The 72,089-nt window shown below is 33.7% G+C and overlaps 2 protein-coding genes across 2 annotated transcripts; one reads left to right on the forward strand and one right to left on the reverse strand.

Moving 5' to 3' along the window:
• Window positions 1-11,098: 11,098 nt before the first annotated feature.
• LOC134684937 (serine-rich adhesin for platelets-like) lies at window positions 11,099-18,620 on the reverse strand. Its single transcript, XM_063544256.1, has 6 exons — window positions 18,593-18,620; window positions 17,268-17,336; window positions 15,468-17,222; window positions 14,756-15,403; window positions 13,969-14,691; window positions 11,099-13,872 (listed from the first exon to the last, which is right to left on the reverse strand). The coding sequence occupies exons 1-6, from the start codon at window positions 18,618-18,620 to the stop codon at window positions 11,099-11,101; spliced, it is 5,997 nt and encodes a 1,998-aa protein (XP_063400326.1).
• A 1,780-nt stretch (window positions 18,621-20,400) lies between these two features.
• Window positions 20,401-46,811, forward strand: LOC134684938 (uncharacterized). The gene is made up of 8 exons (XM_063544257.1): window positions 20,401-20,565; window positions 21,449-21,826; window positions 26,051-26,157; window positions 27,837-29,081; window positions 31,659-31,689; window positions 35,217-35,491; window positions 36,647-36,674; window positions 46,369-46,811. Exons 2-8 carry the CDS (start codon window positions 21,583-21,585, stop codon window positions 46,677-46,679), a joined length of 2,241 nt encoding a protein of 746 aa, XP_063400327.1. The 5' UTR covers window positions 20,401-20,565; window positions 21,449-21,582; the 3' UTR covers window positions 46,680-46,811.
• Window positions 46,812-72,089: the final 25,278 nt, after the last annotated feature.

The raw sequence follows: 72,089 nt of genomic DNA on the forward strand, positions 1-72,089 counted from the left end.
AGCCTAATTTATAACAAAACAATTTACGAAAAACAAATATGACAGACATGGCGGGGTAAAAGCCCACAGTCACACAGAAAAGGTCAAGGCCATTATCTGATACAGAAAATTAACCTAGGGATGACATGTCGGACTTGTCCAACCAGATAACACATAGAATAGAACTTTTCAAGAACCCAGTCACAGAGCAAATGTCAAGGCCATTCTTTGATACAGAAAATAAACCAGTGATCGACGTGTCAAAACTAGGTTGTGAACTAGGTCCAGAGATGCAGATATGAGCTTAGAGTAACTACCAGACTGTCTTTTTGAGAAACATACTGTATGCTATATATTTTCTGTATACTTTTATAATCCTGATAATGAATACACAAATATCTGCTGGTCAGATTTTTAATGTGTTGCCTACCTTGTATATTTCTATATTTATTGTTACCACATAACAACCCTTGACACCATAATTGACAACATAATACATGCAGATATTTATATATTGACATGTAGATCATTGTCAATTCCATTTAAACAGTACTTTGCATGGCAGAAATAATATATTTCTGTTAATATTCTATCAACCCTAGAGAAGTGCTGTAGGCCTCAGTAAATATCGTATATTCTATCAACCCTAGAGAAGTGCTGTAGGCTTCAGTGAATATCGTATATTCTATCAACCCTAGAGAAGTGCTGTAGGCCACAGTGAATATCGTATGTTCTATCAACCCTAGAGAAGTGCTGTAGGCTTCAGTGAATTTCGTATGCTCTATCAACCCTAGATAATTGCTGTAGGCCTACGTTGATATCGTAGGTTCTATCAACCCTAGAGAAGTGCTGTAAGCCACAGTGAATATCGTATATTCTATCAACCCTAGAGAAGTGCGGTAGGCCTTAGTGAATATCGTATATTCTATCAACCCTAGAGAAGTGCTGTATGCCACAGTGAATATCGTATATTCTATCAACCCTAGAGAAGTGTTGTAGGCCTCAGTGAATATTGTATGTTCTATCAACCCTAGAGAAGTGCTGTAGGCCTTAGTGAATATCGTATATTCTATCAACCCTAGATAATTGCTGTAGGCCTCAGTTAATATCGTATGTTCTATCAACCCTAGAGAAGTGCTGTAGGCCTCAGTGAATATCGTATGCTCTATCAACCCTAGAGAATTGCTGTAGGCCTCAGTTGATATCGTTTGTTCTATCAACCCTAGAGAAGTGCTGTAGGCCTCAGTGAATATCGTATATTTTATCAACCCTAGAGAAGTGCTGTAGGCCTCAGTGAATATCGTTTATTCTATCAACCCTATATATGCTCTATCAACCCTAGGGAAGTGCTGTAGGCCTCAGTGAATATCGTTTATTCTATCAACCCTAGATATGTTCTATCAACCCTAGAGAAGTGCTGTAGGCCTCAGTGAATATCGTATGTTCTATCAACCCTAGAGAAGTGCTGTAGGCCTCAGTGAATATCGTATATTCTATCAACCCTAGAGAATTGATGTAGGCCTCAGTGAATATCGTATGTTCTATCAACCCTAGAGAAGTGCTGTAGGCCTCAGTGAATATCGTATATTCTATCAACCCTAGATATGTTCTATCAACCCTAGAGAAGTGCTGTAGGCCTCAGTGAATATCGTATATTCTATCAACCCTAGATATGTTCTATCAACCCTAGAGAAGTGATGTAGGCCTCAGTGAATATCGTATATTCTATCAACCCTAGATAAGATCTATCAACCCTAGAGAAGTGCTGTAGGCTTCAGTGAATATCGTATATTCTATCAACCCTAGAGAAGTGCTGTAGGCCACAGTGAAAATCGTATGTTCTATCAACCCTAGAGAAGTGCTGTAGGCCTCAGTGAATTTCGTATGCTCTATCAACCCTAGAGAATTGCTGTAGGCCTCAGTTGATATCGTAGGTTCTATCAACCCTAGAGAAGTGCTGTAAGCCACAGTGAATATCGTATATTCTATCAACCCTAAAGAATTGATGTAGGCCACAGTGAATATCGTATGTTCTATCAACCCTAGAGAAGTGCTGTAGGCCTCAGTGAATTTCGTATGCTCTATCAACCCTACATAATTGTTATAGGCCTCAGTTGATATCGTAGGTTCTATCAACCCTAGAGAAGTGCTGTAAGCCACAGTGAATATCGTTTATTCTATCAACCCTAGAGAAGTGCTGTAGGCCTCAGTGAATATCGTATATTCTATCAACCCTAGAGAAGTGCTGTACGCCACAGTGAATATCGTATATTCTATCAACCCTAGAGAAGTGTTGTAGGCCTCAGTGAATATTGTATGTTCTATCAACCCTAGAGAATTGCTGTAGGCCTTAGTGAATATCGTATATTCTATCAACCCTAGATAATTGCTGTAGCCCTCAGTGAATATCGTATGTTCTATCAACCAGGGATGGGCACGATTACTGAGGAAATGTAATCGATTAATAATCGATTACATGAAAGATTTTTGTGCAATCGATTAATAATCGATTACTCAAATTATATTACGTAATCGATTACTGTCAATTACATAATTCAACATTTCAACAAAACTAACATGAGTAAAACACAATTATATTGCTTAACATTTGTATAGTGGAAATTAAGATCTCAACAAAATGCATCATTCAAAGCATTGTTTCTAAAATTATAAGTTAATAGCTTTAGATCAAATCTCTTTTTAGATCAAATCTCTTGATGAAGATTAGAAATATTTAATAAAATCTTGAAATTTTGACTTTCAACATAAATGTAAGATGTCATCACATTGCAATAATCACTAATTCATAACTAATTGTTTTTCAACAAAATAGCTTTATTACTGACTTCCGTTAGCTTTTTTGTTTTTACTCTTAAAAAATTTTTTTTTTACCATAGTTAATTATAATTTTTAAGATCAAAATGCATGATTTAAACCTTTTGTTTGGATAACCACCCTAATTACAGATTATTTAACTGCCACTGGAGTACAATTTATAACCTGGGGCTAAATATTGTAAATTTTCTTCTTAATTAGACAGAAGATAATTGAAATAAAAACAAAGTTATGTTTGTTATTGATTAGAACACTTTGATCATCTCATTAGTAAAGGCAAGAATGTTGTTAAGATTTGTTAACTTCTTCAATCAAATAATATACAAAATATATTTTAAGTGTCAAAGGGATTCATGTATCTATTTCTAAAAAAAATAGCTATGCATTGCCATTGTTTCATTGTTTAAAGGATTTTGTGTTCTTTTTTAGTTTAATTCATATACACATGATACATGTATATCATAACATTAAAGAAATCAACTGTTTATCTATACTAAGCTTTAATTTCAACTCTGATTGAAAATGATGTTTTCAGGAAATTTAATACAAATAAGCTTACTACTTTTAAAAAATGTAGTACAGAACTTAAGGAAAGACAGACACATTTCTTATTCAAGATCTATTTTATTATTTCAAATCTATTTTTTCTTATTTAAATATTAAAGCTTTTGACTTATTGTCAAGCACATACATCCATTTGTTTCAAAAGCTAGATATAAAGTAAATTTAGGCAGGGGATTTGGTTACTCATAATGCAGCTTGAGACAATAGATAGAAATAAGGCAGTTGCTTGACTCTCAAGTATTGTTGATGCATACTTTTTTTTTTATCTGTACTACAAAGTGATAACATACATATTTTCCTCTGAAATAGGTTATTTTTCATCAAACTATTTTACTTCAGTAATCGAAATGTAATCGAAAAGTAATCTATGATTACATCAAAATTTTTGCTGTAATCGATTAAATTACGAATACATGTAATCGAAAATGTCTTTGATTACAGATTACTGTCGATTACTTGAAAATATGTAATCAATTACAATTGATTACGATTACAGATTACGATTACCCCATCCCTGCTATCAACCCTAGATAATTGATGTAGGCCTCAGCTAATATCGTATGTTCTATCAACTCTAGAGAAGTGCTGTAGGCCTCAGTGAATATCGTATGCTCTATCAACCCTAGAGAATTGCTGTAGGCCTCAGTTGATATCGTTTGTTCTATCAACCCTAGAGAAGTGCTGTAGGCCTCAGTGAATATCGTATGTTCTATAAACCCTAGAGAAGTGATGTAGGCCACAGTGAATATCGTATATGTTAGCAACCCTAGAGAAGTGCTGCAGGCCTCAGTGAATATCGTTTATTCTATCAACCCTATATATGCTCTATCAACCCTAGGGAAGTGCTGTAGGCCTCAGTGAATATCGTATATTCTATCAACCCTAGATAAGTGCTGTAGGCCTCAGTGAATATCGTATATTCTATCAACCCTAGATAAGTGCTGTAGGCCTCAGTGAATATCGTATATTCTATCAACCCTAGATATGTTCTATCAACCCTAGAGAAGTGCTGTAGGCCTCAGTGAATATCGTATGTTCTACCAACCCTAGAGAAGTGCTGTAGGCCTAAGTGAATATCGTATATTCTATCAACTCTAGAGAATTGATGTATGCCTCAGTGAATATCGTATGTTCTATCAACCCTAGAGAAGTGCTGTAGGCCTCAGTGAATATCGTATATTCTATCAACCCTAGATATGTTATATCAACCCTAGAGAAGTGCTGTAGGCCTCAGTGAATATCGTATATTCTATCAACCCTAGATATGTTCTATCAACCCTAGAGAAGTGATGTAGGCCTCAGTGAATATCGTATATTCTATCAACCCTAGATATGTTCTATCAACCCTAGAGAAGTGATGTAGGCTTCAGTGAATATCGTATATTCTATCAACCCTAGAGAAGTGCTGTAGGCCACAGTGAATATCGTATATTCTATCAACCCTAGAGAAGTGCTGTAGGCTTCAGTGAATTTCGTATGCTCTATCAACCCTAGAGAATTGCTGTAGGCCTCAGTTGATATCGTAGGTTCTATCAACCCTAGAGAAGTGTAATCGAAAAGTAATCGATGATTACATCCAAATTTTTGCTGTAATCGATTAAATTACGATTACATGTAATCGAAAATGTCTTTGATTACAGATTACTGTCGATTACTTGAAAATATGTAATCAATTACAATTGATTACGATTACAGATTACGATTACCCCATCCCTGCTATCAACCCTAGATAATTGATGTAGGCCTCAGTTAATATCGTATGTTCTATCAACCCTAGAGAAGTGCTGTAGGCCTCAGTGAATATCGTATGTTCTATCAACCCTAGAGAAGTGCTGTAGGCCTCAGTGAATATCGTATATTCTATCAACTCTAGAGAATTGATGTATGCCTCAGTGAATATCGTATGTTCTATCAACCCTAGAGAAGTGCTGTAGGCCTCAGTGAATATCGTATATTCTATCAACCCTAGATATGTTCTATCAACCCTAGAGAAGTGCTGTAGGCCTCAGTGAAAATCGTATATTCTATCAACCCTAGATATGTTCTATCAACCCTAGAGAAGTGATGTAGGCCTCAGTGAATATCGTATATTCTATCAACCCTAGATATGTTCTATCAACCCTAGAGAAGTGATGTAGGCTTCAGTGAATATTGTATATTCTATCAACCCTAGAGAAGTGCTGTAGGCCACAGTGAATATCGTATATGCTATCAACCCTAGAGAAGTGCTGTAGGCTTCAGTGAATTTCGTATGCTCTATCAACCCTAGAGAATTGCTGTAGGCCTCAGTTGATATCGTAGGTTCTATCAACCCTAGAGAAGTGTAATCGAAAAGTAATCGATGATTACATCCAAATTTTTTCTGTAATCGATTAAATTACGATTACATGTAATCGAAAATGTCTTTGATTACAGATTACTGTCGATTACTTGAAAATATGTAATCAATTACAATTGATTACGATTACAGATTACGATTACCCCATCCCTGCTATCAACCCTAGATAATTGCTGTAGGCCTCAGTGAATATCGTATATTCTATCAACCCTAGATAAGTGCTGTAGGCCTCAGTGAATATCGTATATTCTATCAACCCTAGATATGTTCTATCAACCCTAGAGAAGTGCTGTAGGCCTCAGTTGATATCGTTTGTTCTATCAACCCTAGAGAAGTGTTGTAGGCCTCAGTGAATATCGTATGTTCTATCATCCCTAGAGAAGTGTTGTAGGCCACAGTGAATATCGTATGTTTTATCAACCCTAGAGAAGTGCTGTAGGCTTCAGTGAATTTCGTATGCTCTATCAACCCTAGAGAATTGCTGTAGGCCTCAGTTGATATCGTAGGTTCTATCAACCCTAGAGAAGTGCTGTAAGCCACAGTGAATATCGTATATTCTATCAACCCTAGAGAAGTGCTGTAGGCCTCAGTGAATATCGTATATTCCACCAACCCTAGAGAAGTGCTGTAGGCCACAGTGAATATCGTATATTCTATCAACCCTAGAGAAGTGTTGTAGGCCTCAGTGAATATTGTATGTTCTATCAACCCTAGAGAATTGCTGTAGGCCTTAGCTAGTGAATATCGTATATTATATCAACCCTAGATAATTGCTGTAGGCCTCAGTGAATATCGTATGTTCTATCAACCCTAGATAATTGCTGTAGGCCTCAGTTAATATCGTATGTTCTATCAACCCTAGAGAAGTGCTGTAGGCCTCAGTGAATATCGTATGCTCTATCAACCCTAGATAATTGCTGTAGGCCTCAGTTGATATCGTTTGTTCTATCAACCCTAGAGAAGTGTTGTAGGCCTCAGTGAATATCGTATGTTCTATCAACCCTAGAGAAGTGCTGTAGGCCACAGTGAATATCGTATATTTTATCAACCCTAGAGAAGTGATGTAGGCCTCAGTGAATATCGTTTATTCTATCAACCCTATATATGCTCTATCAACCCTAGGGAAGTGCTGTAGGCCTCAGTGGATATCGTATATTCTATCAACCCTAGATAAGTGCTGTAGGCCTCAGTGAATATCGTATATTCTATCAACCCTAGATATGTTCTATCAACCCTAGAGAAGTGCTGTAGGCCTCAGTGAATATCGTATGTTCTTTCAACCCTAGAGAAGTGCTGTAGGCCTCAGTGAATATCGTATATTCTATCAACCCTAGAGAAGTGATGTAGGCCTCAGTGAATATCGTATGTTCTATCAACCCTAGAGAAGGGCTGTAGGCCTCAGTGAATATCGTATATTCTATCAACCCTAGATATGTTCTATCAACCCTAGAGAAGTGCTGTAGGCCTCAGTGAATATCGTATATTCTATCAACCCTATATATGTTCTATCAACCCTAGAGAAGTGATGTAGGCCTCAGTGAATATCGTATATTCTATCAACCCTAGAAATGTGCTATCAACCCTAGAGAAGTGATGTAGGCCTCAATGAATATCGTATATTCTATCAACCCTAGAGAAGTGCTGTAGGCCTCAGTGAATATCGTATACTCTATCAACCCTAGAGAAGTGATGTAGACCTCAGTGAATATCCCATGTTCAATCAATCATAAAAAAGTGCTGTAGGCCTCAGTGAATATCGTATAGTCTATCAACCCTAGATTTGTTCTATCAACCCTAGAGAAGTGCTGTAGGCCTCAGTGAATATCGTATATTCTATCATTCCTAGATATGTTCTATCAACCCTAGAGAAGTGCTGTAGGCCTCAGTGAATATCGTATATTCTATCAACCCTAGAGAAGTGCTGTAGGCCTCAGTGAATATCGTATATTCTATCAACCCTAGAGAAGTACTGTAGGCCTCAGTGAATATCGTATATTCTATCAACCCTAGATATATTCTATCAACCCTAGAGAAGTGCTGTAGGCCTCAGTAAATATCGTATGTTCTATCAACCCTAGAGAAGTGATGTAGACCTCAGTGACTATCGCATGTTCTATCAATCCTAAAAAGTGCTGTAGGCCTCAGTGAATATCGTATATTCTATCAACCCTAGATATGTTCTATCAACCCAAGAGAAGTGCTGTAGGCCTCAGTGAATATCGTATATACTATCAACCCTAGATATTTTCTATCAACCCTAGAGAAGTGCTGTAGGCCTCAGTTAATATAGTATGTTCTATCAACCCTAGAGAAGTGCTGTAGGCCTCAGTGAATATCGTATATTCTATCAACCCTAGATATTTTCTATCAACCTTAGAGAAGTGCCGTAGGCCTCAGTGAATATTGAATGTTCTATCAACCCTAGAGAAGTGATGTAGGCCTCAGTGAATATCGTATATTATATCAACCCTAGAGAATTGTAGTAGGCCTCAGTGAATATCGTATGTTCTATCAACCCTAGAGAAGTGCTGTAGGCCTCAGTGAATATCGTATATACTATCAACCCTAGAGAAGTGCTGTAGGCCTCAGTGAATATCGTATATTCTATCAACCCTAGATGTATGCTATCAACCCTAGAGAAGTGATGTAGACCTCAGTGAATATCGCATGTTCTATCAATTCTAAAAAAGTGCTGTGGGCCTCAGTGAATATCGTATATTCTATCAACCCTAGATATGTTCTATAAACCCTAGAGAAGTGCTGTAGGCCTCAGTGAATATCGCATATTCTATCAACCCTAGAGAAGTGATGTAGGCCACAGTGAATATCGTATATTCTATCAACCCTAGAGAAGTGATGTAGGCCTCAGTGAATATCGTATATTATATCAACCCTAGATAAGTGCTGTAGGCCTCAGTGAATGTCGTATATGTGGATTTGATAAATCACTTTCGCCATTTACTCAAAGTCTGCTTTGATCTTTTTTTGGGATAATTTTTCATATCAGGTTACTCGTTTGAAAAACAATCTTAATCTGTAAGTATCAACCTCATCAAAATAGATATAGGAAGATATGGTATGAGTTCCAATGAGACAACTCTCCATTCAAATAACATTTTATAAAAGTAAACCATTATAGGTCAAGGTACGGCCTTCAGCACGGAGCCATGGATCACACCGAACAGCAAGCTATAAAGGGCCCCAAAAATAAGAATGTAAAACCATTCAAACGGGAAAACCAACGGTCTAATCTATATAAAAACGAGAAACGAGAAACATTTCTGTTCTATGTCATAGAATCGTGTATTTAATATGAAGCATCTTGACCAAAATATGTCTGTTTTATGCCAGAGAATCGTATCTTGACAGATACCATTTCTGCTCTATGCCATACAATTGTATCTTAACAGAAGAAATTTCTGTTTTATTTAATAAAAACAAACATTTACTGTCAGAAAAAAAATTATGTTCTATGTCATAGAATCGTGTCTGTAATATGAAACACCTGGATGAAAAATAAGTATATTCTATGCCGTAGAATTGTATCTTGACAGAAACTTTCTGCTCTACGCCATATAATCATATCTTGAAAAAAATACATTTCTATGTCATAGAATCGTGTTTTAATAGAAAACATCTTGACATAAAACATTTCTGTTCTATGCCGTACAAACGTATCTTGACAGAAGACATTTTTGTTCTATGCCGTACAAACGTATCTTGACAGAAGACATTTTTGTTCTATGCCGTACAAACGTGTCTTGACAGAAGACATTTTTGTTCTATGCCGTACAAACGTGTCTTGACAGAAGACATTTTTGTTCTATGCCGTACAAAGGTGTCTTGACAGAAGACATTTTTGTTCTATGCCGTACAAAGGTGTCTTGACAGAAGAAATTTTGTGTTATGGCAGAGAATCATGTCTTGACAGAAAACATTTCTGTTCTATGCCATAGAATCGTGTCTTGTCATAAAACATTTATATGTCATAGAATCATGTCCTTAATATGAATCATCTTGACAGAAAATACTTCTGTTCTTTGCCGTAGAATCGTATCTTGATAGAAAATATTTCTGCTCTACGCCATACAATTGCATCTTGACAGTAAACATTTCTATGTCATATAATCGTATCTTGAATATAAAAAAATATTGACAGAAAATATTTTTTATTCTTTGCCGTAGAATCGTACCTTGACAAAACACATTTCTGCTCTAGGCCATACAATAGTATCTTTACAGAAACAAATCTACGTCAACCAGTGATTTAGAAAATCACTCATTTAAGAAATACCCCTGACTGTGTTAATATGAAGCATCTTGACAGAAAAAAAATATGTTCTTTGCATAAAAATCGTATCTTGAGAGAAAACCTTTTTGTTCTATGCGATAGAATCGTACCTTGTCAGAAAACATTTCTGTTTTATGCCATTTAATCGTGTTTTGTCATAAAACATTTCTGATCTATGCCATAGAATCGTGTCTTTTCAGAAAACATGTTTGATGATGTCCGTAGAGTGGAAAAGATTCAAATTCAATAAGAGATACGTCTTTTATATCAATTTACGATGAATTTTGAAATATGTTAGGTACGAGTTCAACAGCATCTGTTGAAACAAAGTATAAAATAGGGATAGTTGGTATGATAGCCAATGAAACAACTATCTTACAGTGACAAAAATAAGCAAATGCAAGCAAATATAGGTCAATGTATGGCCTTCTACAATAGCAGAATTGGTAACATATAGCCATCTATAAAAGGCCCCAACATAAAAAAAAATCAAACAATAGAACAAAGATTTATGACAAAACAATAAACGAAACACAAATATGACAGACATCAACCGAGGACAACCCCTGAGTTACAGGATTCTGACTTGGGACAGTCCCATTTAGCAAGTGGCTGGATTAAACATGTTTATGATCGTTATAATTGTTAAACCTTCTTTATTTTTGTACAATGGTGTAACAGCATTGGATAAATACTAAAAATAAGTTTATCAATATATTTTTAGATTTTACATTATCAGAAGTAGCTGTCAGTAGATCTTTAACTCAAAGTAGAGATAGTTTGACAAAGCACAAAGGGAAAGGTCAGTCGTCATCTAACGATGTAGTTGTTGCTGATGGACAGTCGTGATCTAAAGATGTTGTTGTTTCTGACGGACAGTCGTCATCTAAAGATGAAGTTGTTCCTGACGGACAGTCGTGATCTAAAGATGTTGTTGTTCCTGATGGACAGTCGTCATCTAAAGATGTAGTTGTTCCTGACGGACAGTCGTGATCTAAAGATGTTGTTGTTCCTGATGGACAGTCGTCATCTAAAGATGTAGTTGTTCCTGACGGACAGTCGTCATCTAAAGATGTAGTTGTTCCTGATGGTCAGTCGTCATCTAAAGATGTAGTTGTTCCTGATGGACAGTCGTGATCTAAAGATGTTGTTGTTCCTGACGGACAGTCGTCATCTAAAGATGAAGTTGTTCCTGACGGACAGTCGTGATCTAAAGATGTTGTTGTTCCTGATGGACAGTCGTCATCTAAAGATGTAGTTGTTCCTGACGGACAGTCGTGATCTAAAGATGTTGTTGTTCCTGATGGACAGTCGTCATCTAAAGATGTAGTTGTTCCTGACGGACAGTCGTCATCTAAAGATGAAGTTGTTCCTGATGGACAGTCGTGATCTAAAGATGTTGTTGTTCCTGACGGACAGTCTTGATCTAAAGATGTAGTTGTTCCTGATGGACAGTCGTGATATAAAGATGTTGTTGTTCCTGACGGACAGTCGTCATCTAAAGATGAAGTTGTTCCTGATGGACAGTCGTGATCTAAAGATGTTGTTGTTCCTGACGGACAGTCGTCATCTAAAGATGAAGTTGTTCCTGATGGACAGTCGTCATCTAAAGATGTTGTTGTTCCTGATGGACAGTCGTCATCTAAAGATGTAGTTGTTCCTGACGGACAGTCGTGATCTAAAGATGTTGTTGTTCCTGACGGACAGTCGTGATCTAAAGATGTTGTTGTTCCTGATGGACAGTCGTCATCTAAAGATGTAGTTGTTCCTGATGGACAGTCGTCATCTAAAGATGAAGTTGTTCCTGACGGACAGTCGTGATCTAAAGATGTTGTTGTTCCTGATGGACAGTCGTCATCTAAAGATGTAGTTGTTCCTGACGGACAGTCGTGATCTAAAGATGTTGTTGTTCCTGATGGACAGTCGTCATCTAAAGATGTAGTTGTTCCTGATGGACAGTCGTGATCTAAAGATGTTGTTGTTCCTGATGGACAGTCGTGATCTAAAGATGTAGTTGTTCCTGACTGACAATCGTGATCTAAAGATGTTGTTGTTCCTGATGGACAGTCGTCATCTAAAGATGTTGTTGTTCCTGATGGACAGTCGTCATCTAAAGATGTTGTTGTTCCTGATGGACAGTCGTCATCTAAAGATGTAGTTGTTCCTGACGGACAGTCGTGATCTAAAGATGTTGTTGTTCCTGATGGACAGTCGTCATCTAAAGATGTAGTTGTTCCTGACGGACAGTCGTCATCTAAAGATGAAGTTGTTCCTGATGGACAGTCGTGATCTAAAGATGTTGTTGTTCCTGACGGACAGTCGTGATCTAAAGATGTACTTGTTCCTGATGGACAGTCGTGATATAAAGATGTTGTTGTTCCTGACGGACAGTCGTCATCTAAAGATGAAGTTGTTCCTGATGGACAGTCGTGATCTAAAGATGTTGTTGTTCTTGACGGACAGTCGTCATCTAAAGATGAAGTTGTTCCTGATGGACAGTCGTCATCTAAAGATGTTGTTGTTCCTGATGGACAGTCGTCATCTAAAGATGTAGTTGTTCCTGACGGACAGTCGTGATCTAAAGATGTTGTTGTTCCTGACGGACAGTCGTGATCTAAAGATGTTGTTGTTCCTGATGGACAGTAGTCATCTGAAGATGTAGTTGTTCCAGACGGACAGTCGTCATCTAAAGATGAAGTTGTTCCTGATGGACAGTCGTGATCTAAAGATGTAGTTGTTCCTGACGGACAGTCGTGATCTAAAGATGTTGTTGTTCCTGATGGACAGTCGTCATCTAAAGATGTAGTTGTTCCTGACGGACAGTCGTGATCTAAAGATGAAGTTGTTCCTGATGGACAGTCGTGATCTAAAGATGTAGTTGTTCCTGACGGACAGTCGTGATATAAAGATGTTGTTGTTCCTGAAGGACAGTCGTCATCTAAAGATGTAGTTGTTCCTGATGGACAGTCGTCATCTAAAGATGTTGTTGTTCCTGATGGACAGTCGTCATCTAAAGATGTAGTTGTTCCTGATGGACAGTCGTCATCTAAAGATGAAGTTGTTCCTGACGGACAGTCGTGATCTAAAGATGTTGTTGTTCCTGATGGACAGTCGTCATCTAAAGATGTAGTTGTTCCTGATGGACAGTCGTGATCTAAAGATGTTGTTGTTCCTGACGGACAGTCGTGATCTAAAGATGTAGTTGTTCCTGACGGACAGTCGTGATCTAAAGATGTTGTTGTTCCTGATGGACAGTCGTCATCTAAAGATGTTGTTGTTCCTGATGGACAGTCGTCATCTAAAGATGTAGTTGTTCCTGACGGACAGTCGTCATCTAAAGATGTAGTTGTTCCTGATGGACAGTCGTGATCTAAAGATGTTGTTGTTCCTGACGGACAGTCGTGATCTAAAGATGTTGTTGTTCCTGACGGACAGTCGTGATCTAAAGATGTTGTTGTTCCTGATGGACAGTCGTCATCTAAAGATGTAGTGGTTCCTGACGGACAGTCGTCATCTAAAGATGAAGTTGTTCCTGATGGACAGTCGTGATCTAATGATGTAGATGGACAGTCGTGATCTAAAGATGTAGTTGTTCCTGACGGACAGTCGTGATCTAAAGATGTTGTTGTTCCTGATGGACAGTCGTCATCTAAAGATGTAGTTGTTCCTGACGGACAGTCGTCATCTAAAGATGTTGTTGTTCCTGATGGACAGTCGTCATCTAAAGATGTAGTTGTTCCTGACGGACAGTCGTGATCTAAAGATGTAGTTGTTCCTGATTGACAGTCGTCATCTAAAGATGTTGTTGTTCCTGATGGACGGTCGTCATCTAAAGATGTTGTTGTTCCTGATGGACAGTCGTCATCTAAAGATGTTGTTGTTCCTGACGGACAGTAGTGATATAAAGATGTAGTTGTTCCTGACGGACAGTAGTGATATAAAGATGTAGTTGTTTATGGACAGTCGTGATCTACAGATGTTGTTGTTCCTGACGGACAGTCGTCATCTAAAGATGAAGTTGTTCCTGATGGACAGTCGTCATCTAAAGATGTTGTTGTTCCTGATGGACAGTCGTCATCTAAAGATGTAGTTGTTCCTGACGGACAGTCGTGATCTAAAGATGTTGTTCCTGATGGACAGTCGTGATCTAAAGATGTTGTTGTTCCTGATGGATAGTCGTCATCTAAAGATGTTGTTGTTCCTGATGGACAGTCGTCATCTAAAGATGAAGTTGTTCCTGACGGACAGTCGTGATCTAAAGATGTTATTGTTCCTGATGGACAGTCGTGATCTAAAGATGTAGTTGTTCCTGACGGACAGTCGTGATCTAAAGATGTTGTTGTTCCTGATGGACAGTCGTCATCTAAAGATGTTGTTCCTGATGGACAGTCGTCATCTAAAGATGTTGTTGTTCCTGATGGACAGTCGTCATCTAAAGATGTAGTTGTTCCTGACGGACAGTCGTCATCTAAAGATGTTGTTGTTCCTGATGGACAGTCGTCATCTAAAGATGTTGTTGTTCCTGATGGACAGTCGTCATCTAAAGATGAAGTTGTTCCTGACGGACAGTCGTCATCTAAAGATGCAGTTGTTCCTGACGGACAGTCGTCATCTAAAGCTGAAGTTGTATCTGATGGACAGTCGTCATCTAAAGATGTTGTTGTTCCTGATGGACAGTCGTCATCTAAAGATGGTAGTTGTTCCTGATGGACAGTCGTCATCTAAAGATGTTGTTGTTCCTGATGGACAGTCGTCATCTAAAGATGAAGTTGTTCCTGACGGACAGTCGTCATCTAAAGATGCAGTTGTTCCTGACGGACAGTCGTCATCTAAAGCTGAAGTTGTATCTGATGGACAGTCGTCATCTAAAGATGTTGTTGTTCCTGATGGACAGTCGTCATCTAAAGATGTTGTTGTTCCTGATGGACAGTCGTCATCTAAAGATGTAGTTGTTCCTGACGGACAGTCGTCATCTAAAGATGTAGTTGTTCCTGATGGACAGTCGTGATCTAAAGATGTTGTGGTTCCTGACGGACAGTCGTCATCTAAAGATGAAGTTGTTCCTGATGGACAGTCGTCATCTAAATATGTTGTTGTTCCTGATGGACAGTTGTCATCTAAAGATGTAGTTGTTCCTGACGGACAGTCGTGATCTAAAGATGTTGTTGTTCCTGACGGACAGTCGTGATCTAAAGATGTTGTTGTTCCTGATGGACAGTCGTCATCTAAAGATGTAGTTGTTCCTGACGGACAGTCGTCATCTAAAGATGAAGTTGTTCCTGATGGACAGTCGTGATCTAAAGATGTAGATGGACAGTCGTGATCTAAAGATGTAGTTGTTCCTGACGGACAGTCGTCATCTAAAGATGTTGTTGTTCCTGATGGACAGTCGTCATCTAAAGATGTAGTTGTTCCTGACGGATAGTCGTGATCCAAATGATGTAGTTGTTCCTGATTGACAGTCGTCATCTAAAGATGTTGTTGTTCCTGATGGACGGTCGTCATCTAAAGATGTTGTTGTTCCTGATGGACAGTCGTCATCTAAAGATGTTGTTGTTCCTGATGGACAGTCGTCATCTAAAGATGTAGTTGTTCCTGACGGACAGTAGTGATATAAAGATGTAGTTGTTCTTGATGGACAGTCGTGATCTAAAGATGTTGTTGTTCCTGACGGACAGTCGTCATCTAAAGATGAAGTTGTTCCTGATGGACAGTCGTCATCTAAAGATGTTGTTGTTCCTGATGGACAGTCGTCATCTAAAGATGTAGTTGTTCCTGACGGACAGTCGTGATCTAAAGATGTTGTTCCTGATGGACAGTCGTGATCTAAAGATGTTGTTGTTCCTGATGGACAGTCGTCATCTAAAGATGTTGTTGTTCCTGATGGACAGTCGTCATCTAAAGATGAAGTTGTTCCTGACGGACAGTCGTGATCTAAAGATGTTGTTGTTCCTGATGGACAGTCGTGATCTAAAGATGTAGTTGTTCCTGACGGACAGTCGTGATCTAAAGATGTTGTTGTTCCTGATGGACAGTCGTCATCTGAAGATGTTGTTCCTGATGGACAGTCGTCATCTAAAGATGTTGTTGTTCCTGATGGACAGTCGTCATCTAAAGATGTAGTTGTTCCTGACGGACAGTCGTCATCTAAAGATGTTGTTGTTCCTGATGGACAGTCGTCATCTAAAGATGTTGTTGTTCCTGATGGACAGTCGTCATCTAAAGATGAAGTTGTTCCTGACGGACAGTCGTCATCTAAAGATGCAGTTGTTCCTGACGGACAATCGTCATCTAAAGCTGAAGTTGTATCTGATGGACATTCGTCATCTAAAGATGTTGTTGTTCCTGATGGACAGTCGTCATCTAAAGATGTAGTTGTTCCTGATGGACAGTCGTCATCTAAAGATGTTGTTGTTCCTGATGGACAGTCGTCATCTAAAGATGTTGTTGTTCCTGATGGACAGTCGTCATCTAAAGATGTAGTTGTTCCTGATGGACAGTCGTGATCTAAAGATGAAGTTGTTCCTGACGGACAGTCGTCATCTAAAGATGAAGTTGTTCCTGACGGACATGTACAGTCGTCATCTAAAGATGCAGTTGTTCCTGACGGACAGTCGTCATCTACAGATGAAGTTGTTCCTGATGGACAGTCGTCATCTAAAGATGCAGTTGTTCCTGACGGACAGTCGTCATCTACAGATGAAGTTGTTCCTGATGGACAGTCGTCATCTAAAGATGTTGTTGTTCCTGACGGACAGTCGTGATCTAAAGATGTTGTTGTTCCTGATGGACAGTCGTCATCTAAAGATGTAGTTGTTCCTGATTGACAGTCGTCATCTAAAGATGTTGTTGTTCCTGATGGACAGTCGTCATCTAAAGATGTTGTTGTTCCTGACGGACAGTCGTGATCTAAAGATGTTGTTGTTCCTGATGGACAGTCGTCATCTAAAGATGATGTTGTTCCTGATGGACAGTCGTCATCTAAAGATGAAGTTGTTCCTGACGGACAGTCGTCATCTAAAGATGCAGTTGTTCCTGACGGACAGTCGTCATCTAAAGATGAAGTTGTTCCTGATGGACAGTCGTCATCTAAAGATGTAGTTGTTCCTGACTGACAGTCGTCATCTAAAGATGAAGTTGTTCCTGACGGACAGTCGTCATCTAAAGATGAAGTTGTTCCTGACGGACAGTCGTCATCTAAAGATGAAGTTGTTCCTGATGGACAAACTCAATGCCTGTTAACATCGGAAAGTCTTTTACCAGTGTCTGATAATGCTACACCGGATATATTGAATGAAGCTGTGGTTCCAACAACAGAATTATCTGTACCTGCGAAAGAAACACAAGATTGTACTTATCCAAGTAAGCCTTTAAGAATAAAGATTCATTCAATTGCGATTTGCACCCATTTTACAGTATTCGAATTCTGGATTGAAATGTAGACTAGAACAGTTAAAATAGCGTATATATTAAATACAAATACGAAAGAAAGTCACACTTAATACATTTGATCGAAGAATTTTCATACAAAATGGAGAAGTTCAGATAACTGTAATGTCAATCAATATTCATTCCGAGTTATCTTTGGATTTCTTATACATGTTATAACAGACAAACCAGAAGAACTTCAGTGAAATGGGCTGTAATCTTGCTCGCTTATCCTAATTACAGGAGCCCAGTTCATAACGTCCAGCTGGACTTGCAATAACAGATATTGACACTTGCACCAGAACATAGATTTGAATGTGTCTGAGGAATGCATAAAAGATCAGACATATTATGTTATTCAACAGGCTGCATAAACAATTATGTTTTTCATACCTTTGCTCTCAGATCACATTTTAGTCAAATGAGTTTGCTTTTTTACGAATTTATATAACCATGCAAACTGTTACTGCTATTCCTTTATTTAATTCGTTATCATATGGTTGATACTGAATTCAAATCTTGAGTATGTGATATATTTATCTATAAAAAAAAATACATGTTCATTGTTTCATTAGGATATGTGTTATCAAAAGTTATAGCAATTGCAGAACAATATATTAATACACATGTTTCCCTTTATATGACTTGAATCTCTAGTACACAATATTCCACTACAAAGACGTTATTTAAATGAAGACCGCACAATTCGACAAGGCTAATATATATTTTTGGACAGATGTAATCTGTTAAACAAATACTATTTATGTGCGGGCTGCTGATGTAAATGACTTGAAGTCTAAAGTTCCGCTAATGCATGACTGAAACATTTTCTAAGAGTAAAACTCCTGATTATTTAATCTATTTAAAAGTGCAATGCCCTCAAACTTCATGCCGTACTGTTTCTTTTTACCATCATTACAAACAGTACATTTTGGAATTTTAAAATTAAAGGAAAAGAGCAACTGGAAATAAACCCCAGTATAAGAATAAGTACTTGTCCGGCTCATATCAAACTAAACTTTTCAAAGCTAGGATAGAAAACGTCCCTGATTAGTCTTTTGTAGACGAAACGTGCGTCTGGTGCAAATATGAAATTTCAATCCTGGTATCTATGATGATTTTATTTATATCTAGATGCACTGCAATATTTGTTTTACCAAAGCTAAATGCAAACAAGGCAAGCATTTTGTCGAAGATTCTTTCGAAGACATCCTCTTGTACGATACGAGAGAGTACTTGACAAATAGATTTCAACACTTTTTTACTATTTTTGTCGAGCCTTCGACTTTAGTCGAAAAAGCGAGACTAAGCGAACCTACTTTCCGTCGTCGGCGTCGTCGGCGGCGGCGTCCACAAATATTCACTCTGTGGTTAAAGTTTTTGAAAATTTAATAACTTTCTTAAACTATACTGGATTTCTACCAAACTTAGACAGAAGCTTGTTTATGATCATATTAAGATAGTATCCAGAAGTACATTTTTCAAAAATAAAATTCCATTTTTTCTATTTTTTACTTATAAATGTACTTTAATGTTTTTCTGCGGTGAAACATTACATTCACACTGTGGTTAAAGTTTTTTAAATTTGAATATCTTTCTTAAACTATACTGGATTTCTACCAAACTTGGACAGAAGCTTGTTTATGATCATAAGATAGTATCCAGAAGTAAAGTTTGCAAAAATAAAATTCCTTTTTTTCTGTTTTTTGCTTATAAATGAACTTAGTTTTTGGAAACATTACATTCACTCTGTAATTAAAGTTTTTAAAATTTTAATAACTTTCTTTAACTATCATGAGTTTGTACCGAACTTAGACAGAAGCTTGTTTATGATCATAAGATACTATCCAGAAGTAAATTTTGTAAAAAAATAAATACAGTCTGCACTTTAAGTTTTTAAAACATTTATTCGATTCATAAAGTATCCTGAAATGTATACCAAACTTGGACAGAAGCATCTTACAATCAAAAGAAATTATCAGTAGGAATATTTTTATTGATTGTTTTCCTCATTTTTGTTGGAGTTACAGCAAAAGTAGGCGAGACACTGGCTTCCGTGGAACCCTTACAAATTTTCTTAAGTCATACTGCCAAAGGAACGGGAAATAGAATACTTAACATTATCTGCTATACATTTTCTCTTTAAACGTTTAGTCCTAGGCTCACTCAAATAAGCTTTCTGTCATGTCTGTCAGAAAAAAAAAGATCGATGAAAAAAATCAAAAACATGTTTTGTTTAATTAAAGATATCAGTCAGCTTTAAATAAAAAAAACGACATTTATAATTTCAAAGATGTTTTCGTAGTGAACTGACCTTTAAGTATTAAACCGGTGCATATGTGCTGTGGTACTACACACAAGCCGCCAACAATCAAGCCTCCCAACAATCAAGGCTTGATTGAGAGTCTAATTGAATGGTCATAACTTTCTTAAATCTTACAAAACGTACAATGCAGTAAACTTCATTATTCTGCCGCATTCGAACATCTTCAGGTTGGGAATTCATCAACCGTACTAGTTGAATATAAAACCAGTTTTATGTTATTCGAATCTCAAAATAAAATCAAACATGTATTACTCTGATACAGTCTTGCATCTGCTATCTGAGGGAAACTGACCAATTATACAAATGTACTCCTAAAACAAAATGTAATGATGTTGAAACACATTTCAACCCTTATGATGCAACACATTCTCAAAACTCTTTTCAAAATATAGGTAAAAAGGTTTTTATTACTCAATTATATTGTTGATTATCCATCACTCCATATGGATGTAGAGTTTAAATTATTTAATAAATAGCACCTCTTTTGATCTCGAAAATTTCTAGATAATCCAGTTAAAGAGCCCATTCAAACAACAATTGGCTCATGATGACAAACATTATTTTTCATTCATGCAGAGAATTATTTGTTACCTGTCCATCTTGAAAAATCTCAAGCCAGAAGTTACGTGATATATACTGAGCAACCCGTTACTGACAATCAATCAATTGAGGAAAATCAACCTGAAATCAAAGCAGCAAACGAACCTCTCCCTGTTCTGTCATAGGGATCTGTCAAAGAAATAAACATACCAAGAGGAAAGAGAGTTGTTAGTTCTTTGCCAGTCCTTTCTGAAACTACACCAGGTATATATAATGGTAATGTTGTTCTAACATTTGATTAATTTGTCCATGCTGTAGAAAAAGACATCTCTCATTGGTGACTTTCTAAAGTTTAAATATCATATGAAACGAAAGGAAAGTTTAGGTAGAAACATGTCAGTATTATTTATTACATTCCTATACTATTGTTAATTAAAGTAATGTAATGGGGAAAATGACACGTTTACCTCTCGTTTTGATATTAAACGATATTTTTAACAAGATGTTTCAAGAATATAGGTGTGTCAGGGTGAAGATTGATACAAACATGAACAAATATTGGGTACATTTTTAAAACATTGTCAGTTTTGAATTCCGCATTATGATTTTTCATTTGAATAAGGTTTTTGTTGTAAATTGATTCGTGGTATACCATACTATAGAACTGAAACATGTATACTGTTCTACTGCATTGAGTGAAATATGATATTTATGTACTGGAGACAAATAAATGTCCAGATTTATCACGCCAGGCACACATTTAAGAATAAACTTTTGAGTGTGGATACATATCATGTAGCACAAGATTTGGTAGTAAAGTATGTAACTGTAATGTTTTTTTTTCATAATATGCAGACAAATGTAATCCATTTTCCCAATCTTCTGCAAACAGATGTGGTTTTTCTACATATCTTCATCAAGTATGGTCGGCTTTCGTCTTGAAGTCAAAATAGGACATGCAGAGGAAAGCAATAAAATTGTAAGGCAAAATTGATTGTAAATTAATGAAGAACTGAGATCAAACGAACAACACGTTTATTTAATACAAATAATCAATATATAAAGAAAATATAAATCAGATAAAAATTAAAGAAACCCGTATACATTACTACTTGTCTCAATTATATAGCTTATGTAATTATTCCAGAGTGTCATTTAGAAACTGAAACCAAATCACCAGAAACAACTTCTACTACAGAAGTAGTACGAAACCCTGGTATCATTGGAAAGTTAAAGAAGCTGTTTAGTGTCCAAAGAGATGTTGATGAAATAAAGGTGGTGATGACAAAAGAAAGATTTTGGGACGAAACCGTTAAAGCTGGAAAGAAGAAGCTACATCACAGGAAAATAGCTCCAGTGATCATTTGGGACTTCGGAGGGCAAGATGTATTCTATAGTACCCACCAAACGTTTTTGACATATCGAGCTATTTACTTGCTAGTATTGGATGGTAGTAGAAACCTTGATGACCCTTGCATGTTCGAACAATATCTGCCTGGAAAGAGTGGACCTAAAACAGCTCGAGGTAATTGTGATTTGTAAAAAATATCTCAATTGGTATTACCCTAACACATTTAGGGGGACCCCTTCCCCTTCTCATCCCACACTTATGCATATTTATTGTTTATTAGTGTACTTTTGATTTGTAAAGATTATATCGTTTTTAATGTCTATTACCCTTACACCTCTAAACTTTGCAAATGAACCCCTTTTCAGACACACATACACCATATGTATTGTTTATATGTAAGTTTGTGTGTTCATATAAATGTGGAAGTTATTGAGAGTTTCCACTCATATATATATATATATTCTTGAGTAATTTCTCTTGCATCATGTATATTGAGCTCCTTTATTGCTTTCAATAAGTTTGTTTATTCCATATTAACAGAACTTGAAAAGGTGTTTTTTATATGAAAGAGATTTAGAATAAATAAGCATATTCACCAGCGTAAAAAAGTTTATTCGTAGAACGTCGCATGTTTTTACGTGTATACTTATGTTAAAAAAAAAGGTTATGGACACGATTTAACAATTTTACGCATGCGCAAACTATTTATAGACATAATGAGTGATTTGTATGCACTACCAGGGCAATCCGTAGTTCATCTCATTACTCTAAAAAGCAAGTAAGTGTAAATCTATGATGCCACTGTTTAAAATCAAGCCCATTCAGTTGCAATGATCAGGAATTTGATTGATAAGACGGAAAATGTGGTTAATACGAGAAAAACATCAATAGTAACGGCAGATCAGCCACTTTTGATAATGGATATTCAGTGGGAATTGCCTGCTTTGTACAAAAAAGATAAATGTATCGTCATGTGAGGTGGATTTCATATGTTGTACTGTTATACCACTGTCACAGGTTAGGGGGAGGGTTGGGGTCTCGCTAACATGTTTAACCCCGCCACATTATTTATGTATGTGCCTTTCCCAGGTCAGGAGCCTGTAATTCAGTGGTTGTCGTTTGTTTATGTGTTACATATTTGTTTTTCGTTATATTTTTACTTAAATAAGGCCGTTAGTTTTCTCTTTTGAATTGTTTTACATTGCTAACGGGGCCTTTCATAGCTGACTATGTGGTATGGGCTTTGCTCATTGTTGAAGGCCGTACGGTGACCTATAGCTGTTAATGTTTGTGTCATTTTGATTTTTTGTGGATAGTTGTCTCATTTGCAATCATACCACATCTTCTTTTTATATTCACATTGAAATGACTTGTTATACAATTCTGGGTGATATATTACGTGAAAGTAGATGGACATATGTCCTCACTAAAACAATTATTGCAACACCTAGAACGGCATATTCTTGTATATATGTTCAAATGTATCTAGGACTAGACACGCACATCAGATAACTCTATGTGTTTTAGCTTAAATTGGATATATCGGCTTAAGAAAGCTAAACACAGAAATTATAATCATGCCATGACTCTGTGACGTTCAATGATTTGATAGACTGGTGTAAGAAAATATAGTTATCTCTACCACAGTTCAATTCCTGGCGTTCAATTATAAAATAAAAACTTCTTGTGAATTTGGAAGTATGCTCATTTCATGAGTCAGATTTTGTACAAACAGTCCATATAAAGCATGATACCGTATTCATATTTTTCATACAACACAATTGATCCGACAAAAAAACCAAAATAATACGATTGTAAAGGGCGATGTGTTGTCATAGATTTAATCGAAGACCACATTTAGACGTATTGATGGTAGCTGGACCAGAAGTCAGTAGACTATCAGTCTACATTTGCAAGATCTAGTGGTTTGAGGCATTCTATAATAGATGAACGACTTAATGAACACAAAAGGATTGTACATAAATGCTGTATATAAAAAGTAAAATCACAAAAATACTGAACTCAGAGGAAAATCAATTTGGAAAGTCCATAATCACATGGCAAAATAAAAAAACAAAAAACAAAACACATCAAAAACGAATGGACAAGAACTGTCATATTCCTGACTTGGTACAGGCATTTTCAAATGTAGAAAATGGTGGATTAAACCTGGTTCTATAGCGCTAACCCTCTCACTTTAATAACAGTCTCATCAAATTCCGTTACATTTACATGATGCGTTAAATAAACAGTCACAATCAATAAAATAGTCAAAATATGGGAACATCAGTCATCATCGTATAACAATTTAACAGGACACAACAACATCTACTATCTACGAACACATGGATTGATTTGAGTGTCTGACGTCAGAAAAATTATATACGTCACATAAATTTGTCGTTCAATGTGCATACAATAGTTATCAAAAGTACCTGGATTATAAACAATTTTAAATTTTACATAGGCAATGAGCGCAGACAGGGTTAAAAAATCAAAAGTATGTAAGAATAAATTACAGAAATCAAACTAGTCCAAAAGTTATACATAGAATTTATGAGAATCCAAAACTTTTAAAAGGAACAATGTAACAGGACACAAAAACCTATCCACGAACACATGGATCTACTTGAGTGTCCGACGTCAGAAAAATTATATACGTCACATAAATTTGTCGTTCAATGTGCATACAAACAATTTTAAAATTTACATAGGCAATGTACGCATACAGGGTTAAAAAATCAAAAGTATGTAAGAATAAATTACAGAAATAGACCGAGATTCAAACTAGTCCAAAAATTATACATAGAATATATGAGAATCCAAAACTTTTTAAAGGGAACAATTTAACAGGACACAATAACATCTACTGTCTAAGAACACATGGATTGATTTGAGTGTCTGACGTTAGAAAAATTATATACGTCACATAAATTTGATGTTCAATGTGCATAAAGTTTCTGTCGTCATCTGTAAATTGTCATTGACTTCATTTTTATGGTTCAGTGAATACTTGAAAAAAAAGTTCAGCTTTTTTGTAACTTAAATCTCTTTCTAATTTTAAGTACATTGTTATAGGATAACTATATTTTGTATGTGTGTACCTTACAAGGTCCTCGTTGCTGTCAGACAGTTTTCACTTGACCTCGTCTCATTTCATGGATAAGTGAACAAGGTTATCTTTTTGTGGTCAAGTCCATATCTCAGATACTTTAAGCAATAGGTCTACTATCATGACTATATTTGGTGTATGGAATGATTGTAAGGTGTTCATATCCAACTGATAGGTGTCATCTGACCTTGACCTCATTTGCATGCATCATTTGTTAAAGTTAAAAATGTTTGTGTTTTGGTCTGTTTTTTCTAATACTGTACACACTAAGCATGGTAAGTCATCAATATTTGGTGTATGGAAATATTCGACGATGTACATTTCAGTCTGGCACGTTTTATTTGACCTTGACCTAATTTTCACGGTTCATTACTCAATGTTAAGGGTTTGTGCTTTGTTCTGCTTTTCTTAAATTATAACAAGTTTAAGCAAAAGGTCAACTATATTTGGTGTATGGAATGATTTTTATGTGTATATGTCTGTATGGCATGTATCATCTGACCTTGACCTCATTTTCATGTTAAGTTTTCCCGGTTAATTTTGTTTCGTAGATACCGTATTATATGCATAATGTCAACTACAAATGCATGTCTGTCTGGCAGGGTTTATCTGACCTGACCTCATTTTCATGGTTCATAGGTCAGTATGAAGTTGTCAGGGTTTGGTTTATTTCTTGTATATATACTATCAGCAATAAGTCAACTATATTCGGTGTATGGAATTATTGTAAGGTGTGCATGTATTTCTGGTTAGGTTTATCTGACATTTACCTCATTTTCTTGGATCATTTTAAGTTTATATGATACTTGTAGTAAAGATTTATATTTAGGCCATCAACAAGTGGTTGTTATTTCTCAGAAATAAATTACTAGTTTATGCTAGTCATTACTTATAATTACTACTGATGATCAAGTTATGACAAATTCAATTACTTGAATGGATTATTGGTTTTTTTTGGGGGGGGTAATTCTAAGAAAAAAGTAAAACAACAAGAATACTGAACTCCAAAGTCCCTTTACGATTAGCAAAATCAAAAGCTCAAACACATCACATGAATAGAAATCAACTGTCATATTCCTGACTTGGTACAAGTGTAATAATTGTATTTGTGGTAAATTTGAGATATGTAGAAGTGCAGTGCAAAAAAACGAGACTTAAACAAAATATCATCCTTTTTATTTTTTTTTAGAAATGTTAGACTGCCTTAATAATTATCCATATCAGATAACAATATATGATCATTCTTTCACTACTTGTTGTTAATTATACAACATCTTTCTTTCTAGACTACCTCAGATTTTGGATAAACACCATAGTCACATACTGTAAAGGAAGTGGACCAGGATTTCCTAAAATCATGATTGTTCTAACTCACAAGGATAAATTGAGATCTGTAAGTTTGTTAACTACACATCTATGTGTATGCCCCACCTACAATAGTAGAGGGGCATTATGTTTTCTGGTCTGTGGCTCCATTCGTGCGTCCATCTGTTTGTTTGTTCATCCTGCTTCAGGTTAAAGTTTTTTGTCAAGGTAGTTTTTGATAAAGCTGAAGTCCAACCAACTTGAAACTTAGTACACTTGTTGCTTATGATATAATCTTTCTAATTTTAATGCCAAATTAGGCTTTTGACCCCGTTTTCACGGTTCACTGAACATAGAAAATTAAAGTGGGTGTTTCAGGTTTAAGTTTTTGGTCAGGGTAGTTTTTGATGAAGCTGAAGTCCAATCAACTTGAAACTTAGTACACTTGTTGCTTATGATATGATATTTTTAATTGTAATGCCAAATTATACTTTTGACCCCGATTTCACGGCCTACTTAAAATAGAAACAAAAGTGGGAGTTTCAGGTTAAAGTTTTTTTGGTCTAGGTAGTTTTTGATGAAACTAAAGTCCAATCAACTTGAAACTTAGTACACTTGTTGCTCATGATATGATCTTTTTAATTTTAATGCCAAATTAAACTTTTTACCCCAATTTCACGGTCCACTTAAAAAAGAAAATGAAAGTGGGAGTTTCAGGATAAAGTTTTTGGTCAAGGTAGTTTTTGATGAAGCTGAAGTCCAATCAACTTGTAACTTAGTACACTTGTAACTTATGATGTAATCTTTCTAATTTGATGCCAAATTAGACTGTTTACCCTAATTGCACGGTCCACTTAAAATAGAAAATGAAAGTAGGAGTTTCAGGTTAAAGTTTTTGGTCAAGGTAGTTCTTGATGAAACTGAAGTCCAATCAACTTGAAACTTAGTACACTTGTTGCTTATGATGTAATCTTTTAACTTTAATGCAAAATTAGACTTTTTACCCCAATTTCACGGCCCACTTAAAATATAAACCAAAGTGGGAGTTTCAGGTTAAAGTTTTTGGTCAAGGTAGTTTTCGATGAAATTGAAGTCCAATCAATTTGAAACTTAGTACACATGTTCCCTATAGTATAATCTTAGTATAGTATAATGTTAATGCCAAATTACATTTTTACCCAATTTCACGGTCCATGGAACATGGAAAATGCGAGTTGGGCATCCGTGTTCTTTGGACACAATCTTGTTTTAGTTTAGATGTTAAATGACATGAATTTTATGTGTGTTGTTGATTTGCTGTCTCAATTGCATATATTTGCCTTATATCTCTTTTTGTTGAATTCAAAACTATTGTGATAGTATTTGCTAGTATGCTAGTATCGTTGTCTTTTCCGTCCCTACTGATACAGACATTCAACCAAACAATTCTTTGCAATCCATAATTATACAAACATTCAACCAAACACAAATATATGTGATTGTCAGGAAACTACCTATTGCTCTTTCTTGTCATTTTTTAAGACTTTTGACAGACAGGCTAAATGTGGAACAATATTTGAAAATGTATTTAAATGAAAAAGGTAAAATCATGCATCATGAAACAAGTGCTCAAATTTCATAAAGTAAAAAGTAAAAGAAACTGACAAGTTATCACTTCTGCCTCTGCCATTTTTATACACTTTTGTGGGGAGGACAAGCACTTGAATAATAGGATTTATACAAGCAAAAGCTAATTCACAAGATTCAAGATGAGATGTTTATTTACAGGTGGAAGTGGAACCCAGACGTCAACAATTGTTCCATGCTATAGAAGAGATGTTTTCTGGAAGTCCCTTGCTGTCCCATTTAGTCATTAAAGACCAAATTTTTGTAAATGCAAGGGACAAATCTGATCCAGAAATGGCGAAGATTAAAAAGAACATTATCGATCAAGCCATAGAGCAACCAACATGGGGTCAAGAACTTCCAAAATGTTTTATTCCTCTCGAACTCGAATTTGACTCACTTCTAAACCGCAACATTCCTTTAATAACCATGGACCATATGATGAAGATAAATTCTGTTCAGCCCGTTCGACCACTGACAGATGAAGAATTGAAAGTATTTCTCAAGTTTCAGCATTCTGTAGGACGAATCTTGTATTTTGATGAATCAGGCTTGGATCAACACATCATTCTTTTACCGACGCACCTGATTGATGCCTTTAAGTCAATCGTTACTGATAGAAGATTCTGTGAAGGTGACAGACTTAGACAGGTATCATGGGAATTATTGAGCCAGAAGGGTGTAATCGCAAAAAAGTCAGTAGCCGATATCTGGCAGAAAAAGAAATACAAGTCTTTTCAAAAACATAAAGATTATTTACTGGGAGTCATGACATATCTTGATATATTGGTGGAACCAAGGCGATATGATAAGACACACAGACGTATACCCGCCGAATTCTACTACGTTGCTAGCATGGTTAGAACCAAAGATACAACTGGATATCTTAAATCCACTAATTTCGTTCACAGAAATATCGCAATAGCATTCAGCTCATCTTCGTCAATGATTCCTCCAGCGTTGTCCTTTAGACTCATCAGTTACTGTTTGAGCATATTTGCAGTGAAAACATATGGACAGCGACACGAAGAAATGTTGTTTCATAGATCAGCAGTTTTTAATATAGACCCATCTCTAGATATGTATGTTAACTGTGATGATGAGATGATTGTTGTTCGTCTTGTTCACCTAACGAATAGAAAACTTATAATGAGAGATCTAGCATCTTGTATTAGGGAATGTTTAGCTATTGCACTCGAGAAAATTAGTCAGCTTTACGTCAAGACAAGCAGTACAGGATCTGTTATACATGAAGGCTCTTTTAATCTGAGTTTGTGTTGCAGTTCACCGGAAAATCCTTGTCTTCTGCCAATGTCAGAACATCAAGAAGAAGATGGTTCATGGATATGTCCAGAACACAGAATTGAGCACACCAAAGAGATCTTATCTTCCTGGGCCTTACAAAAGGTAAATACCAGTAAAGGACAAACATATAGTTATATTGTATATAAAAAAAAATATAGTTTAACTGATATTTTATTATTTAATAATTTATTTTGTGTTGCATTTCCTTAAATGCAGCTTTTATTACATTCATGTAGCCTACAAAATGACAAAAAAAAAGCATTGTAAAACGATAAATATTTAGGTATCAATATATATCAATTATGAAATGATAAAAAGCAAATTTTAATCTTTGTTATACAGTTTGATAATGAAATGTAAATACGTGTAGAAGTATATTTAAAGGCTACGCAAAAGCGAATGTCACATTTAAACAGATAACTCTCCAAACATGTCCAATACCATCTAAGCTCAAGAGTATGCCATTGCCTTTTGTTTATTCATTTACTATGACATGGTCATGTTCTGACACCATTGTCTAATCAACATGAAGAATTTAATTGCAGATACAACTTACCTGAATATGCTGAATAACCTATGAGATAATGTTTAGAAATGAACTGAAAGGATTCATCTTTCTGAATATTGGGGTTTTTCATTGACATATATATGTTGATTGTATTTCTCTAAGCCAAAAGAATGAGTCAACCATATTTTGAAAAAAAAATGGTCATTATACAAAACTATTGAAACTAGCATCTTGTGCTTAACTATTATCAAAGTGAGGATACTTCAAATACATGTAATTTGAATGATAAGTAAACTTCGCTGTTCAACAATATATACGAAGGTGATACTATAGTATTCAGTTGGATCAAATAGTTAAAGGTTGTCTTGCAAGTATTTCATTTTTAATGATCGAATGGTTAATGAAAAATGGTAATGTCTGATGAATAGTTTCATTCATTAAAAAAATGAAAATGATATATATATTTAAAATATGCAATATGTCATTATTTTCCTTACCGTTTTTACCAGCCATTGGTTTATACCCCAACTACGTTTTTCTTGTCTGTTTGTCTGTCTATACACTCATGGGTTTAACCAACCATTGATTTATACCCCGACTACGATTTGCTGGTATATTTGTCCGTCTGTACACTCATGGGTTTAACCAGCCATTGCTTTATACCTCGACTACGATTTGCTGATCTGTTTGTCTGTCTGTACACGCATGGGTTTAACCAGCCATTAATTTCTACCCCGACTACGATTTTCTGGTCTGTTTGTCCGTCCGTTCACTCATGGGTTTAACCTGTATCGGGTGAATCAACATTGGCTTCTGTAGTTTACATTGAAATGGTGTTCACATTAAATTGGATATGTGATAGTGCAAGTGGGATATGGTGTGTGTCTTGACTGTTGTGAACATATATATATATATATATATACATACATACAACTCGTCTAAACATCAACCCAACAATGTTAGATCTGTAAATTTGTTTTCGCTAATTGTTTGTTCTTCCCTCGCCGGGATTCGAACCCATGCTACTGAGATATCGTGACATCAAATCGCCTGCGAAAGCAAATTTACAGATCTAACATTGTTGGGTTGATGTTTAGATGAGTTATTTGGCACAACTTTTTGGAATTTTGGGTCCTCAATGCTCTTCAACTTTGTATTTGTTTGGCTTTTTAACTATTTTGATCTGAGCGTCGATGCCACTGCTGGTGGACGTTTCGTCCCCGAGGGTATCACCAGCCCAGTAGTCCGCACTTCGGTGTTGACATGAATATCAATTATATGGTCATTTTTATAAATTTTCTGTTTACAAAACTTTGAATTATTCGAAAAACTAAGGATTTTCTTACCCCAGGAGTAGATTACCTTAGCCGTATTTGGCACAACTTTTTGGAATTTTGGGTCCTCAATGCTCTTCAACTTTGTATTTGTTTGGCTTTTTAACTATTTTGATCTGAGCGTCACTGATGAGTCTTATGTAGACGAAACACGCGTCTGGCGTATAAAATTATAATCCTGGTACTTTTGATAACTATGTATATACATAATGTACACAGCCATGTATCACCATCATTGCTGGTGATCCGATGGATACATCTGTTGTAGAGTTGTCACTGACTCAGACGTACTTATATATATATATATATATATATATATATATATGACGAAGGGGCATTAAGATTTTCTCTGGACCATCCGTCCTTCCATCTATCCTTTTTTCGTTTCTGCACTTTAACTTACGTTTTCCTCAAACACATATTATGAAATGCATGCACAATGCTAAGAGGCAACACTCCGAGACTGAATTTGAATTACTGAAGCAAGTCACTTACTATTTTAGAGTTGGGCTACTTTATAACTTGAAAAGTTGCATTTTCTTTTTTCATTTCCGCGCTCTAATTTAAGTTTGCCTCATGCACATTTTATGAAAGTCATACACAACTTTTAAGAACAAAACTTGCAGACATTTTTGGAAACTTATCAGAAAACTCATTACATAAAAAACAAAACAAAATAGTGAAAATATGATTATAACACTTAGCACAAGATACCTAAACTAGAACAATAGCAATCGTTCATCAAATGCTAAAAAAAAAAGTATGTGGACGTATTTCAAGCAAACTTTTTTTTCTTTTATTTGTTTTCAATTAACTTATATTCTGATAACTTTTCAGGCAGTAAATACATGTGGAGTAGCATGCCCAGGTAATGTATGCATTATTGTTTATTTATCAGATACTATAAATTCAGAAATTATTACGAGGTTTTTATTAATTAAAAATGCGACTGATTGAGTACGCAATAATAAAAACTCGCAGTGTGATATCTAATACAAAATACTGTATCCAGATTTTCCTAAAATCGCAATGATAAATCTCACAATATTGTCCATTTAAAAAAAAAACCACAATAATAAATGCACACAATAATTTCTGAATTGACAGTAGCTGAGTTCATGCATATAGTACCTCCTTGGTTTAAGCTCCCACATCCATAACACGATGCAACATGAAACCATATACATAATACACCATACACTTTAACCATATACATAATGTATGGTTACACCATTACACTATCATAACGGACAACATTACATAATATACAATTCCGCCAAACACTTTTAAACCATACACCATTCCCTTTCCAATTTACCCATCCCCATTTCAATTAATCATGAACAGTCTCATTCTATAAACCTATCATATTTGTTCAAGCCTGCGACATATCTTGCTTTAACGAGACCAAATAATGTTTCATGATGTTGTCAGTATTGGTGTCCATGTCGGCAACAGGTGAATACAGTCTGTTGTTAATGTGTTTTAGGTGTCAATAACTTTGTCATACATTGGCGGTATTTAATGATGTTGAATAGAAGCTTTTTGATGATCAAGCGACAGTTTCTAGAGCAAAGTTATGGACAAACTTGTCATCTTTTTTTGTAATCAATCGATGTACATTTATGGACATATTTTGCATTTAACTTTATCAAACGTGAAACTTTTTAAGTTAAATATATAGCATTGAAGCAACATTTTTAACTAAATTCTTTTCACTTTTCTGTTTGTTTTAATCTATATACAGACATAGTTTTAGCCAGTTAACATTCTTGATTACATTGATAGCTATTTCATTCTCAAATTACTTTTTAGATAGAGTCAATGTTTATTATTCCCACAAAGTAGCGGAGGGGGCATTACGTCTTACCTTTGTCCATCTGTATGTCAGTCCGTCCGTATGTCCCAAAATTGGTTTCCGTTCTCTAACTTTATATTGCTTTAAACAAATGTTATGAAACTTATACACAAAGCCTATTACTACAAATCACAGATCAAGTCTGAATTTTGGTGGCGTCACTTTTTACTGTTCTAGAGTTAAGTCCCTTTACACATGAAAAAAATCTAAATATAGTTTGCCTCAACCGATTGTTATGAAACTTACACATAATGCTTATTACCACATAACACAGATAAAATTTGAATTTGGTTGTGTCACTTTTACCGTTCTATGCCCCCGTACAAATGAAAAAAATGCAGAATTTATCGTTTCCGTTCTTTATATGTCTCATGGACACATTTTCTATTTATTTTTAGATTCATATAGAAGAGGATTTCATGTGTATAAATAATTCATAGTCAATATAAATGCATTGACACATATTCAAACTAGTTAACAATTAATTAAAGTCTGTCATTTGTAATTGTGTTAATTGTTGATACTAATGACCTGTCTTTTTATTACATATATTGGAGTGGATTTGCAAATGCGCAGTTTAAAAACCTGAACATGGTGGTTTGTACTCCATCATAGGCTGATCATTCTTTAAATTACAAAATGCATATTTAACCTGTGATATCACTTTTTGTGGCGTTGATACATTCGTATGACGCACAGTTCATAATTATATTGTGCTGGTCTTGTGTACTGTTGTAAATTTATATGAGGTGTTCGTTTCTATTTTGAGGTTTACATGTTCTAATGTACATGTACTATTATATTATTCATTTATGTATTTCTCTGTCCTGAGTGATCTTGCGTTCATTTGTACTGTATTCCTGTCTCGTAAAGTTGTTATTTTAGTTGTATTTTTAACATTGTCATATAAGCGGTAGGTTTTGCTAGCCATAATACCAGGTTCAACCCACCTTTTTTTAAAGTGACCTGTACCAAGTCAGGAATATGGCAGTTGTTATCAAATAGTTCGTTTTTATGTATGTTGGCGTTTGTTTTTGTAGCAGTTCATTGTTTCTGTTGTTCCGTTGTCATCAACTGGATCAAAATAGTTGACCGCCATTAAAGTAACTAAAAGTACCAGTATATTCACTAACGTATCACTAGCCTAGGTTAAGGTAGCACTCCACAGATAGAAAATAAAATTAAAAATGAGCCACAAAATGTTTTATCATTTCCTATTCCTGGATTTCTAATTCATTAACCTAACTGTTTGTGTTGTACATGTGCATATGTATGTAATCAGTATCTTCCATAGATTTGATTTTCAAGAGTCAAATGGGTGAAAATTAATTCCTTTTATGTGTATCCATGGCAACATTCTGCCTTTATTTACCATAAAATATTGCAAAAAGGGGGGTGAACATGTCACATATCCCCCAAACTAGAATGTCAATGCCTTTGAGTGATACCTTTTTAGAAACTGTTTTCATAAATCTTCCTAATGATTAAATAAAAAATGGGTGTCTTTCGCATATTTTTTTCGTAAAATCCGATCACAAAGTTCGAGCGATAAAAAGTTGGAAAAAACATTACAATAATTGCCGGACCATTGTATGGTAGGGACATGCAAATACGGACTGTCATATAGAAAACAGCCTATATTACATACATTACATAACCTGGATGTTCATATAAACTCAATACGAAGGCTATTTTAATACTCAGCTATCCAAAAATGAATTTTATTGCACACTAGCTCTCATATTTGAAAAAACCACAGGGGCCAAAATGCGAAACTACACACCTAACTGTGGAGTGCTACCTAAATGATTAGTAAAAGACGTTTTTTTTGGCCAACCTACAGTGTAATTTCAGAATAACTAGATTTCAAATAAGGAAAACTATTCAACTAATGACAAAACAACACATTCATTGACGATTTGATTTTTCGTAAGATTAGTTATTCATTTTATAACTTTGGCTTTGAAGTGGATTTAAAATAGGTAATGCTAGGAACTATACTTGTCTTTGCATTCTCAGTTTAGTCTTATGCAAGGTCAATGACAACGTCTGGACAACACCGGCATTATTGTATGACATTAGAGGAATGAATTATCATTTTTTTTCCCTTGGAAATCAATCACAGTATTTCAATGCAACTGATGTACCAAAATGTGATTATTCTTTTGATTTGGTAAAATTCCATTTTTTCATTTTCCCTATTTGTATTTTATTACGATTCAAAAAAAAAAGCAAACTTAAACATCATATAATCACATACACAACACCATTCCTCAATACAATATATGTCCGTATCCATAGTCTGAAGGTACGTTGTCAACCTCCATTGCGTAATTTGTAGTAACACTCCATGTGCACCATACACCAAATCGCATTTGAACAAAACACCATTCCACCTGTCATGCTATTTTGGGAAATTAACAGCATTTCAGAAATAAATATTAATAACACAACTTCTGGCATAACCCTTTAGTAATGATTTAAATCTAACAAATTTTGAGAAAATTCAGAAACTTAATATTCTATAAATATTTCAGTGACGGACAACGAGTTCTTAAAGCAGACTCCAACAGATATTCACCTACGTCGATTGTCAATGCAGTACAGCATACACGAAATCAAAGAGTTATCTATTCATCTTGGAATGGGGTATAATACATGGGAGCGTATGTATGATACATTAGGTGAAGAACCAGAACGATTAAACTTTGAAATACTGCATAGGTGTATTGACAGTTCTTCCATTACATTTGATGACTTCAGGAAAGCTGCTGCAATCGGCAACATACAGAACCCACACACTCTTTGCAAAGTAAGAGGAATTTTAATTGTAAATTACTACTTCTAAAACTTAAATGCTATGGTACACAATTCATTCTTATAACCAGGGGAATTTTAATTGTAAATTACTACTTCTTACACTTAAAAGCTATGGTACACAATTCATTCTTATAACCAGGGGAATTTTAATTGTAAATTACTACTTCTTACACTTAAATGCTATGGTACACAATTCATTCTTATAACCAGGGGTTAATTTTAATTGTAAATTACTACTTCTAACACTTAAATGCTATGGTACACAATTCATTCTTATAACCAGGGGAATTTTAATTGTAAATTACTACTTCTTACACTTAATTGCAATGGTACACAATTCATTCTTATCACCAGGGGAATTTTAATTGGAAATTACTACTTCTTACACTTAAATGCTATGGTACACAATTCATTCTTTTCACCAGGGGAATTTTAATTGGAAATTACTACTTCTCACACTTAAATGCTATGGTACACAATTCATTCTTATAACCAGGGGAATTTTAATTGTAAATTACTACTTCTTACACTTAAATGCTATGGTACACAGTTCATTCTTATAACCAGGGGAATTTTAATTGTAAATTACTGCTTCTTACACTTAAATTCTATGGTACACAATTCATTCTTATAACCAGGGGAATTTTAATTGTAAATTACTACTTCTTACACTTAAATGCTATGGTACACAATTCATTCTTATAACCAGGGGTTAATTTTAATTTTAAATTACTACTTCTAACACTTAAATGCTATGGTACACAATTCATTCTTATAACCAGGGGAATTTTAATTGTAAATTACTACTTCTTACACTTAAATGCCATGGTACACAATTCATTCTTATAACCAGGGGAATTTTAATTGGAAATTACTACTTCTTACACTTAAATGCTATGGTACACAATTCATTCTTATAACCAGGGGAATTTTAATTGTAAATTACTACTTCTTACACTTAAATGCTATGGTACACAATTCAATCTTATAACCAGACGATATAGTTCTTAATCTATATAAAGCTTGTTTGTATTCAGTATCAATCGTATTGATTATTTTTCAATTGCTGATTGCTCTGACCTTTAAAAAGACCTAAAAAATATTTGCTTTACTTTCAATCCATTATTTTCATCATTATTCTTTTAAGGTGGTGAGAGACAAGCTTATTGACTTCGGTAAGTGAAACAATTAACATATTCGATATACAAATATATATAGAGATATTTACATTTATTATTTCCTTTTTTAGATGACCTGGCCCAAAGGGCCAAGTGAGCTTTTTCATCGTCCGTAGTCGTCGTCGTTAACTTTTACAAAAATCTTCTTCTCTGAAACTACTGGGCCAAATTAAACCAAACTTGGCCACATTCATCATTGAGGTATCTAGTTTAAAAAATGTGTCCTGTGAAGCCATGACTAAAAATAGAACATAGGGGTAAAATGTAGATTTTGGCTTATATCTCTGAAACCAAATCATTTAGATCAAATCTGACTTGGTTAAAATTGTTTATCAACTTTAGATCTATCTGCCCTGAAATTTTCAGATGAATCAGACAACCAGTTGTTGGGCTGATACCCCTCAATTGGTAATTTTAAGGAAATTTTGCCATTTTTATACGACTGCAAAAATTGATTTTTTTTGTGTCGTATATTGGTATCACGTTGGCGTCGTCGTCGTTATCGTCGTAGTCATTGTAGTCCGAATACTTTTGGTTTTCGCACTATAACTTTAGTTTAAGTAAATAGAAATCTATGAAATTTTGACACAAGGTTTATGACCACAAAAGGAAGGTTGGGATTGGTTTTAGGAGTTTTGGTTCCAACTGTTTAGGAATTATTAGCCAAAAAAAGGGCCCAAATAAGCATTATTCTTGGTTTTCGCACAATAGCTTTAGTATAAGTAAATATGAATCAATGAAATTTAAACACAAGGTTTTTGAACACAAAAGGAAGGTTGGGATTGATTTTGGGAGTTGAGATCCTAACAGTTTAGGAATTAGGGGCCAAAAAGGGGCCCAAATAGGCATTTTTCTTTGTTTTCGCACCATAACTTTAGTGTAAGTAAATAGAAATCTATTAGATTTAAACACAAGGTTTAAGACCATAAAAGGAAGGTTGTGGTTGATTTTTGTAGTTTTGGTCCCAACAGTTTAGGAATAAGGGGCCCAAAGGGTCAGACATTTAACTTTGTTAGGTTTCATCAACAATTTAATAATTGGGGTTCTTTGATATGCTGGATCTAACTGTGTATGTAGATTCCTAATTGTTGGTCCCGTTTTCAAATTGGTCTACATTAAGGGTCAAAGGGTCCAAAATTAAACTGAGTTTGATTTTAATAAAAATTGAATCCTTCGGGTTCGTTGATATGCTAAATCTAAAAATGTACTTACATTTTTTATTATTGGCCCAGTTTTCAAGTTGGTCCAAATCGGGGTCCAAAATTAAACTTTGTTTGATTTCATCACAAATTGAATAATTGGGGTTCTCTGATATGCCAAATCTAACTGTGTATGTAGATTCTTAATGTTGTGTCCCGTTTTCAAATTGGTCTACATTAAAGTCGAAACGGTCCAAAATTAAACTAAGTTTGATTTTAACAAAAAAATGACTTATTGGGCTTCTTTGATATGCTGAATCTAAACATGTACTTAGATTTTTGATTATGGGCCCAGTTTTCAAGTTGATCCAAATCAGGATCCAAAATTGTTATATTAAGTATTGTGCAATAGCAAGAAATTTTCAATTGCACAGTATTCAGCAATAGCAAGAAATCTTCAATTGCAAAATATTGTGCAATAGCAAGACATTTTCAATTGCACAGTATTGCGCAATAGCAAGCAATCTTCAATTGCGCAGTATTGTGCAATAGCAAGTATTTTCAATTTTTAATTGCACAAGAAATATCTAATTGCACAATATTGCGCAATAGTTCAATTGGAGTTATCTTTCTTTGTCCAGAATAGTAGTTGAATCAACTTAAATCATTGTTTTATACAATATACAATGTATATTCACTTTTACTACCAACTGATAAATTTAAACAATCTTTACCATTCAGTGATAACAAGCACTTTTTTTACATTTTAATATTTAATGTTGGATTTAAATGAGTAGTTATTGTTGCAAACATCAATAGAAATTTGAATTGAGATCAGTTTTTGAATTAGGAAAAGGGGGATGTGAACAAAAAATGGGGGGGGGGGGGGGGGTTAAATTTTTCTCATTTCAGATTTCATATATAGAAAGAAAATGTCTTCAAACATTTTTTTGTGAGGATTAATATTCAACAGCATAGTGAATTGCACAAAGGCAAAAAAACAAGTTTATTAGACCACATTCATTCTGTGTCAGAACCTATGCTGTTTCAACAATTTAATCACAATCCAAATTTAGAGCTGAATCCAGCTTGAATGTTGTGTCCATACTTGCCCCAACCGTTCAGGGTTCAACCTTTGCGGTCGTATAAAGATGCGCCTTGCAGAGCATCTGGTTGGTTATTATCTTGAACATTATTATAGATAGAGATAAACTGTCAACAACAATAATGTTCAGCAAAGTAAGATCTACAAATAAGTAAAATGACCAAAATGGTCAGTTGACCCCTTCAGGAGTTATTGCCCTTTATAGTCAATTTTACCAATTTTTCTTAAATTTTTGTAATCTTTTACAAAAATCTTCACCTCTGAAACTACTAAGACAAAATGTAACCAAACTTGTCCACAATCATCATAAGAGTATCTAGTTTAAAAAATGTGTCCGATCACCCTGCCCGCGAACCAAGATGGCAGACGTGGCTAAAAATAGTACATAGGGTAAAATGAAGTTTTTGGTTTATATCTCTGAAACTGAAGCATTTAGAGCAAATCTGACTGGTGGCAAAAATGTTCATCATATTTCGCTATATCGGCCCTGAAATTTTCAGACAAATCCGACAACCAGTTGTTTGGCTGCTGCCCCTGAGTTAGTAATTTTATGGAAATTTTGCAGTTTTCTTGCTATTATCTTAGATATTATTATAGTATCTAATGATATCTTATACTATAAATTATGATTATGAAATATCTTAGTCTTTTAAATGTGCTTCCCTTTAACTTGTTTTTGTTTATTTCATGTATATATTTTATATAAAATATGGAATTTTGTTACTTGGCACATATATGGTATATTTTTGAAGCAAATAGAGCATTATGTAAACAGTCCTGATATCTCAACTAAACCTTTCACTCCTTTGTGTTGGCAGCTATCCACTTTCAATCCTTTGAAGATTTATTATTGTAATGGAGGGTAAAAATATTAAAATAATGTCTCATAATTGTCAAGGACTTCAAATGAGAGAAAAAAGGAGGGATATTTTTAATTATCTGCATTCAAAAGATTTTGATATATATTGTCTTCAAGACACACACTTTGTAGAACAAGATGAAACCCTGATAAGAAACCAGTGGAAAGGTCAATGTATTTTCAATTCTTACGCATCTAATCAACGAGGAGTTGCTATCTTGTTAAAGAATAGTTTTGAATATAAAATACACCAAGTTAAAAAAGATGAGGATGGCAATTTGTTGGGATTGGATATTAATATTGAAGAAAAGAGATTTACTCTGATAAATGTGTATGGGCCGAATACTGATAATCCTTGCTTCTATGACAAACTAACAGAAACCATAGACTTTTTTGATAATCAATTGTGTATGATTTGTGGGGACTTTAATCTTGTTCAGAATTTTGACCTAGATACCCATAACTATAAACATATAAATAATTCAAAATCTAGGGATAAAATTTTAGAAATTATAAACTATAAGACTCTTGTGGATCCATTTAGAGAGAGATACCCTGATCTTAAAAGATTTACATGGAGAAAAAAAAATCCATTTAAACAATCACGGTTAGATTTCTTTTTGATCTCTGAAAGCCTTATAGATGACATATGTGATATAAACATTGGCAATAGCTACAGATCTGACCATTCACCAGTAATTTTGACTTTAAAGATAAATGAGTTTATAAAAGGCAGAGGCCTCTGGAAATTCAACAACTCTCTCCTTCAAGATTCTGAATATGTAAAATTAATTAAAAAAACAATTATTAGCACAGTTGAGCAATATGCTGTGCTAGGTTATAACAGAGATGCTTTAAACAGTATTATTGATAATTTTGATATACAATTTACAATCAGTGACCAATTATTTTTTGAAACACTTCTCAATGAGATCAGAGGTAAGACTATTTCTTATTCGACATATATAAAAAGGGAAAGGGTAAAACAGGAAAAAAAACTTACAGAAGAAATACAAAAATTAGAACAAAACACAATCACTGAGGACAATATAAATGTAATAGAGATTAAAAAATGTGAACTTAGAATTTTGCGACAAAACAAGATTAAAGGTCAATATGTTAGGTCAAGAACCCAGTGGATTGAAGAAGGAGAGAGACCAACTAATTATTTTTGTAACCTAGAAACCCAAAATTTTATAAATAAAACAATTAAAAAAATTATTATTATAAATGATAACACTGTAGTAGAAAATCAAAAAGAAATATTGACGCAAACAAAATTATTTTATGAGAAGCTTTACAGAAGACAAGAGTGTATAAAAGATGTCAATCTATCAGAGGAATTACCATTTCAAACACCTAAATTAAGAGATAATGAAAAAGATTCTTTAGAAGGTAATATTACTTTTAGTGAGTTAACACAAGCATTAAAAAGGATGAAAAATAATAAAAGCCCTGGTTCAGATGGCTTCACAGCAGAATTTTTTAAAGTTTTTTGGATAGATATTGGAAAATTTGTCTTCAGGTCAATAAATGATGCATATGAAATAGGGGAAATGTCTGTCACACAGAAGCAGGGAGTTATTACATATATCCCAAAGGAAGGTAAATCAAGACAGTTTTTAAAAAATTGGCGTCCTATTACCCTTTTAAACTCAACTTATAAATTAGCATCTAGCTGTATAGCAGAGAGAATAAAGTCGGTTCTTAATAAACTAATTAATTCTGACCAAACAGGCTTTATTCCGGGGAGATTTATTGGGGAGAACTGTAGACTTATATACGATATTTTACATTTCACAGAGGAAAATGACATCCCTGGTATATTACTCTTGATTGATTTTGAAAAAGCATTCGACTCTATCTCCTGGTCATTTTTATTTGAGACACTTAAATATTTTAATTTTGGAAAATCCATGATGAACTGGATAAAAACATTTTATAATAATATTTCTTCAACAGTAACTCAAAATTGTTGTCTGTCAGATTTTTTTCATGTGGAAAGAGGTTGTAGACAAGGAGATCCTTTGTCTCCTTACCTTTTCTTGCTATATGCAGAAATACTTGGCATTTTAGTCAGAAATAATAATGATATTAAAGGTATTACGATAGATGATACAGAGTTTGTATTGTCTCAATATGCTGATGATACATCACTTATTTTAGATGGATCTCCTTCTTCTTTAGATGCGTCCCTCCGTATCTTACAATTCTATGCTGAGATATCAGGACTGAAAATTAACTTAGATAAAACAAATGTTATATGGATAGGAAGTAAAAAACATAGTCAAGATAAAATATGTGTAAAGTGGGGATTGAAATGGGGTTCCAGTACCTTCAAATTATTGGGTATCACTTTTTGTGTTGATTTGGATAGAATGTTAAATCTAAATTATGCTCCTCGAATTCAGGAAATAGAAAGTATTATACAAAAATGGTCAAAACAGTCGCTTACTCCGTTTGGTAAAATAACTATTATAAAATCTTTAATTATATCAAAATTGAATCATCTGTTCTTATCCATACCAAGTCCAGATGAAAATGTACTACAACAACTCAATGGTAAAATTTATGCTTTCATTTGGGATGGTAAACCTGACAAGGTAAATCGGGAGCTCTTATGTCAAGAATACTGCAGAGGTGGCTTAAAAATGATTAATTTAAGAAATTTTATACAAGGACTAAAATTGACCTGGGTTAGAAGATTATTTAATTCAAATTCAAAGTGGGTCAAATTATTTACTGCTACACAAAATATAAATTTTACAGAGTTGGCTTATTTTGGAACAACTAAAAAATTAGATAACGTTTTTTGGAAAGAAGTTATTTGTGCCTGGAAAAACATGTCGAGATTCCGACATCCTCGCTATTTTGAGGAAGTCATATCTTCATCTATCTGGAATAATGAGAACATTAAAATTGATAACGTCAGTGTTTATTATAGAAGTTGGGCACTAAACGGGGTATGGACTGTAAATGACCTTCTAGATGAGCAAGGAAATATATTGTCTTATCAAAATTTTGAACAGCTATATTCTTTTAAACCCACATTTTTACAATTTTATGGTATTAAAGTAGCATTAAAACAATGGCTACAATCTATGGGAATCAACACCGAAAGGGAAAAACAACAACAAGCTCTGTTACCTTTTAATATTAACATTTTTTTCAAATCAAACAAAGGTTCAAAAGACATGTATAATATATTAAATCTAGGTGCGATACCAGTTGTAATAGCAGCTGAGCGAAAATGGGAGGGTATATTAAATAAAGTTATAGGGGATTGGAAAAAAATCCATAACTGTGTCACTAAAATTTCAAAAAATACCAAGCTCTGTTGGTTTCAATACCGAATTATTCACCGTATTTTAGGTACTTATACTTTACTTTTAAAGATGAACCGTGTACAGTGTAATTTATGTACATTTTGCAAGGAAGAACCAGAAACCATAGAACACTTATTGTGGGGCTGTCATATTGTAGCAGACATTTGGCACCATCTGAATGCCTGGATTTTTGAAACAACACATATTGAAATTCCACTTAATATAGATATAGTCATGTTTGGTCTTTATGATAACTATAAACTAAATTTTATAAAAAATAAAGTCATTTTACTAGTTAAGTATTTTATATGCAGATCAAAGATGCGAGAGGAAAAACCTCATATAGAGGGACTTAAAAACTATATCAAAGAAAATTTGATTTTAGAAAAAACATATTTCCTTAAAAAATATGAGTGTGAAAGATTATAACATGTACTGGAACCCCTGGGATAAAATCATTAATTAATTTAATAGTGAACTATTTTATATAGATGTGCCTGAAATGTAATTTCCATTATCACTATATATTTTTTGATGAAAATGTTATACTTCATCCATATTTATATCATATCGTATTATTAGTTATTTATTTTTGTTTACTCTTTTTTGCTTGATTATGCTTATTTTTCTTGCTTGCTTTATTATGTGCCACTATAAATAATTTATGTAAATGCCTGTTAATCCATGAATAAAAAAAATAAATTATAAAAAAAAAAAAAATATGATTTTAACCTTATTTTACATGATTTCCAAAGCATCAGTAAATACAGGTGAGTGACACGGGCTCTTTAGAGCCTCTAGTTTAATATTGGTGTTGTTTTGTACACTTTGTTAGGCGTATACATATACACGTTTAAACATGTGACATTCTTAATCGGATAACACGTGGTTATACAGGTCTAACACTATAATAAAAATATATATATTTATATAAATATATAAGTGCCTATAAATAACATCTTCCACGTGGAAAGGTAACACATGCCCATCGAAGCTCATTTTAGTGAGAGCTCAGGTGGTCGTGTGGTCTAGCGGGACGGCTGCAGTGCAGGCGATTTGGTGTCACGATATCACAGTAGCATGGGTTCGAATCCCAGCGAGGGAAGAACCGAAAATTTGCGAAAGCAAATTTACAGATCTAACATTGTTCGGTTGATGTTTAGACGAGTTGTATATACATTATGTACACAGCCATGTATCACCATCATTGATGGCGATCCGATGGATACATCTGTTGTAGGGTTGTCACTGACTCAGACGTACTTATGAATATAATTATTTTCTGTGACTGTATCTTACATTAATTTGTAGGATCCTTTACTATAGATAATTTAGCTGATCTGTAACAATAACATCTTCATGCCTTATATATCATGTACTGTAGTACGCCGCTAGATTAAAACTGACGTGGAAAGGTAACATATGGCCACCGAAAGCTCTTTTTTTGAGAGCCCAGGTGGTCGTGTGGTCTAGCGGGACGGCTATATATATATATATATATATATACGAGTCTAAATTGAAAACTACGTTCAAACCTATGACTGCGTTGGATAAAAACCGCAATTTTTATACGTGTGCATGTCAAACAAATTTCGTTGTAGAAGGGTCTAAAAACAGCACAAACAACATTTTCCAAAAGACCAAAAGAGTGAAAAAGTATATTTAAACAAAACGCATTTGACTAACAGGTCGAACAACTGATGTTCTTTAACCCTGCTGACTGCCATTGGCGATTGCCAAATAAAATTGATCACAGGTTGTAACAAAAGGGATCTTATTATAAATTTAATACGTCACAGAAAGAAAAAAAATGGTTAACTTGTGGACAGGATGTTGTGCCACAAACATTCGGTGTCAATATTTCTTTGGTACACCATATCCGGATTTCGACAATAAATGTCTCTTCAGTGATGTTAGGGATCGAAACGGTATTTGGAAGGCCATATAAAAGCACCCTCATTTTTAGAGAAAGTACCCTCATTTTTAGATTAACTCTTGAATTTTAAGAGTCAATATATAGGATGAACGGATCATATAAACCGGAGGGAAAATATGATACATGCCAAAACAAAAAATATAAACGAGTCTAAATTGAAAACTACGTTCAAACCTATGACTGCGTTGGATAAAAACCGCAATTTTTATACGTGTGCATGTCAAACAAATTTCGTTGTAGAAGGGTCTAAAAACAGCACAAACAACATTTTCCAAAAGACCAAAAGAGTGAAAAAGTATATTTAAACAAAACGCATTTGACTAACAGGTCGAACAACTGATGTTCTTTAACCCTGCTGACTGCCATTGGCGATTGCCAAATAAAATTGATCACAGGTTGTAACAAAATGGATCTTATTATAAATTTAATACGTCACAGAAAGAAAAAAAATGGTTAACTTGTGGACAGGATGTTGTGCCACAAACATTCGGTGTCAATATTTCTTTAGTACACCATATCCGGATTTCGACAATAAATGTCTCTTCAGTGATGTTAGGGATCGAAACGGTATTTGGAAGGCCATATAAAAGCACCCTCATTTTTAGAGAAAGTACCCTCATTTTTAGATTAACTCTTGAATTTTAAGAGTCAATATATAGGATGAACGGATCATATAAACCGGAGGGAAAATATGATACATGCCAAAACAAAAAATATAAACGAGTCTAAATTGAAAACTACGTTCAAACCTATGACTGCGTTGGATAAACACCGCCATTTTTATACGTGTGCATGTCAAACAAATTTCGTTGTAGAAGGGTCTAAAAACAGCACAAACAACATTTTCCAAAAGACCAAAAGAGTGAAAAAGTATATTTAAACAAAACGCATTTGACTAACAGGTCGAACAACTGATGTTCTTTAACCCTGCTGACTGCCATTGGCGATTGCCAAATAAAATTGATCACAGGTTGTAACAAAATGGATCTTATTATAAATTTAATACGTCACAGTATATTATATATAAGGAAGTCTAAAAGGGTACCAACAGACATGAAGTCATATACACATGTTAAATATTTTAGATAGCTTATATCCTTCATTAGTAAGATGTCCAATTATTCATATATGTGTTTTGTTGAACTTTGTTTTGTTCACAATCAGTGTAAAGTGCAGTAACATGTAACTACTTTCATATACACAGCCTTTTCTTTAAATGAAAATAGTGTAAAGGTTAAAATACAATTCAATAAAAGTACATGTTATTTAAGGCAAATAACTAATATAAACAAAACCCCAAAATAACAATTTGCTTTTTTGCATTAGACCAGGAACCAGAAATTTGGGACTATGAACCTTCAGAAGAACACTTCGACAAACTCGCCCCGTTTGTAGGAAACAACTCGCTGCCATTTCTTATTGAGCTTGGAATGGAATTCAAAAACTGGGAGCAGATTCGATTTCGACAAACGGAAAGAGATTTGGTGAAACTTAACCGAGACATTATGCAAGAGTGGAAGTCTACATTCTGTAATCTTCATGCTATCAGACCATATCTGAGACATATTGGTCAGGCGTTCAACAACATTGGTAAAAATATAAAAATCATCGAAAATGTTTTGGCAGACTTCTCTTGAATGATGTTGACTAGTTTGGTGTTTTGAAGTTTGACAACCTAGGAAATTTTTGGAACAATTAGTGAAAATACATTTGCATTTACATTTAAAATGAATACGATCACTTGTATATTGGCCCCTTTTCAGGGCAATTCTTATAAAAAAACATTTTTTGAATACTTCTATCTGCTAAGGGTAACGTAGCATTTTTAAAATTACCTGTCTAATTATTTTTGGAAGAAAAGGTAATTGTAAATACGTCTACATCAATTTGTAAATATTTCGAAATACATTATTTAACTGTATGCATCTTTGGTAGAAATTTGCTTTGTCAAAAAAACTCTTTTATTTATAACGTCTAAGAACATAGTTAATTAAGGATGTACTTAGGTGAAATTAAAAAAATCTAGAGTTTCAAATTGATATAATAAGTCAGAAGAGCATTAGTTAAGGATCCAAATGAGCTAAAAATAGTGATAGGTTATGAAACTCCTTTTTGAGATATTTGGTTTTGAAAAACTGTTGGGAACCGTCTGCCTTGGACTTATATTATATTTAGCATTGACATTATTTGGGTCTCAACTCATAAGAAAAGAAATCTAGAATCTGATTAAATATTGGTACGTGACCTTTTATGAGCTATTGAAGTCTTATATGAAAAGAAAAATAAACTCATCATAGACACCAGGATTGAAAAAGTGGGTGTTATGAGGCAAAATATTTTACCCTTTATTGGAGGAAAAAACCCAACGAGTCCGAACATTTGACCAATTTTCCTTAACCTGACATCAGCACATCCTTCACTTTTTTCAATTGTTTACACGATGAACTGATTCATTTTTTTTCATGCAATTTTTTACCAAAGTTTGTTTTTGTTTAACATGTTATGGTTACTCTGTTTGTATGCCACATCTGTCCAGGTTACTGTATATAAATAACTATAAAATGGTATGTCGACATGAATTGTAAATGATTTATTGCTATTAATCATATTTGTTTAGCAGTTTCATTAAACTGGTCTTCTTTTTTTCTCATAAACTTTCCAGGAATGAGTTTGCTATTCCCTGTTTCTTAACAGTTAGTTGTGTTGTTTAAAACGCTGATATGAGACCTTGTTTCAATTTTATTGTAACATTTAGTTGAATGATATTTAAAGATGATTTTATGTGTGATGAAATAGAGGCAGAATACAAATGAGACGTTCAAACTCATAAGTCGAAGAAAAAACGGGCAACACCATGCCAAAAAATGAAGCATAACGGAAAGAGGAACAAGTCAACAAAAAACACTACATAGAAAACTGATGACTCAGCTTATGTGAATTGTATATACATTTTGTATTTCATACATGTTACCCCTAGTTTTGGGTGGGGTTTGTGGTGCTCAATTTAAAGCTTTCTATTGCTTGTATACAACATGAAGTTGCATGCTTGGTTCGCTTTTTAGGTTATTCCGTTGTTTTCCTCTTGTAGTTGATGTGTTTCCTTCTGTTTAAGTTTGTAACCCGGATTTATTTTCTCTTAATCGATTTATGACTTTTGAACAGCGGTATACTACTATGGCCTGTATTAATACACGTTATTAAATATTAGTATTTGATGGTGTAGTTTGTAAATAATGTTTAATTGCATATATTGCTTAAGTCAATTCTATAGTGTTTTATGCATGATGTATTAATTTTATTTTTCTACTTCTATAATTTGTATGTTAAATAAGATATGAATAAAAAGTAGAATAGAAAAAAATTACCAAACTCCAAGGAAAATGTAAAACGGAAAGTCCTTTATCAAATAGCAAAATCAAAAGCTCAAACACATCAAACAAATAAAAAACAATTGTCATTTTTTCCTGACTTAGTACAGGCATTTCCAAGTGTAGAAAAATGGTGGATTAAACCTGTTTTTTTTTTAAAGATAACAGGAAGAAGAAATGTACTTTTATTTCTTTCCACAACTGTCTTCTCTGGGTTTTTTTCTTTTTTTTTCCACCATCGAATTGCGATATTAAAAGAAAACCCATCATGTCTCCTCTTTTATGGAAGGATTCGGCAAAACATTTCTCAATTTGAGAAGTCTTTATACGTTGAACAAAACTAATTAAGTGTGTATACATGTACATCAGCTTGGGGATCAGCGTGTGCAGTTGTGTATGTAACTTTTTGCTAGTACACCCATTGACATACTTGTTAAGATCACAGTCAATTGAAGAACAGTCATGCTTATTACTGTTGTTAATGTTGATGGTACTAAATTTTTTTAGATATATTTTTATTCTAATTATGCATATTCAATATTCTTTAAAACTTGTAATAATCAACATAATTGTTTTATAATGCATAACCATCCGTATCAATATAAGGTGATACTTTGGTAAAAATTCAAATATTTTATATTAAAAACAATATTATATTTCTATATAAAATGTAAATATAAAAAAAAATGAAATAAGTGTTTCATCTTATAAAATTTTATTCGTTTGAGGCAATTTTTTTTATTTCCCACCTTTTATATTATTAAAAAAGTTATAAACATTTATGAATTACACTGAATTCATATATATATCTTTATTTTTATTCCTTGTTAATATTTTTTATATTGGGGCCCGATCGTATTTAAATATGGGAACATATCGATTTGGGACGGATCGACTTGGGGCCGGATCATCATGAAAGTTTTTTGTCTAAAAGTGATTCCATTCACATTGAACGCTATTTATATAAATACTATTTAAACATTTTTTTAAAGTTTATAACGTTAAGAATCAATGTGCATCAAACCCAGTTGGCCTTTGAAGTTTTAAAAGTATACAGTCTTCTATGGCTTGTCTGCATTTCATTGGTTTATGTTTATCGGTCTTCAAAAATATTTCCATTTGCGTTCAAATATAAAAGATCTTCCATGAAAATGCCTTATACAAAGGGAATGTGGTAAGCTGGACCTTCAATTCAAATTATTGCTTTCTTTTTTTTTTTTTGAAAATTGATGTAAGCATACATTTCTATACAAAGTCAAAACATTTAAACGTACGCAAACATGTCTTATCTTTTTAAAGACGAATGTATATTGCCACATAATGCATGATACATGTTTGTCGAGCATGCAACATTTTGTAGCCAAATTGATACATAGCGATTCTCTAATCTGTCGTCCGTCGCATCAACGCATTTGTTTAGTCTGTGGTTAAAATGTTGTCAAACTTTCTAAGAATGTACTAAAACTAGTACAGAGCTTTCTTACGATCAAATGACAGCACCCAGAGTAAGATTTCGAAGGTATTTGTTTTCATTTTTCCGTATTTTACTGAGAAAGGACTGTCTTTTTTAGCAGTTAGGATTAATATGTAATGTATGGTCTGCTACTATTTACTATTGTGTGATGTGTACTTATTTTATACTACCTAATAAGTAAATGTTATAGTTGTATGTATATTGCACTTGATACAAGTTAATATTTACTGTTGTGGTGTGTAATTATTTGATAGTAGTTTATATTGCATATGTAAATGTTATAGTGATGTGAGTAGTGCCCTTGATAAAAGTTGGTATTTACTGGTGCGATGTGTACTCATTTAAACTAGTTTATATTGTATATGTAAATTTTATAGTTGTATGCATAATGTTCTTGATAGGTGATATATATAATGTTTTTTTTCTACATTTAATTTAATTAATTAAAGATACGAAAGTTATGTTTTGCATGTTTTTCATTCAATGATTATGTCATAACAAATTCTCTATAAAAAAACAATCTTAATATTTCCCTAAATAAAATATAAAGAACTCAATTTTGAATCTCCTGCAGCCACTCTTTATAAAAAAAACCCAGTTGACCTTATACGTTTAGTCAGTATGCTTCTTTGAATATTCTGCCTTTTATTTGTTTATGCATAACTATTTTTTGGTAAATGTCTATAAACGTTAAAAATCAAAGTTTGTCAATGTAATTGCCTCAAACAAAGCGAATTTGGTCTGTAGGACTCTCAATTCAAATTTTTGTTATCTTTTTTATAAGTTCAATATGTGTGACTCTCGGCACCTTTTTTTTTAAAGTCAAAACTGTCTTTAACATATACAAAAATGACTTATCTTTTTTAAAAGTATTGAGTATTGACACATTATGCAAGATACATTTTGTTGAGCCTGCGACAATTTGTCCCGAAAGCGAGACATAGCGAATATAGCGATACAACATCCCATCTGCAGCATCAACACTTAGGTTCAGAATTTCTTTTAGACGTCAAAAACTTTTACCCAAGCCTTCTTGGAATAGAACTACACACCAACAAGCTGTATATGATCAAAAGACAGTATACAGAGTTAACTTGTGAATTCCTTTTAATATTTGTTTTCTGTATGTCACTGATAAATGGACGTAGTTATTATTCGCATTTAACATTACGATATAGTTTAAGATTAAAGTAGGATTTAAACCATAACATGCATCACATTTCTTGCTGTGTTGAAGACCCATTGGTGGCCTTCGGCTGTTTTTTTACTCTTTGGTCGGGTTGCTGTCTATTTGACTCATTCCCCATGTCCATACTCTACTTTATCAGCATATGCACATCATTATTCAAACAGAAAATACATTTCATCGTTGAGGAACCCCAAGGGTGACTGAGGAATATAAGTATTGTCATTCTTAGTCTCTTACCAACCGGCAGAAAAACATCGGATCTGAATTGGGACGTTAAATATGATGCATGGTGTAAAAAGTGTGCAGGACTCTCTGCACGTTATGAACCCTTGTAACAACTCTCTGAGGTGTCGGTAGTTGGCCTGTTGCAAAGTAAGTCAAGACATGAGACATATTTAACGGTATCAGTCAATTGAAGCCTTTATCCCAAGTTCGATGGGATGTATGCGTTCAACATAGTCACAACATTTTGAATTATTTAGCGAGAGATCATCATCTATATAGGGGAGAGTGAAGTTAAAGGAGACTGCTGGTGTAATACTACCTAATCATTGTACGTCATATCCGGTTGCATACGAAAAAGGGTGGAAAAATATTCCCTTGAATTTGACAGTTGTAGGTAATTAATCTTGGCTTTCATTGCAGTAAAACATTTCTGGGTCATAAACATATATCTTGGGTGTTTCAAAGCACCATTATTTTTTTATTTGGTGTTTCTATATAGAATATTTTGGAAACTTGAGGTTACATGGTTACTAAAGCTTTAATACAGGTAAACAAGATGTGACCATTTGATCGGTTAACTTCCAGTGATTGTTATTTTCTGATGTGCAATGGAATGTTATGTGAGCTTTTGTCTATAGAACTGCACATGACACAACGTTATTCATGCCAAGTATTTCTTTATTTCAAAAAAAGATGAATTCTGCACAACTTTTTGAAAAGTGCAAATTTAACAAAGATTAATAGGGGAAAATCAATGATGGTATTACACCTGCTTATTTTTTTTCTTTTTAACTCATCAAGTCGCATTATTCTTTAAAGAAATATGTAATTGCTTCTTTTCCCAGTATGGTAGTAATTTTGTTTTTTGCATCAGTCTACACAAACATCTTTTCCTACTACAAGTCCCAGACTAATATTCTGACATTTTTCTTCTCATTTGTCGAAACAAATTTCTGCAAATACTTGCTTGCTAAGGACAAGTGGCTTACAGTGCAATAATAAAAACTCGCATTCACGATTTCAGTAATGATTTTCCTGAGCAAAATGTTTGCAGTTAATAAGTCTTCACGTTTTACAAGATATCAGTGATATGCAAGAATAAATGCACATATTAAGTCTGAATTTACAGCATTGGCCTTTAAATGTCTTAAGGTAATTATTATTGTTAGGCTGATGTATAACCCACATCTCTTTTTATTCATGTACATGTATATACAAGTTGTATTTTACAACACCTGAATTTCTTCTCAATTTTCTAATAATTATCGTGGTGTGTAATAGTTTGTTAAAAGCTAACACAGCCGCCAGATTTAAATCCCTATGTCTCCCATTCTGAGCGAGATAATTATAGGAATTTATAGAAAGATAAACATGTTACAATGTACTACAAGGAATGTTGACCTAAATAGTAGTCGTTATTGCACGTGCTGAAATGTCTCGCCTGCTTTACTGACCATTGATTGTATGTTAAAAGATAAGGTCTTACAGTAAAACTTTTACTACAAGTATCAGATAAACATCTTTAGGTACAGCTCTTTATAAGAACCAAGCAGAGTGTCATATACATGTGATTTATGAGGGTTAGATTTTATCTATAAATGGTCTAGAAGAAGCAGTAACTGAATACTGCTAAAAAAATAAATGTGAGTGGGAATATACGAGTGGTTGCCATGGTAACGGACACTCTATTGTTTGGTTGTGAAGCATAGTAAAATCTTTCAAAAATCAACTAAATCACTACAATTCAGAGCCTGACTATGAATAGAATCAAGCATTTTTCATTAATTTTCATATATAACATTGATACAACTTGTTTTAAGCTTCATTTTTTGTTAATATTGCATGTAAACCAAATTTGTAAATTTTTGAAACATTTTGCCAAAAAATGCATGTTCTGAATATTTTTCTTAATTTGGGATTTTTTGCGAAATTATCAAATTTTCTTCGGTGTTTTTTTTATAAAGTGCAAATGTGTACAGCATAGTTAGCACTGTAGTTATGAAGTTTGGATACTACTTTAGCGTATTAAATAGAAAAACGCGTGGAACTTTCTTTAGTTTTATCACCATAGCAACCGAATTTTCCCTTGGAAACGGAGTTATTATTTGCAGAATATTGCAGTTTTAGAGCTTAAATGTACTGAATTGTTTCAAAACTGATAAGAAAATACATATAAGCATAAGCTTACTCTAAATTACCATCGTTAAGAGTTGCTGACTTCAATAGTTACCATGGACATACATATAACCCATAGCAACATCTATTTTAAAATGTATCAATAGAAATTTATGTAAAAAATACATATATAGAGGGTGTTTATATTCAAATTGGAATATGACTGCATGCTATGCTTCACTCACAGTCTTGTCTGTTCTTTTCAGAAGGTTCAACAAATGTAATATATAATGTAACATTGGGGTTGGAACCGAAGGTTTGGAAAAAAGTGTGGGGGGGGGGTAGGGTTATTTAAAAAAAAAATCATACATGCAGATTCTTGAAAAGATAACATTTGGTCGGAGAGCCTGATTATGAATAGAATCAATTTTTTTTCAAGAAATTTCATAAATAACATCTATATATATATAACTTGGTTCTAGCTTCAGGCCTTACTTAATATTACAGTTCAACCCCGACTTTTTGTTTTTTTGTTAAAATGTACTAAAAAACATGTGAGCTTTTCTCATCACTTTGCGTCCGGCGTCCGGCGTCGTCGTCCGTCGTCCGTCGTTAACTTTTTCAAAAATCTTCTCATCTGAAACTACTGGGCCAAATTAAACCAAACTTTGCCACAATCATCATTGGGGTATCTAGTTTAAAAAATGTGTCCAAGATGGCTGCCATGGCTAAAAATATAACATAGGGGTAAAATGCAGTTGTTTGGCTTATAACTCAAAAACCAAAGCATTTAAAGCAAATCTGACTTCTTATCAGGTCAAGATTTATCTGCCCTGAAATTTTCAGATGAATCGTACAACCCGTTGTTGGGTTGCTGCCCCTGAATTGGTAATTTTTAGGATTTTTTTCTGTTTTTGGTTATTATCTTGAATATAATAATAGAAAGAGATGAATTGTAAACAGCAATAATGTTCAGCAAAGTAAGATTTACAAATAAGTCCACATGAACGAAATGGTCAGTTGACACCTTTAGAAGTAATTGCTCTTTATAGTCAATTTTTAACCGTTTTTCGTAAATCTTAGTTATCTTTTACAAAAATCTTCTTCTCTGAAACTACTCGGCCAAATTAATCTAAACTTGGCCACAATCATCTTTTTTAAAAATGTGTCCGGTGACCTGGCCATCCAACCAAGATGGCCGCCACGGCTAAAAAAACATAAGGGTAAAATTCAGTTTTTGGCTTATAACTAAAAAAACAAAACATTTATAGAAAATCAGACATGAAGTCAAATTGTTTATCAGGTCAAGATCTATCTGCCCTGAAATTTTCAGATAAATCGGACAACCCAATGTTGGGTTGCTGCACTTGAATTGGTAATTTTAAGGAAATTTTGCTGTTTTTGGTTATTGTCTTGAATATGATTACAGATAGAGATAAACTGTAAATAGCAATAATGTTCAGCAAAGTAAGATTTACAAATAAGTCAATATGACCGAAATGGTCAATTGACCCCCTAATGAGTTATTGTCCTTTACAGTCAATTTTTAACCGGATTTTTGTGAAAAAAATGTCGGTTATTGATTTGGGGATGTACAGCGGGCGGCCGGTTTGGCTCATGAAGCGTTCAACTAAAGCTTTTAAAATTTTGATATGTTTTTACTGACAACTAAATGAAGGTCACGTTCAATAATGGCGATTTTGACTTTTACCGTTCAGGAGTTATGGTTCTTGAAAGATTGAAAAATGGAGTTGCCAGTCGTGTCCGTGCATTTACACATGAACTGTTCAACCAAAGCTTCCCAAATTTTAATATGTTGTTACTGATGACAAAATGGAGGTCAAGTTTAATAATGACGATTTTGACATTTACCGTTCAGAAGTTATGGTTCTTGAAAGATTAAAAAATGGTGTTTCCAGTCGTGTCTGTGCATTTTCTTATGAACCATTCAACCAAAGCTTTTGAAATTTTTATATGTTGTTACTGATGACAAAATAGAGGTCAAGTTTAATAATGACGATTTTGACTTTTACCGTTCAGGAGTTATGGTTCTTGAAAGATTGAAAAATGGTGTTTCCAGTCGTGTCCATGCATTTTCTCATGAACCATTCAACCAAAGCTTTTGAAATTTGTATATGTTGTTACTGGTGACAAAATAGAGGTCAAGTTAAATAATGACAATTTTGACTTTTACCGTTCAGGAGTTATGGTTCTTGAAAGATTGAAAAATGGTGTTTCCAGTCGTGTCTGTGCATTTACTCATGAACCATTCAATCTAAGCTTTTCAAATTTTAATATGTTGATACTGATGACAAAATGGAGGTCAAATTTGATATTAACGATTTTCACTTTCACCATTCATCATTAATGGTTCTTGTGATATTGCCAGGACACAAATAAATGTTAATAAATGAAAATACATAGAAGCATATATAAACTCTAAATACAATCGTAAAGTATTCTTACAACAGTTGCCATGGTAACAAATATCACCCATAACAGCCAATCAAATTATATATAATATAATTTTATGTAAAAAGTTACATATAATTATGTTAATAATGTTCATTTTTCTAATGGGAATATAACTGCATGCTTTGCTTTGTTTCACTCTCAGCACTGTCATGGCTGTCGTTGCTCCTTGACAAGACTCAACCGATTTAAATATATACACTGTAGCATTTTGGGGGAGGAGTGGAGGTTGGTTAGTTTTTCTTTGGATCTTTCATAGATCCTTATAAGGATAATTAAGAGATTTAGCTATAAAACCAGGTTTAAAGAGGCACTAGCTGTCAAATTCATGTTCACCGATTTTAGTCAAATTTCTAATATTTGATTTATAACAATGTTAAACATTTACCCAAACTATTAAAAGTCTAAAATAAACAATAAACCGGGCACTGGCATAACAATACGTAGCTTCGTTTCGTGTTTCTTTGAGTGTAGCACATTTTAGCTATTGTCAAGGTACAAATATTTTTTTAAAGTATTGCTCTGACAATATAATGTCCTTTACCACTGCTAAGAAATTAAGAAATTTTGGCAAAATTCTAATTTTCCTAGCAATAACTCGCACAAATTTAATCCAAACAGAAGAGAATTAACTTGAAAGATCACTTATAAATATAAGCTTACAAACTAATAATAGAAACATTTGATTTAAGTATTTCCTAACTGAAACTGAAGTGACAGGGACAGACAGATGGACAGGCAGATGGACAGACAGACCCAAAAAACCATATAAAGTAATGGTGTTTTAAGAACACTTCACACATAACAAAGGTAAATTACCTTTGTTATTACTGTGCTACAATCAGGATAAAGAACAGCCAAGGTGTACATTAACTACCTCAGATATACTGCACAGTTCAAATGTACTCTTACCTTTAGGGGCTGATCCTAGACTTTGAAAGGGGTGTAATTCCATAAAATTAAAATAAACAGCTGCGCCATGAGCGCATGTTACGCCCGTCACTTTTTCAAAGAATAAAGTTTAATAACTTCTCAATGTCAAATCACAAATTGATGAAAAACTAAAGGGAGGTTATGTTAATATATATAAACCCGTCACCAAAGTTTCAGAACTGCTCAAAGCATTGTCTGAAAACTGGAATATCCCCCCTTTTTCATGAATAATATCACATTTCTCCGTAACATAAAACGTATACAAATGTAAAGTGAGGTCCCGTCAATAAATAAAAACAATTCACCAAAGTGTTATGAAAACTGCTAAAAGCAATTTTGAGTTATTGAACGATAAATGGAAAAAATAGGGAGAGTTTAAGATTGGAAAGTGAAACCTTTTTTTTCTGTTTGTTTAACTTTCTAAAGTGAGGTACATTTCTCCTTGGTTCGTCTTTCTCTAAGCATATAATTGAGGGAAAAAAAAGCAATAAATCTATATTCAGTTATGATTTTTCATACACCTATTTGAAAGTACGCCAAAACGCAACTAAAAGAGATGTAGGTTTTACGTCAATAACACAGCAATCAAACGACAGAAACAACTTATGACATTTAGCAGGCAACATACAGATTTCAACAATACTAGTGGTTATAGGTGTCTACACAATATGTCAAATTCTTAATCATTACTAATTTGTCTATATGAAGATTTACTTGAGAATGAATTGATATATAGTTGGGATCCTGCTAACATATTTAACCCCGCTACATTCTCTACATGTATGTGCCTGTCCCAAGTCAGGAGCCTGTAATTCAGTTCTTGTCGTCTGTTTATGTATTACGTATTTGTTTTTCATTCACTTTTTGTACATAAATTAGGCCGCTAGGTTTTCTTGTTTGAATTGTTTTATATTGTCATTTCGGGACCTTTTTCAGCTGACTATGCGCGGCATGGGCTTTGCTCATTGTTGAAGACCGTATGATACTCTATAGTTGTTAATTTCTGTGTCATTTTGGTCTCTTGTGAAGATTTGTCTCCTTGGCAATTATACCACATCTTTTTATATTAACAGAAATGATAAAAAAAATCTACATGAAAGTCGAAAAATATTATATGGTTTGTATGACAGAAAAAAAGGGCACCAGAAAGGATTCTGATGGATCAAATGGTCACTTTTAGAAATTTATTAAGTTAACCAGGCTATTTAGGGCAAACGATACAGTTCTACACTGATGTGGTTTTCGGTTTTAACCATTTCTAAAGTATCAAACAAAGAAGAGTAAAGCAAAACGGGCATAACTCGGTAACAGTTAAAGTGACGCCATCAAAATTCAAACTTGATCTCTGTTTTGTGGTAATAAGCATTGTGTATATGTTTCATGAGGCAAACTAAAATTAGAAAATCGAAACCAACTTCGTGACGACTAACGTACTGCCGGGTGTTGCTAAATGGCGGAAACAGAAAACGGAATGGAAACGGAAACGGAAAGAAATATTTTTATGGACGGAATTTAAGGGGGAAAATGGAAAGAACTACGAAAATCAATAACGACTGATGTAACGAAATCACATGTAACAATTATGTTCACAATACAATAGGAGCTAGATATAACAGCTTTAAAAAAAAACACGAGGCTATGAAAAGCACGTGCCATTCATCTAGGTTTATGTGTATTTAAACAATAGGAACCCTCCAACATCATATACTTGAATAGTTCATGACAAAAATCACTCTATTTTTTTTTTAGTTTCTAACCCAAACACAAGAGAGGATAAAAAAAAGTCGTCATTTAAGGGCATTCATTACTTTAAAAAGTCTATTTACTATAACGGAAATTTTGACTTGTCAATAGATCTTATCTTGCTGATCATTTTTTGTTTGAAAGCTTCTTGCTATCGCTTATAGTTTTCTAGTTAATTGGCAAAAACACCAAAGATTGGTACAATCATTAAGAGCAAAAACTCCATTAACGAGTCGACTAACGATTTCGCCGGACATTTCGACCTCCTTGTAGATCTTGTCTTGATTGTAATGTTTGCTATTAAAAGTTCCTTTCTTTTTATTATATATTTGAATATAATAGGCAATCATGGAAAGTGGTAAAATTCGTTATATCAGGGCGATAATTCCTATAAGAAAACCATTGGACCGTTTTGACATGAACGGACATTAGGTAGAGCTCAACATTCTAAACATGTCTTTCACATCAGGTTTTTGACTATTTATAGCGGTTTTCGATAGACAGCACTCGCATTTTATCCCTATGTTTTAATTTTAGCCATGTCGGCTTTCTTGGCTGGCAGCAGTGGTAGGCAGGGTTATCCAGCACACTTTTTAAACTAGATACACGGTAACACCAAAGATGATTGTTGCCAAGTTAAACCAAAACTGTCAGACGACTTCCTTTAAGACAAGTGTTCGGTAACATTTGGCCCAGTAATTTCAGAGAAGATTTTTGAAAAGTTAATTAAGACGAAAACGGAAGAGTCACGAGTAACGAGAAAAGCTCACTCGGTTGGACCAGGTCAGTTCATGAAAAATAACTTTCAAAGTATACCACCACTTAACACTGACGCAAATATAAAAAAGAAGATGTGGTATGATTGCCAATGAGTAAAATTTCCGGCAGAGACCAAATGACACAGAAACTAACAACTATAGGTCACCGCACGACCTTCAACAATGAGCAAAGCCCATACCGCATAGTCAGCTATAAAAGGCCCCGAAATGACAATGTAAAACAATTCAAACGAGAAAACTTACGGCCTAATTCATGTACAAAAAATGAACGAAAAACAATTATGTAACACTTAAACAAACGACAACCACTGAATTACAGGCAACTGACTTGGGACAGGCACATACATACAGAATGTGGCGGGGTTTAACATGTTAGCGGGATTCCAATCCTCCCCCTAACCTGGGACAGTGGTGTAACAGTAAAACATAAGAACGAACTATAAAAATAAGTTGAAAAAGGCTTAACTCATTAGATGGATAAAAATACAAATACTACAAATACAAGTGGACGTGGCCGGGTAAGTCCACCAGCAGAAATCGACCATGACAGAGCAGAATCATTGAATGAACAATTCACTATAAGTGTATCAACTATGAAGACACCAACTAAATATGTACCACTAAACAAACAGTTATCTCCAAAATGGAAAGATATAGTAACTTAAGTAGGGACGAGAAAAAAATCAGAATATGGACTCAATACATAAAAATTATGAGGGCACGAAGAAAAAACGCCATAGATTGTCTAAAACATATAAAATGAATTAGCAGGTATCATATCATTCCTCACCAATTTTCCAACAGTCATCAATACAAGCTTTATATCTGATGAATGAACAACAGCAGACATTTGTGCATTTGCGCTAAGTATCTTAAACATGCATTCTCTGCAAGATGCTCTAACATAAAGTATGCTCCAACATCATGTATCCAGCTAGAATATTAGAATATAATCGATGCTTTTCGTAAATATCCCAGTTGCAACTATGTGCTGTCATCAATGATTGCGTCAGTAACATCGGTAAGAACACGTTATAGATATATTCATGTTATATTTTAAAAAAAGCCCCATATTAACTACTTAAATCGAAATTAAACAGTAACAGGAAACCAGGTTAAACACAATGTTTACTCATTCATATGCGTTGTCAGTTTATTTTCGAGTTGTGAGTTTGAATGTCCCTTTGGTATCTTTCGACTGTCATTTAATGTTTTCAACTGTAGTAAAAAGTAAAATCACAAAAATACTGAACTCCAAGGAAAATTCAAAACGAAAAGTCTCTTATTAAATGGCAAAATCAAAAGCTCAAACACATCAAACGAATAGATAACAACTTTCATATTCCTGACTTGGTACAGAATTTTCTTATGTAGAAAATAGTGGATTAGCCATGGTTTTAAAGCTAGCTTAACCTCTCACTTGTATGACAGTCGAATCAAATACCATTATATTGACAACGATGTGTGGACAAAATAAACACAATAGGTAAAAATGTCACAAATAAGGGTACATCAGCAACACGAACCCCACCAAAAACTGAACGAGTGACACTATTTTCAATTGTAATATTATGAAATAAAATTCACGGCTACTTTAGAGGGATTGCATTTTCAAAGAAGAACCGGTTAGCGGCATGATATTTAAAGCAATGTGGACAATTTGAGTTTGAAAACCCTAGGACATGACTACGACTTACTTGGTAAGGACACTGTGCAAATCGTATATCCATGTAGGCTACTAATTTTCCGCCACTTGTTTCACATCAATTCGTATTTATTGATTTGAAATTTCAGGATATGTAATGCGTTTCCGACGTTAATACCAAACAGCGTACTTCAGTACTGTAATTGGGTGAGAAAGGCTTTGTATAGTGAGTGATTTTGTCAATTTTAAGTGTATTCCAGTTTCTATTCTACTTCCAGGGTTTCCTTATCGGTTGTTGTCCATGCATCATTGTCCCATTTGGTTTCTTTAACGTTTTCTTTCCATTATACAAGAAAAGATACAACGAAAATCATCCATGCAAAACAACGCAACAAGATACACTACATCACTAATTTTTATTCAAGGCAAATTAAAAAAGAAACAAAGAAAAGACGATATAAAGCATTTCCCCAAAATATTTATTACTTCACAACCTATTTATAGAATCGAGGCCAATGTCCATCTTTATAGGCCGTATTTATTTTTTTCGTGTTGTTGGGTTACTATCTTAATGACATTAATCCAACATTTTTTTTTGATAAGAAAATACCAGCACACTATACTGAATCGCATGAACGACGAACGTATAACCTTATCAGATATATCAAAAACAAAGTCTCATCATCTCCTCCTAATTATTTCAATACTTTATGCTTTAAAATCTTTTATTTTAATTTGATTCATGTTTTTCTTTCTTGTAAACATGTGTTATACTATATTAAACATGTCTATGTAGATAAAATAACCAAAAAGAAAAGATTCAAGACATTAATGTCAAGGTCAGATAAATCTTTTCAGACAGACATGTCCACCTTATAATTATTCCATTCGCCAAATATAGTGACGTTTTGCTTATGGATATTAAAACACAGACAAGAAACACACTAACTTAACATTGACCAATGAACCATGAATGTATGATCAAGGTCATATGTTACCTGCCAGACAGACGTATACATCTTATAATATTCCATATACCTATTAAAGCTGACAAGTTGCTATTAGTAATTGAAAACTGACATAAACACAAAAAAACTTAACAATGAACCATGAAAACAAGTTCAAGGTCAGATGATACTGGCTTGACAGACATGTACATCTCACAATCATTCTATACACCAGATAAAGTTTACATATAACTTTTGGTACTTAAAAAATAGACCAAAACACAAAACCAAACATTGACCAATAAACCATAAAAATGAGGTAAACGGTAGAGGTCTGATACAAACCTGCCAGACTGACATGTACCCCTTGCAATCATTCCATACACCATATAATTGTACTACTGCTTGTAATATCCGAGAAACGGACCTTACTGTAAACATATTTTATTAAAGAAATCATTATATATATAGCTACAAGGGTAAAGACATAAATACGAAATATACAAAAGATTCAATAATTGGGATTCAGAAACAATAGCAGTGCTCTTATATAAATCCGTCTGCCTAAATTCGAAAATAAAATTACAAGCTATGAACACATGCTGAATAGCAAACGAATAAATATGTAACAAAATACAGTCAATAATTACAGTAACAAAAGGAAAATTCATAAGAAAAAAAATATGTATAGCAAAGGAAGGGAGCTCGAGTGAATGGTGTTTTTAGAAAAATAAGGGTGTTATTAAACATGTTAAAGAATGAAACAATATTTTTTTATATAGGGGAGGAGTGAGTAATTATAATTATTTGATTGTGGATGTGAATCGATTGCTACTTTTAATAACTTTAAATATCAGTATGTTTTGTTCTACTGTGAGTCTTTCGGAGCCAAAAAGTAAGACATTAGTGGAAATTTTGATCGGAATTGTGAATGTGTCTTTTGCGAGGTACGTTGCATATTTTGCATTTTAATAGATAATAATTACATTAGATGCATGTTTCATTATAATACGTTATTCTGATTGGCTAACTTCACATCACATGTTATTCCGTAAGCAATTGCATCACTCAATAAAACTTATAATTCATGATGACACGAGGTCCGATGCATATTTTGCATTTTAATACATAATAATTACATTAGATGCATGTTTCATTATAATACGTTATTCTGATTGGCTAACTTCACATCACATGTTATTCCGTAAGCAATTGCATCACTCAATAAAACTTATAATTCATGATGACACGAGGTCCGACAATAAAGTGCACAGGTGAATTAAACATAAACTTGAGTTAAATCGTGTTTTAATGATCCTATCTAAAAAATGTAATTATAAGTATTGAATGCTTCTTTTTGTAACTTTATGGGTTGTAAAAGCGTTGACCGTGCGTACATTTTTAGAATGAAGCGCGTCCGCGCTTCATACAAAATGTTCTTCGGTCAACGCTTTTACACCCCAATAAATTTACAAAAAGAAGCATTCAATTCTTAAGTGATCCGTTGTTTCAGGGTCTTCACAAACACACTTCGGGGATTGTATCAAGTTTCTGTCATAGAGGTGTTTGTTGAGTCCACTACAGTTCATTCTTATTCTCGCATGATATATTTGACCGGATCTGGAACCACAATAATAAAATACCGCCTTAATTTCACGGTTACTTTTAAAATTGATTTTGAAAGCGAGAAGGGACGGACTGTTTTGTAGTTCAATTGTCTGCGAGTTCCAGGATTTTACTGTTGATGAGAGAAAATAGTTAGAGTAAAATGTTGTTCTAGCTGCAATAGGTTGAAAATCATTTGCATTACGCGTATTATATTCATGTATATTAGGGAACCATTCAGGTAAAATATTATTAAGAAAAGATGGCGTAATATTGTTAGACATTTTGTACAAATATGTAAGTCTGTGGGCCTCTCGTCTATTCTTTGGTTTTTCCCATCCCGTTTCCTTATAAAGTAAATTAATAGATGTTAACCGTGTTCCTTCAGTCACAATCCTTGGACGCTTTCTATTTAATGAATTAAAATTAATGTAGATGTATTCCAACCTACATCAGCATATTCTAGAACCGGCCTTATATAAGAAAAATAAAGATGTTCTTAAAATGAATTTAAATTTTCTAAGTATATTTAAGCGGGAATAAGCTTTCTTAACCATCACATCGATATGCTAGTGGCAATGACCGTCGTTTGACAGTATCACACCAAGATGCTTGTGTTCATTTACAGAGTTTGAGGGGAAATTATTCATGAAAAGCTGTGGATGCAATGGTTTTGTAAGTTTCCTGGATATGGTCATGCTCTCAGTTTTATTTGCATTAAAATTAACCAACCACTTCTCAGACTAGTAGTGAACTTTCTCTAAATCTTCATTTATCTTTAATGCATCATTTACTGGATTGTCCACTATAAGATACAGGCTTGTGTCATCTGCAAAAAGTTTTATTTCTGACTGAATTTAAGCAACAATATCTTTTATAAATATTAAAAAAGAAGAGAGGCCCAAGGATTGATCCCCGAGGAACACCGGCATTAATGTCTCGCAATCCTGACTTTTTTTTGTTAATAACCACTCGTTGCTTCCTGGACGTTTAACAATATTACTCGCTTCTTTCAATAACCAAGGACTTACGCAATCGGGTTCACTAGCCTTTAGACGTGTCTAAATTTAACAATATGTCCTCAACATCTTTTTCTGTAATTTCTATTGTGGTTAATTCTGAAGTCAACTTTGCTAAATTTTGCAGTTAGACGTTAGAATCATCGATATTCGACTGATCACTAAAATATACATAAAAAAATATCAGCCATTTTTCACGATCATCTTTTAATTCGTCATTTACTTTCAGTAAAGGAATTTCTTTATGTTGCTTTCCAAATAATGATTTGACCAGTTTTTGATATTAACGGGTTCGTTCATAATTTTATCAGATAATTTCTTCTTGTAATCTGTTTTGGCGTTTACAACAGCAGTATAACATTTATTTCTAACTTTTTAAAGTTTTCCCTACTGATACATGTGATAGGGTGTGTTAGATTGTTTGGCTTTCTTATGGGATCTATTTTGTTCAGCATTGTAGTTACCCATGGGGGGTCGCCGTTTTTTTTACATTTATAAATCGGTTAGGGATTACTTGCTCTGCGATTTCGAGAATAACTTAAGTTATGTTTATGGTAGTTTTTTCAACATCATCTGCGACGAACAAAGAGTCCCAATTTATGTCCGAAAGGCGTTGTCTATATGATTCATAATCACCACGGTCGTACAGGTAAATTTCTCGCCTAATGGGATGATCATTCTTTTTAATACAATTAATAATACCTATAACTGGCAAATGATTACGCGTTTGTTCAAGTAGAGGTGGACCGACATCTGTGTAAATGAACACTTTTTGGATTGCTTACAATGACTAAATCTTAAATTGACGAACTGTATTCAGTAAAATAAGTGTGTTCTTCAATTAATTGGTTAATATTATATTGAGCAATTAAGTTTGTAATTTTGTCATTGGGATTTTGGTTATTTTGGTTTATATTAAAATCGCCTGTAAGGATTATGTCTTTATTAGCAGAAATAGCTAGGTCAACTGAATGATAAAAGTTTTCCCATGTTTGTTGTGAACTATTTAGGGGTATGTAAAATATTTCATATAAATAGGATTTGCTTTTTGATTTTAATTCTAACCAGACGCATTCTAAACTACCTATCTGCAAGTCGGGTCTATGGACGCAGTTAATATTTTCCTTTATATACACTACCACGCCACCACCAACATTTTTGATGAGCAAGCGTGAGTATGGTAATAAAGTTATCAAAACTATTGTAAAGCATCGTACGTGTGGAACATGCAAGTGGTGGCAGAGAAATAGGCCAGGTAGAAAACCAAGACCACACAGGTGTGCTGAATCACAGAGGGTCAGCCAGATTGATTGTGGCTACAAAAGGCAACCTGGTGTGAAATACCTTCATAATAGCTTACCATACAAGGTTCCACTATCAGATCCTGTTTTACGAGAAAAACTGCAAAACCTGTTTGAGCCAGTCATTTCGAAGGCAGCTTCTTATGCAGATTTAGGGTCTAGCCAGGCATGTGAGCATGAAAATAGAGCAGCTTCTATGCGTGCTCCAAAACATCTGCACTATGGAGAGAGTGAAAGCTTGGATTTTCGAGTAAAAGCCTCTGCTGCCTGTATTAATGAAGGAAGAAACTACTTGTCCGAGGTTAATAAAAAAGTAACTTATGTTATTTTTTTTTCTTGTTTTCTGTCTTGCATGTCATTTCTGTGCATGGTGTCATTTCAAAGGTTGATTTCAAGATTTTATTTGAATGTAGTGACTATTTCCATTGGAAATCCAATTACAATTCATTATTTAGGTAACGTATTTCTGCAATTGGACAATAGAATTTATCTGTAAATTTAAGAATTGTACATGCATCATCAGTCACATTTTTTTTAAATACTGGGGTTAATAGTTATTACAAACTAAATTTATCATTGAAATGCATTACTATTTAGCAAAAAAAAAGTGGTAAAGATCGAAATTATAAATTATGGTATCTGCATTCTTCTGCCCTAATTTTTGTCCTTTTTTATAATTTTGACTAATGAAGAAAACAAATTATTGAAATAAATTCGATTATTGAATATTGAGCCTCCCCAAAGAAAGTCTAAAGTCTTTAAAGATGTAATTATACAATACCAAAATATTTGATAAATAAACATCTTTTTTTGTAATTACAGATATTCAAAAGACATGGACTTTCTCCTGGAAGTTTCACAGTCCCTTAAAATTCCAAGAAAAACGATGAAAGAGAAAAAAGGCAAAAAAAATCAAAACTACCAGAACAAAAATTAAGACGATTAAAACTTAATGAAGAAAGAATTACATCCAAAGGATCCTGTGAGGCAAAAGGAGGAGCTAATTATGAATTTAATGAGTGCAAAATGAGTCAAGTATGTTTTATAAGGATCTACTAGGAATTTTGTTCAAAAAGCATGAATAAATTATGATGGACTAAAATGGATATGGTAAATAAGATCCTGAAAAGTTAAAAAAAAAAAAGGAACGTAAGTTGCAGCAAAGGAAACATGTTTTTAATGCTGTTCTTCATCTGTAAAATAAGTGATATTTTCAACAAAGAGAACTCATTCTCACCTCAATGCTAGTTTCAAGACAGCTCCTAGCTGTGGTTTGAGCAGTATAACATATATACAAATGTAAGACAATATCAAAATTTACATAATCCCTGGTATAAATAATGCTTAAAAATTGATGGAAAGGGTCCTTTGTTTAATACTATAATGCATGTGTTTTGTTATCTTTTATAGAAATAAGGTTTAGTGAACAAGCTGAGGACATTAAGAGGATTTCAGATGCTATCCCCAAGCCTTTATTTACGGCAGTGTCTTCTTTAGACAACCAAACTTTTGTCATCATTGATTTAGAAACTACAGATTTGAGTAAGTACTTTTCTGAAAGAAAAATTGAAAAAGAATAATTTTAAAGATAATAACTTGCACATTGACATGAATATTTCAAATTATTGCTGTTTTGTAAATCTTTCCTTTCAAGGTCAAAAGCAAAAAAGTTTCATTGAACAAAAACATTGATATTGATTCAAATTATTCTGATCTCTAAGCATGGTCAACGCAAGCGTCACTTTAGTCATAAGCAAAACAGCAATACACAGATTATGATAGGTCCTCTTCACTCAATCTCTCACTCTCGATGTGAACGCCTATAGTGAGAAAAGCAATCTTGTGAAGATGACCTACAATAATCTATATAAAACTAGTGATAACTTTTGTATTATATCTTTCATTGTTGATCATGGCTCCATAATCATAACAATAGAGGATATATCTTTATAATTGCACTTAGTCTAGTTTTAGTATAATTATGTAACAAAGGGATACTGTAGACAATATGAAAAAAACACCTTCAAAAAGGTCAACAAACTTGGACAAACATCTGGAAAACTGAAATTTGATATTGATTTTCTGTATATTTTCAGTCAGAAGAAACATCATTCCTCACATAGTACAGATAGCTGCCAAAGAACACAGAACTCAAACAAGTTTCAACCGTTACATACCACCACAGCTACCAATGTCATATGAAGCCAAAAAGATCACTGGTATTGTTTGGGATGGACGAAAGCTTTTTTACAAAGGTGTTGAACTATACTTTGTTAATATAAAGGTTCCCATATCTTATTTTGTATGTGGTTAAATCAATTCAGCAATGCTGTACTTGTAGCACATAATGGGAAAAAAATTGATTTTCGGGTTTTGTCAACAGCTGTTTATAACTGTAATATGTATGATATTTTTACTCAGATTGTTATGGGATTTATAGACTCATTGGCCCTTTTTAGATCAAACTTTCCCAAAATAGAAAAATATAATAAGCCATTTTAAGGACAACATTTTTGTAAGGAGGAATATAATGCCGACAATACTGTGGATGATGTAAATATGCTTGATAAAATACTTATTGCTGCTAATGTTTCTAAAGAACTATTGCTTAAACTTTGTTACAATTCTAATTCTAATTTGCAAGAACACTTCATCAAGGCAAAAGCTAAAAACTTGCCAAACTTTCATCCCATGATTGCTAGCGGTGTAATGAAAATGACAACAGCAGAAAATATAGCTGGATCAGGTTTGAACTCATTTAAAACTTATTAATACTCGTAAAGGAGAAGATGGCCTTATTGATGTTCTTATGTCTAAAAATGCTGTTGGTAAGCCAAAAGTTTCTAATGATAAAAAAGTAATGTGTTCTGTGGTACAAAAAATGGCAATATGTTTTCAGAATTGTCCGATTGCTTGGAGAAATGATCTGTTATGTCATGACTTGTATTTAATCTATACTTTAGTACTATGTTTGAGCAGTTATTATATGTGTAATTTTTTTGGATATTTGTGTATTCAAAATATTCTACCATGCATTATTTTAATGTGAACTCATAAAAAAGGGACGAAAGATACCAAAGGGAGAGTCAAACTCGTAAATCTAAAACAAACTGACAACGCCATGGCTAAAAATGAAAAAGACAAACAGAACAACAATAGTACACATGACACAACATAGAAAACTAAAGAATAAACAACACGAACCCCACCAAAAACTAGGGGTGATCTCAGGTGCTCCGGAAGGGTAAGCAGATCCTGCTCCACATGCGGCACCCGTCGTGTTGCTTATGTGATTACAAATCCGGTAAATAGTCTAATTCGGAAGGTCAAATTCATGAAAGGGAAGGGGATTGAATAACTGACTTCATAAACATTTTTTTCTAAAAGTTGCTACATTTAGAATAAAAATGAATTGTGCTTACTTGTTTTCTCTCAAATTGACCACATTGTTTGATTTATTAGTCAAAGTTCAGTTTTCTTGTAACTTGTTGTATGGAATGATTATTCAGCCTTCATGTATCAACATTTTATGTCACCTTGATTTTCCTCTAAATTCAGTATTTTTGTGATTTTACTTTTTATCTCAAATACATAAAGGAGTAGGTCCGGTAAGGCCCCTTTTTGGCCCAAAAATATAACAGTTTTACAAAATTGTTAAAATGTAAACTTTTAGTTTTTTATTGGACAGTTCAATGCTTCTGCTTCATAAATATGGGCTGTTTTGGTAATACAATGCACATATATCGGGTTGTAGCACCAGTAAGTCATGCTAAATAACTGAAATCTTCAAAATTCTATCATTTTAGTTAAATTTAGACGGTTTACGTGTAAAACGAAAGTGGCCGCATTCGTGTTCATCCATAATATTGCAATGTAAGTTGTATTTTATGATAATACATAACATATATAAAGGTTGTGGATGAACACGGATGCGGCCATGTTGCAAAAAAACATCTGAAAAGTGACGTTTTTTGGCATATTTGAGAGATTTTTCATATTTGAGCCTCAATCTGATCGATTTTAATGACTTAATCAGTTAAAATCTTTCACATAAACTAATTGAATCAAGTGAAATAGACCCTTAAGTGTTTAAAAAGTGGTCCAAATCCTTCATCGGATGAAACTGAAATATGAGGCCAACATGAGTCCTTACCGGACCTACTCCTTCGCTAATTTAATGCATTACAAGAAAACAGGTATGACATTTCTAATTGTCCACTCTTGTAAGTTTTTTCTTTTTTTTAACTAAATAAATTTATTTGTAATTCAATTAGAATTTGCTTTCCTGACATATTTTATTTAAAAATTATTAGTATAATTTGCAAATAAATATTGAAAGGTTATTGAATTAATGTTTTACTATGTGCATGAAGGAATATAAACCTGATCAAAAATATTTCAAAGGAGATCATTGACCTGGTTTAAATGTGAAACAGGAATGATGGGTATTCTTTAGTGAGCTGTAGTTAATGCTGGTATGAAATCAAAGAATAGTCATCCTCTGGATTCAATAAAGCCTGATGCTGTTTATGTGATGTCCGGTGTTACACATTGGACAAAATTGGAAATATTTGGCAAAAATATAAATAGTGTCTATGTTTACATTCTTCAAAAACCTCAAACAAATATCTTTGCCACTTTAAAACACATTATTCATTTTATCACATTCATATACAAACAGGACATACATCCATACATGTATTTTACTATGTTGCTAAAATAAATGTTTTAACCAATAGATCCCATTACTTGATATTCACTAGATAAAGAATAGGGTTCAACCCTTAGGTCAAAGTGTCAAATTTCAAGGGCATACAGAAATGAAAGTAAATAAATATGTATGCTTAGTACTATACTTGTAATTCATCCTACTTTTAACATGTTTCAATTACTCATTTTTCCAAAAAACGAGAGAATTGTCTAATTTCAGGTCCTAAAATAACCTTGACATTTGACCTTTCGATCTCAATGTTGAAGTTATTTCTTTATGTACTGCAGATAATAAAGTTATCAAAAACCAACATGTCATAAATGTATTTCCCACAACAGATGAAGCAATTCTTTTGATAAAGTTTACTTTGAAAAATTGAGCCAAAAAAGGGATCATGGTCTAATTTTAGCTCCTAAAATTACTTGACCTTTGACCTGTTGACCCCTAAAGGTCGAAACCAAGCCTTGATCCTTTGGATATCATTAAATGGTCTGTATTAACAAAGGTCATGAAAATTATGGGACCAATAGGTAGATACACTTTTGAAAATTTAGCAAAAGAGGAGATTATTGTCCTATTTTAGCTCCAAAAATTACCTTGACCTTTGACCTTTTGACCTTTACATGTCATAAATATCAAAGTTAATTATTAGTGTAAGTTTACATATAGTATATTGAGTTTCTCTAAAGATTTACATAAATTATACCAAATAACACCAGAACAGTGATACCAAGTCTCCATTCAGGATCTGCGACCTTGATATTATAAATAAAAAAATCTCGAAATCGGTACAGTAAAAGTTTCAATTTTTTTTTAGAATGCAACAATATGTAAAGTGTATTTTAATGTAAATTTTTAATGGTCTGCTTAAATATTTACTTTTGAACTAGTGAGGATATAAGATTGACAAATTTTAGAATTTACCCCTTTTTCTATTATTAGTAACAATAACACTGTTCTAAAAATAGAAAAGCGAATTTAAAAAAAAAATTGTTTAAGGTTACAAGGTTACCTGTAAAGTCCCTTTTGAAAGAAAGATAAGTATTAATTACTTTATAGTTTTTTTTAAATTACATATTATTTAAACCCCTCATTTGGCATATGAGGACAAAAAAGGGGGTCACTGTAACCCAGCTCTGTTGTTAACCTGAACTATTTTGCGGATATTTATTTCATATTAAGAACTCTTAGATCCCCTATTCACAATCCTTGATAAAAATGTAAATCATTTTGCTAGTTGTATATTGGCTAATTATGGGCCGAATACCTTAAATCAGATGACAATACGAATACTAAAAATCATGATTTAATATAAGACGTATAGGTACAGTTTTCAATTTGTTAGTATGATATAAAACAACTTTGTGAATCAAATAATACAAGTCTGTTTTATAACTAATATAGAACAATGCTGTGGATAAACAAATACTCCATTTCAGGCCCTTTTGTTTTCCAAATAATTAATAATACCAATAATTGATAGGTTACAGGAGAGAAAACTGTGCATCGGATAATCGGCAT

This window comes from Mytilus trossulus, chromosome 9 (assembly GCF_036588685.1).
Source record: "Mytilus trossulus isolate FHL-02 chromosome 9, PNRI_Mtr1.1.1.hap1, whole genome shotgun sequence".
NCBI classification, from domain to species: domain Eukaryota; kingdom Metazoa; phylum Mollusca; class Bivalvia; order Mytilida; family Mytilidae; genus Mytilus; species Mytilus trossulus.

Excerpts from the sequence above, each read along its gene's own strand:
- LOC134684938 (XM_063544257.1), top strand. The coding sequence starts at position 21,583 with ATGACAAAAGAAAGATTTTGGGACGAAACCGTTAAAGCTGGAAAGAAG. Across the intron at positions 31,690-35,216 it reads ATGTGGAGTAGCATGCCCAG|TGACGGACAACGAGTTCTTA; the intron begins GTAATGTATGCA and ends TAAATATTTCAG. Across the intron at positions 35,492-36,646 it reads ACCCACACACTCTTTGCAAA|GTGGTGAGAGACAAGCTTAT; the intron begins GTAAGAGGAATT and ends TATTCTTTTAAG.
- LOC134684937 (XM_063544256.1), bottom strand. The coding sequence starts at position 18,620 with ATGCTTGCCTTGTTTGCATTTAGCTTTG. Across the intron at positions 15,404-15,467 it reads AACATCTTTAGATGACGACT|ATGACGACTGTCCATCAGGA; the intron begins GTCAATCAGGAA and ends CTACATCTTTAG. Across the intron at positions 14,692-14,755 it reads TTCATCTTTAGATGACGACT|ATGACGACTGTCCATCAGGA; the intron begins GTCCATCAGGAA and ends TACCATCTTTAG.